Source organism: Phragmites australis, chromosome 1, assembly GCF_958298935.1.
Source record: "Phragmites australis chromosome 1, lpPhrAust1.1, whole genome shotgun sequence".
In the NCBI taxonomy this organism is placed as follows: domain Eukaryota; kingdom Viridiplantae; phylum Streptophyta; class Magnoliopsida; order Poales; family Poaceae; genus Phragmites; species Phragmites australis.
In genome coordinates this window covers 5508638-5580726 of record NC_084921.1, presented here as the reverse complement: position 1 = coordinate 5580726, position 72089 = coordinate 5508638, and the positions used below count along the sequence as shown (strand labels likewise).

At 45.3% G+C, this 72089-nt stretch overlaps 4 protein-coding genes and 1 pseudogene across 4 annotated transcripts; 3 read left to right on the top strand and 2 right to left on the bottom strand.

The window, feature by feature from the left end:
- Positions 1–33075: 33075 nt before the first annotated feature.
- Positions 33076–33708, bottom strand: LOC133930536 (uncharacterized). Its single transcript, XM_062377198.1, has one exon. It carries the CDS (start codon positions 33670–33672, stop codon positions 33076–33078), a length of 597 nt encoding a protein of 198 aa, XP_062233182.1. The 5' UTR covers positions 33673–33708.
- A 444-nt stretch (positions 33709–34152) lies between these two features.
- Positions 34153–35085, top strand: LOC133887195 (uncharacterized). The gene is made up of 2 exons (XM_062327148.1): positions 34153–34360; positions 34400–35085. Exons 1-2 carry the CDS (start codon positions 34153–34155, stop codon positions 35083–35085), a joined length of 894 nt encoding a protein of 297 aa, XP_062183132.1.
- Positions 35086–36015: 930 nt separating this feature from the next.
- Positions 36016–36810, top strand: LOC133930526 (probable glucuronosyltransferase Os01g0157700). The gene is made up of 2 exons (XM_062377188.1): positions 36016–36052; positions 36203–36810. Exons 1-2 carry the CDS (start codon positions 36016–36018, stop codon positions 36808–36810), a joined length of 645 nt encoding a protein of 214 aa, XP_062233172.1.
- A 612-nt stretch (positions 36811–37422) lies between these two features.
- Positions 37423–42885, bottom strand: LOC133887185 (mitochondrial import inner membrane translocase subunit TIM14-1-like; annotated as a pseudogene).
- Positions 42886–49748: 6863 nt separating this feature from the next.
- On the top strand, positions 49749–52253 carry LOC133888327 (cell number regulator 8-like). Its single transcript, XM_062328559.1, has 3 exons — positions 49749–50138; positions 51367–51569; positions 51833–52253. Exons 1-3 carry the CDS (start codon positions 49874–49876, stop codon positions 52073–52075), a joined length of 711 nt encoding a protein of 236 aa, XP_062184543.1. The 5' UTR covers positions 49749–49873; the 3' UTR covers positions 52076–52253.
- Positions 52254–72089: the final 19836 nt, after the last annotated feature.

The following is a 72089-nucleotide window of genomic DNA, read 5'->3' as shown; positions in this document are numbered from 1 at the left end:
TCCTGGCACTCACAGGTTGGGCATGGTGATGCTCACACCGCCACGGCCACGCCAGGCTCGGGCTCGCTGGCCACATGCACACCATGCGGGGGATCGGGCTCACTGACCATGCTACCGAGGACCACGGTGACGAGCACAGCCACGGACACTGTCAGAGGGTGAACTCCTCAAGCAGGGATCCGGAGGGACCCCCTTTGAGATTCGGCTAGGGGGATGATTCTGAATCTGTTTTGCGGGTGAAGTAAATGGGCGTAAATGCGATGCAGGTGGAATGGAAGGATCGGATGCAGAAAATAGTAAATGCTCAGGAGGTTTTTAGGCAGGTTCGGGCCGCACTGAACGTAATACCCTACTCCTGCGTATATGCTATAAATGCTCTGAGAATGCCTCTCTGAGTGTTTGCTGGGTTACAAGAATATTTATCTAGTCTAGAGCTTCATGCTCCTTGTTCTTCGGTGATCTGAGGTTCTGTGCTTGTCTTTGCTGCTGTCTTCGACTTGTCCTGGCTACTGTCCTTCAACTCACTTGGCTGTAACTAACTTGTCTTCTCCGGGGAGCCCGCCCCACCTTAAATACCCGCCGGGGCGGTAGCGTGCCCAAAAAGGGAGGGCGCGAGTTTCAAGACGTCATAAATGGAAAGTAACCATCATGGGTTGTTGCGCGAGGTGAAGGGGAGGGTTGAAAACGCGCCCCCGTCCAATCTTGTTTGTCATCATGCCGTTCTTCAATGGGCGTCACGGGGAGGGCCCACCGGGTAGCCACCAAGCGGCCCGGCACGCCCGCCCGGTCTTGTACGCCTGACACAGCAGGGCGGCAGGTGGGGTGCCTTGGGCTTCACGATATTATCCCGAGGCGCGCCGAATGTCCCGCGATGGGATTCGTGCATTAAATGTCCCCATGCCCCCTGCCAAAACGTGGCAGGGACTGACAGCAAGCGTGGGAGAGCAGTTGGAGGTGACAGGCCACGCGCCCTCTTAAATGCAGCATCGGGCCTTTCACCGGTTGACACCTCACCGCTGGACCTCTGTGGGAGCCACCGGCGAAGGACTTCTTAGGCCCTCGGGGAACTGAGTGCTCAGGGGCCACTGTTCACAGCCTCGAGCACTCTCTCCCGGATATGTCCTTTCTTGGTCTTTGGGGAACCGAGTGCTCGGGGGCCACTGTTCACGGCCTCGAGCACTCTCTCCCAGAACTGACTGTTCGGGTCCTCGGGGAACCAAGTGCTCGGGGGTTACTGTTCACGGCCCCGAGCACTCTCTCCCAGAACTGACTTCCCTTGAGTCCTCGGGGTACTCGGGTGCTTGGGGGCCACTATTCGCAGCCCCGAGCACCCTCTTCCCGGTACTTGGCTTTTCTGGTCGTCGGGGGACTTGAGTGCCCGGGCGCCACTGTTCGCAGCCCCGAGCACTCTCTTCCCGGTACTTGGTCTTCTCGGGTCATCGGGGAACTCGGGTACTCGAGGACCACTGTTCATGGCTCCGAGCACCCTCTCCCGGGACTTAGTCTTCTCGTACCTTGTGGAGGTGATCCCGCGGGAGGGCGCCATGTGGCACTCTACTGTTCTGGCCTCGGGACTCGAGGACCCCTGGTTCCTGTGTCACCGATAGACACAATGCCGAGGATGACAATGAGCATCACAGCTACGAACACGAGCACGCTCATGAAACGAGTAAGTCTATTCCACTCACTTTTTTTGCTTTCATACATGATTAAGTAAATTGTGCTTGTTCTTAAACATGAGACTAATTACATTTTCCCACACATTATTACATCAAGATGGCAATGCCATAAAGAGGAATCAATACACCGATGATGAATGATGGGCCAATATGCCATGATTCTAGAGAGAACTTAGTTCGGCATTTTGAAGCATGGAGTGACTAAGGTCGTTTCTAATGAAACAGGTGTGCCTTTGACAGTTGTGCAATGCATATGGCGCAATGGACAACGGAGTGGTGGGATACACGCAGTCGTGAGAAAGAAGCCAAAGAATCGTGGCCGCAAGGGAATAGCATTTGACCCGAAGCCATTAAAGAAGTGTTGTTGCATAAGAGAACGACACTCTGAGATCTAGCCGAAGAACTGCATATGTCGAAGACTACATTGTTTAGGTCGTTGAAAGAAGGCAAGTTTAGGAGGCACACAATGCCATCAAATTACTTTGACCGAAGGGAACAAGAGAGAAAGGTTAGTTTCTGCCTCTCAATGATAGACTACATTAGCTTTCCGCAAGAACCAATTTTTCATGGAATGTACAACATTGTGTATATAGACGAGAAGTGATTTTATGCATGAGGCAGACTCAAAACTACTACCTGGTGCCAGACGAGGAGGATCCGGAAAGAACCACACAGAGCAAGAATTTTATAGAGAAGGTGATGTTCCTTGCTGCTATTGCGAGGCCTAGGTTTGATGGTGATGGTAATGTGACATTCTCAAGAAAGATAGGCATATTTCCTTTCACTTTCATAGAGGCGACAAAAAGAAGTAGCGCGAATAGACCTACTGGTACCTTAGTAACGAAGTGATGCAATCGGCAACCAAGGACGTAAGTCGTGAGTACCTTGTTAACAATGTTTTGCCCGCAATCAAGGAGAAATGGACAGCGGAGGAACATAGTACTCCTGTATACATCTAGCAGGACAATGCTAGGACACACATTGCAGTTGATGATATCGAGTGTTGTCATGCGACAACTGCTGATGGTTTTGACATAAGGATGATTTGCCAACCGCCCAACTCTCCTGATCTCAATGTGTTAGACCTAGGTTTTTTTTGCAGCTCTTCAAGCCATAGTCATGTCCGAGTAATGTTGAAGACATCGTCACCAAGGTTGTCCAAGCTTTTGACAAGTATCCAATTGATAGGAGCAACCGTATTTTTCTCACTCACCAATCATGCATGAGAGAGATTTTACATCAAAAAGGAGGCTACCATATTCTACACTTGAAGAAGCAATCACTAGAGAGGAATGACGTTCTTCCCGTTAGTTTGCAGTGTGATCCAGAAGTTGTAAACAAAGCAATTAAGTATCTCAATTAGAATGTCATGTCCTAGTTTGTTTTTTTAACTATAATGGGATTGTGCTGCATTGATCTGTAGCTAAGAAAACAAACTCTGTGCATGGCCGAAAAGCACAGCTGCACACGACCGAAACAAATGGAAATTTAACATACTAACCCATGTTATTGTGCACAGGATTACTAGTCGACATGGATGATCATTTATGGATTTCAGATTCTGCCCACATAAAATAACAATAACAAAACATTTTTAACTTCAACTTCTCCATTCACCAAGACAAAAAATACTCAAATTCAACAAAACATCACTTAGACTAGGGAGTTTCAGACAGGTAATTTGAACTTCACTATTCACTGAGGGTGTCCGGGACATAACTATCGTATGGTAGGGAGTCCTGGATGACGTCCATGGATTCCAGCACTGAATCATCGATGATGCTTTTTTCGTGTCTAGCCAGCCATTCCATGTCGATACGCCAAGCGCGAAGAGAAGCTTCATCGGGTAGCATTACCGTGCAATCGAATTGGTCGAAGCCATAGATCCTTGCAGTCCATGTGTAGTCGTCGTGGCGGCACCGACAGCGAGAGCACCGTTGCCGTCTTTGCCACCTTGGGTGGTCTGTAGGGAGCACGCGCAGCTCCATGTCTTTATCGTCATCGCCATCGTCAAGTAGCAATGAGCTATCGTCGTCGTTGTTGCTGGCGAGTGCACGCACCGTCTGTGCGTGCTCCTCGTCAAGAAGAAGCGCTTGCTCCATCGAGTTGTCTCCATCGTTGCTGCTGGCAAGCGCGTACTCCACGTGGGTATGCTCACTACTACAAAAACTATTTTTTCGAGACACCTAAGGTACCTTTTCACAGGCGGTTCATTTGAAAAAACCGTCTGAACAGTTGGCGATGGCCTTCTGCGGTTACGGACCGCCTGTGGAAATAAATTTTCACAGACGGTTCACATAAGAAACCACCTGTGAAAATAGTCATTTCCACAGGCGATTCCTTATGTGAACCACCTCTAGAAATGACCATCCATTAAAATGACAGACGGCCCAGTTTTTGTCGAGTTGGACTCCGGGTAATCGGATATAACCTACTCAGCCCATTTCAGTGCCTACAGACTCCAATTGTTGTAAAACGGCCTCTTCGGTTGCTAATATTTGATTCATACTGGCATTTTCCCCCGCATTTACAGAATGAAACTCATTTGGAACATCAAAATTCCTGCCATATATGAAGGTTTTTGATAGAGAAAGGCAGTTGCAGGCTTGCAGCACAAACTCTTGCAAGTAACAAGCAAACAAAGATAGTCAAAATGAATATTCTGTATGAAGAACACACAACAGAGAAACTGATCATTCCATTACTGCATGTTGAGTATTATGAATCTGTACAGGAACTTACAATGATCATGGCTATCCATGCAACCAGTGGCGGATCTAGACAAGCAAAGAAGGTAGGGCGAACTTTAAGAAGAAATTAAAAAAATACCTTAATTAAGACAATTAGTAGGCGAGGCGAAAAGATCCCCAACATAAATCGATAAAACCATATGAACCTGCAAAATGAAAAAGAACCGAAGGTAAACATATATGCAATTATGCAAATATACCAAATGTAACCAAAGACAATAGAAGTAATTAAGTATAGAAACTTACGGAAACACAATCACTAATTATGTCTAGAACTAGAAGGCTTAGGCAAATTCATCTTCCTTGTTTTTATGTCTTGAAACCGATTCTTAATGGCATTAGAATCTAGTCTTCTGAATAAATCCCGCTCAATATAACACAACATCAAGTCATTGAGCCAATCATCGCATATCCTGTTGCGCAAATCAGTCTTGATGATGTTCATGGCCGAGAAGACTCTTTCAACAGATGCTGTTGCAACTGGTAGTACCAACGCTAACTCAACAAGGTGGTACACCAATAGAAACACAATATGTCTTTAGGTTTCTACCATTTTTGTTGCTAGACTTGCAAGATCATGACAACTAATAAAATCTTCAACTCTTCGAACATGAAGAATGAATGTTTCAAGTTGATCTTTTATAACTGCACGATGGCTGATGGAGAAATCTATGTCATATATCTCCGTAAGTCTAGCAATCTTGTGCACACCAAATTTTGAGAAACTATCTCTTGGATCAAGACAAGAAAAACATATAAGCAACTCTGAAGATAGCTCACTGAAACGATGAGTCATCTCTGTGTTTATAGCATAAAGAGCTACATAAAAGGTGTCAACACGATAATGATGGTCTTGAGTGACACTGATCTTACTTCACCTTGATTGGCCCCATCTTGGTACTATTTCATCCATATTTGGAATTGGTATCTCATTTTGTTTACAAAATGTTTTGACTTCCGCAAACAATGGCTCCCAACCATGATTTCTCAAGTTAAGTAAACGTGCTTTCACATCAATCAGTAATGACATGGCCTCAACAATATTTTGATCCTTTCTTTGCAAGAGTAGAGATAACTCACTTGTAATATGAAAATTTTTCAACATCATCTTCATAATGAACACAAAGTTGAAGCTCTCCATTATTCTCATCAAACCACCCGCTGATGTTGGATTTCGGGCATCTTCCTGCACAAGCCCTAGCACCTCTATCACTGCAACCCACATGGATTCAATACGGATTAAAGTTTTGTAATGAGAACCCCATCTAGTATCCTCGGGTCTGGCCAAGTTAGTTTCTTGATGTTTCCCTCTTCCAGAAAAAATATCACCGCTATCTAACTTGACCAATAAGTTCTCACGATGCTTGCTAGATAATAAATCCTTCCTCTTGCAAGATGCACTAGTTGTGGTTACAATCATATTAACATATTCAAAGAACTCATGAATAGATGTGCAACTACCTACGACAGAAACAACTACCAATTGCAATTGATGTGCAAAACAATGGACATAGAAAGCATACGGGTTCTCATCTCTAATGAGTTTCTGAAGACCATTGAATTCACTTCTCATATTCGAAGCTCCATCATACCTCTGCCCTCGAACTCTTGCAATGTCCAAACCGTGTGTAGAAAGCAACTCAAATAAAGCTCCTTTCAATGCATCTGATGTTGTTTCTGTGACAAGCTTAAGACCCAAAAATCTTTCCATAACCTTTCCTTCCTTATTCACGAACCTGTGCACCATCACAAATAATTATTACAACATCAGTATATCACACACTCAACAATATCATAATTTAACAAATAAATAAGATCACAAACCTCACAATCACGGCCATCTGCTCATTGATTGATATATCATGAGATTCATCGATAAGAATAGAGAAATAACCATCACCAATCTCTTTCTTTATCTCTTTGGTTATCTCCTGTGCACAACTCTTTGCAAGGTCCTTTTGAACTGATGGTGCAAGCATACGAACATTTTTAGGACACAACTCCTCAAATGCAATCCTCACTTCCTCATTCCTTTTTTTTTGTACCAATCAATCATCTCTAGAAAATTGCCCTTGTTCGATGAAGAAGAAGATTCATCGTGTCCACGGAATGCATGACCTTGCATTAGGAGATAGCTTGCACAATCTAAAGATGCAGTCAAATGGATTTCATATTTGGCTTCTGATTCCTTACTATGAGTCATCACCTTACATGACACACTAGCCTTTTGATTTTTGAAATCTTCGCATGCTGTTCTAGCTTTATTGTGGGCACTATTAGGCCCACCAACATGTTCAGGTAATGATTTATATGCATTCTTCCAATTTCTAAATCCTACTTTTGAAAATACATCATACCCAAAATGAGACTCTGAGCGATCATGTCGGAGGGTGAACTCCTGTCGCAGGGATCCTGAGGGACCCCTTTTTAGAGATTCGGCCGAGGGGATGATCCTGAATATGTTCGCCGGAGAAATAAATGGGTATGAATGCGATAGCCGGTGGGGTGGAATGATCTAACGCGGAACGGAGTAAATGCGCTAGTGTTTAGACAGGTTCGGGCCGCACGGAGGCGTAACACCCTACTCCTGTATGGATACTATAAATGTCTTGAGAATGTCCCTCAAGGATGTTGCTGGTTACAAGGATATTTGTCTATCTTAGAGCCTGAGGCTCCTTGTTCTTCGGTCTGCGTGTAGCCGCCGGCTTCGGGTGCTCTCGATCTTCTCTTCTCTGCTTGTGAGCAATTGTTTCATCCTCTCTTTCGTCCGTTCTACCGGCTTTAAATACCCGTCGGCAGTAGCGTGCCCCGAACGGGAGGGGGGCACGAGTTCCGAGACACCATAAATGGAAAGGGCGTCATCATCACCTCTGGGCGAAGTGACCGGGGGCGAAAAATACATCCCACGCCCGGTCATCCATCACCATAAATGTACTGGCAACAGGCGCCGTGGAGAGGGCCCACCGGGCAGCCGCAGAGCGGCCCGGCGTGCCCGTCCTATCTTGTTCTTCTGCCACAGCAACGCGGCAGACGGAACGCCTCGGCCCTTACGACGTTATCCCAAGACGGGCCGGATGGCACGGGATGGGACCCGTGCATTCAATGACCCCACGCCCTTCTGCCAGAATGTGGCAGGAACTGACACTGAGCGTGGCGGGAGCAGTTGGAGGTGACAAGCCACGCGCGCTCTTTAAATGCGCCTTGGGCCTTTGATTGGCTAACACCTCATCAGTGGGCCTCTCGGGGGCCACTGTCAGGGGGCTCTCTGGGTCGTCGGGGAACCGAGTGCTCAGGGGTACTGTACACCTCCCCGAGCACTCTCTCCCGAGAATACCCTTTCTTAATCCTCGGGGGACCGAGTGCTCGGGGGCTGCTGCACGCAGCCCTGAGCACTCTCTCCCGGAACTTCCTTCAGTGGATCCTCGGGATACTTGGGTGCCCAGGGGGTCACTGCTTGCGGCCCCGGGCACGTTTCTCCCGGAACTTAGCTTTCTTGACCGTCGGGGGACTCGGATGCTCGGGGGCCACCGTATACCTTCCCGAGCACTTTCTTCCCGGCACTTAGACTTCGTGGATCATCGGGGAACTCGGGTACTCGGGGACCACTGACTGTGGCCCCGAGCGCCCTCTCCCGGGACTTAATCTTTTTTACCTTGCGGAGGAGACTCCGCGGGATGGCACCATGTGGCGGATTGCTGGCCTGGCCTCGGGATTCGGGGACCCCCGGTTCCTGATTCACCGACAGATCATATCTAAAAAGATAGCAATAGAAACAATAAGCTGCATCCTTCTCCACACTATATTCTAGTCAATCATATTTAGTAAACCATGCTGCACAAAAAATCCTTAAATCTTTACCAAACTGTTTTTTGGGAAAGTATGTCCAATTGGTTGAGTCGGACCCTTCAACACATAAGCTCTTCTAACTTCATCTCTAATATCATGATCAAATTCATCTATTGGAATACAAAGTTCCGTATCGGCAATAATAAACTCTTGCCTAAATTCGTTAATACCTTTGTATTCTATCCGAGAAGTTGCAGGAGCAGGAGTGACAACTACTGTATCATTTTCTGCATCACAGTCTTCACTAACTCTACTCTCCCTCGTACTTTGGGTATTCAAAGATGTTGGTTTGAAAAATCTCTTCATTATTTATATCTTAATATTCTGCGAAAGAAATGCTAATGTTATAGGAGAAAAATACAAAATAGAATTCACCTCTATGGCTCAATATAAAAATCTTAATTTATCATTTCACCTCACACCAGCACAGCACAGCACGCGCTCCCGGCCGCACTCCGCAGTGGCGCAGTCCACAGCACAGCACGCACAGCCGCGGACCGCCCCTGGCCCCTGCACAGCACAGCCCGCCGCGCTCACGGTAGCCTACCGGTGCCCGCCGCGCTCCCGGCCGCCGGCGCCGCGCCTGCCCGCCACAGGATCGCCCATCGCGCCGCGCTCACGGCCACCGCGCTCGCCCACCCGCTGCGATCCCGGCCGCCGGCGCTGCGCCCGCCCGCCGCAGGCTCGCCCACCGCGCCGCGCTCACGACCGCCGCGCTCGCCCGCCCGCCGCGCTCCCAGCCGCCGGCGCCGTGCCCGCCCGCCGCAGGCTTGCCCGCCGCGCCCGCCCGCCGCACTCCCGGCGGCAGCGCCCGCCCGCCGCGCTCCTGCCCGCCCGCCACGCTCCCGGCCGCAGCGCCCGCCCACCGCACTCGCGAGTCGCGGCCACCCGACGCCCCGCCGCCCGCCGCGCTCCCAGCCGCAGCGCCTGCCCGCCTGGCTGCCCGACGCCCCGCCTGGCGCCTGCCCTGCCCGCCGCCCGGCAGCCGCAAGCCCGCAACCAGTTCGCAACACGCACTCGGGACTCGGCAGTCCTCAACACTGGAACACCACAGCAGCCAGCAGGGAGATTAGGGTTGCTGAATTTGTGGGCTGCGAATTGTGTGGGCCTGGGCCACTCGTGACTCGACTAATGGGCCTCACGAGCCAGGAGCTCGGGCGGCCGCCCAGGCTCGCTCTAGCGGTGGATCCGCCCCTGCATGCAACCAGTGTTGGATCTAGCATGCTTGAGTCAAAGCACCAAGTTAACATCCCAAGCACAACTACTGCATTATTATACAAAAACCAACTGCTCTGTTGCTATATGATTCCATTTGGTTGTTCCTGAATTATCATCTTTTTCTGACAATATCGAAATTTCCGAATAGAACTAAACAGGACAACCACCATGATCATGCAAGATGCAAGTATAGTTCAAAAATACATTTCTGCATAAAGAGAGATAACAAAGAAACTAATCACTATGTTTGACACTCTGAACCTGCAGGCACTAAAAATGATCACATCAATAGCAATCCAAGCGACACCTAGAGGTAAAACCAGTAACTAGTAATTCGATTAGAACATTTGCACCTAATACTCCAACCGTTATCCGATCAACGTATAAAGGCACGCATGCATCCAGAAAGAATCAATCATAAGATCAAGGAAACAGCAGAAATCATCTGTTCGATGACAGTTTCAGCATTCATCGTGGAGTCGAGGCATGGCAAGACCAAAATAACAGGCAAGAAAAGAAGAAAACCTAATAACACAGGACCCAGCCAATTGGTACACATTGGACTTTTTTTTTTTCACATTTAAAATGACCTAAGGCTGAAATTCATTTGGATGTCCAATATCGTATCACTATCATCAAAATTTCTGCCAAATATCAATGTTTGGACAGAAAAACGTACTCATACAGAACAGTTGCAGCACAAATCAAGCGACGGATCAACTCATCAACTAGCGATCAAGCAAATGGAGTCATGCAGAACTGATAGACCTCTCAGTTGACGGAGCGCGCCTAACGCACCAACGGCCGGGCGGTGATGACCAACATCTCGCCCTCCACCGCGAACGCCAGCGCTGCCTCGAGGTTACCTTGTGCGTCGACGCGCTCGGCCTCGAGGAAGCCGTCCACACCAGGGAGACCCGGGTGGTTCAGCAGGTGGAAGGCCATGGTAACCATGCATGATATTCTGAAGCTGGCAGGCACTAAAAATGATCATAATAAATGTAGTTCCTGGGTTGCATACATTTGCATCTGATATAACTAGTGATCCGATTATAACAACGCACAATAGATAAACGAAAAAAAAGGCATGCATGCATCCACGAAGAATCAATCACAGGATCAAGAAACAGCAGAAAAATCAACTGTTCGACCATAGTTTCAGCAGTCTTCGTTGAGACGAGGCACATCATCAAGATCCCCAATAGCAGTCAAGAACACGAAAGAACGCATGACAGACACGTTGCATGGCAAATGCAAGCGACAGATCAACTAGCCAACAGAGCCGTACAGAACCAATAGATGACCTCTCAGAGGACGCCCCCTAACGCTCCAACAACGAGACTGCGGTGTTGGCGATCTCGAAGCTTACCTCCGCGAGATCCAGCGCGGCCTCGAGGTGTTCGTGGGCAGCGACGCGCTCGGCCTCGACGAAGCCGTCCACTCCAGGGAGACCCGGATTGGCCAGCAGGTTGTCGACCGCACTCAGGCGGCCCCAGCACCGCTCCACGGAGTCGCACGCGTGCCTGGCGCAAATCCTAGTGCTCTGGAGCAGGCCCAGAGCGAGCCGCACGTAGTGGTAGTCGTCGGGGAGGTGTTCGATGGAGGGCAGAGGGGCCGTCGGGTAGGTCGCACCGCCGCGGCAGGCCAGGAGCTCGGCCGCCTTCGTCGCCGACCGAACGACGGAGAGGTCGCTGCACACATTGGCGAAAATGCCACGCAGGAGCACGATCCGGGTGCCTGCCTCCCTGCCCTGCGCGTCGACGATGTGCATCGGACACGCGAGGAACACCATCGCGTTAGTGAGACGCCCGCGGGCGTTGACACAGCCGCCTTGCGCCTGGATTGCCCGCTGCCGGACCACCACCGTCCATGACGCCGCCATCTCTCTGGTCTCGGTGGCTGTTCGACTGGTTGTTTTTGTTTCTGGAAGGCTTGGCATCGCAGTGCGGCGACGGCGTGCTCTGAAATAGCCACCCTGGCGTGGTGGACCCCATGGCCGTAACGAACTATTTACCTCGCGCCAGAAGTGAAACTGAACTGACGCGTGGTAGAGATAATAGGGTCACTTTGTCAGCGAGAGAAACAGACGGTGAATTCTTGCAGCTTTCTGCGAAAGACACTGTAAAAGTCCGCATTTCTCGCCGTCTCGCCGCACCATATAAATTTCCTCCCCGTCTCCTTTTACACCCACACCGCTACACACGCGCGCGCGCAACCCGAGACAGCGAAGGGGAGAGAGCCCCCGGCGGCAATGGAGGAGTGGAGGGAGCTGGAGAAGATGGTGCCGGGAAGCCTCCTGGACGTCACCGTCGGCATGACCGGCCGACTCCCCTGGTTGCTCAACTCCGCTTACAGAAAGCTTGCCGTGTTTGTCTACAAGTTGCGCAGGTCCCTGATGGGCGCCACGCGCAACGAGATCAAATCTATCCCTGAGCCGCCGCCCGCCAGATACGGCATCAACTTGCTCATCGAGCACGCCCGTTGGGGGCTCTACGACCTCAGAGCGCTCCACGCCGGGGCCGGCCACGTCTTCGTCCTCTACGGCACGCGCCTCGGCCTCCTCCAGGGCGACCCACTGTGGCAGATGTGGGAAGGCCACCGCGCCGATGCCCTCCAACATGCCGCCGTGGCGCTGCGCGGGCTGCGCCGCGCCGTCGCTCGTTGCCATGCGAGCGAGGACGCCTTCCGCGTGGCCCTGTCGTTTCCTAGCCGGTCACCGGACTGGGACGCCTGGGTGTTGGCGTCCGTGAAACTCACGCTCGGCGCCATCCTGTGGGTCACCACGGCAACGCTCGCATTGCGCCGGATGCGCCACGCTATCGCTCTGGAGTTCTTCGACGCCTACATGGTGCTGAATCGCTAAAGGTGCGTGGCGTCTCGAAGCACTCGTCTCGACAAGCCCCTGTTCATCTTCATCCCCGCAGGGCAGGATGTGAATCAGTATCCACAGATTTTTTCGATCAGATCAGATGCTGATAAACTTGCCGCTCGAGGCTACTATTGCAATGGTATGTGTTTGTGACTTTGTGTACATGAACATACGAACTGACGATTTGCTGATCAGTCATTCTTGGGGGAGTAATTGGGATCAAAGTACTATTGATCAATTTGATCCATGTCGCTGCTCTTCATCTACAATTTGATTTGCCTATTGATCATGATTTCGTCTGAGTTGTGTCTCAACTCTCAAGCCGTTGTACTTGGATATGCTGTACGGGTTTTCGTTCGCTTTGGATCAGTTTATGCTGAACTAGAATTTCATGTGTTGAGCATTGTGGAACTTGATCGATCATTCATGTGTTAATCGTTCTGGAACTGCAAGGTTGATGCAAAACTCTCAAAGCAACCAAACGGAGTATGTAGTTCATGACTTTCTGGATGTTCGTTTCATGCAGAGCTTAATCCAAGTTGCCGTCTCGCTTAGGAATAACTTAATCCAGTGTCCTAATTCTGGAATAGATGAACATGTTCTTGATTGAAAATCTAACTGAAACAAGGAGAAATGAAATGTTGTTATCTATCTGGTTTGGATGTTAATTTTTTCAATGCCCAAAGATGCCAAATGAAAAACCTCTCGGTTTCTGCAGCTACTCGTTATTGATCAAAGAACAATAACATGAAGCTGACTCCATGCTGCAACTCATGTAATCATGATGCATTGAGGTAGTAGCGGTTCTGTGGGAAGAGGATCCTCCGCGTTCGGTGCCCAGCTGCGTGAGCGCGCGCAGGCGAACAACAGGCTCGATGGGTCTCTCTGTTCAACCCTGCAGATCATGCGTTCTCGCAATTCTCTTTGTGTACATGAACATACGAATTGACGATTTGCTGATCAGCTGTGCTCGCCGCTAGAGTTCCTGTCTGTAGATGAACATGTAATCGCCGCGAGAGTTCACTCATGGACGATCGGTCAAATAATTTGGTGCCGAATTAACTCTTGACCCGTTGGACCACCTCTGCTTGCTCTGGCAGTTTTTCCTTTTTTTCCGCCGTAATGGATTCCTCTTGTTACCAGTCAGTTTCGTACTTGTGTGAAATGTTCGTTCCTGAACGCAAGCCGCTTTCTGAATAGATGATATTAGGATTACAACTTAATTTGATGCCCTGTTGCCTGCGCAAGTGCGCATTGCAGCTTCTCTCCTGGAATGTCTGTTCATCGTAAGTGAAAGTCTTTCTGAATAATACTGACCATTTGTGGTTCCTGACTACCGGAAATCATATTTCAGATTTGCAACCAATAGGCACTAACAGTTGTTTTACACTCTTTTTCAGCGCAATAATAGTGTTTACAATCAATCGGCACTAACAATTGCATTGCATGTGCGTTTTGTTTCTGTCTCATCCAGTGCTTACAAAATCGATCGATCGCGGGACATCGCTACCCAGCGAATTTCCAAAATTCTACGTGAATATCAGAAAATTCACTCAAAAATCGACGAAAATTTGCTTAAAATTCATTTGGTTAAATTTGTAAATAGGAGAAAAAATCCGGTCGAATCGACATTTGGTAACCGCTCGATTTGATTCGAAAACTGATCGAATTTTCTAAATTATTCACATTTCGAACGATTTTGTCAAAAAACGATCGAATTTACCGAGCGTATTTCTCAAATTTTATTAAAGTTCAAAGAAAAAAAGAAACAAATAAAAAAAATCAAAAACAAATATAGCATGAGATTTACTAGATTTTGTTTAATCATACCATCTACTCCATACATATATCATATAAGGGGAACTCAAGGAAGAGGATAATGTCCTCCTACCCTTATCCAATAGAGCTAGGCCGAAATGAACCGTTTGCACTATGTATTTGATCCATTTTAGCATTTTCTATTTTTTTTCTTTTTTTGAACTATCAATGAATGAGCATATATTTTCTGATACAAACGATATTTTTTTGATTTTTTTACATATACTCTTAGAATTGTCTTAGTTTTTATGGAATTTTTTATTTTTTAAATCTGATTTGAATTTTTTGAATTCAAATACAAAAACCGGTTGCATTTTAAATTCGTACGCCACTGAATCGATCGATATTCAAAATATTCGAGCGGTTTTTGACACATTTTTGAACCCCGGTCTCATCCCGACTGATCCATGAAATTGTACTGCTCGAACTACTGTAAAAACTAGCAAAATTGTCCGAGCAAATTGTGTTGCTAGATAATATAACATTTTGTTTGTATTTGAATTTTGTGTTACCCAACTCTATCTCAAGATTCAAAACATAGACTCTAATCCATGCTCACCTGCTTGTTCTTTTTTTTAAAAGAGGAAGTTCTATTTCATCAAGCAAATGAAAGTATTCCGGTCTCTACACCTTACGATGTATGCGACCTACAATTAAAACCAAAACATACCCTCTTACAAAAGATGTTAAAAAAAACGACAAGCATTCTTCATCGATGACATATTCTATTATTAAATCTCCACCCATGCGTGGCGAAGATCTCCATTATAGATATCTCCAACACACGACAAACCATACACATTGTTTTCCTGTTTTCCTCATGCTGCAACAGAGTCCAGAATCTTGTCCAATATATTGCCCTGAAGATAACCTGCATAGAGGAGTGAATTTGTTTTTTTTATCAAAAATCATATCATTCCGGCTCAGCCAAATAGCCTAACAAATGGCACTAGCCCCCACCAGAATTTGTCTTTTCAATTTTGCTCCTATTCCCCTAAGCCACGTTCCAAACATATTTGGAATGCTACGAGGAGGATGTAAACCAAAAACGACCACTAAAGTTTTCCATAAAAATTTGGCTAGATTGCAATCAAAAAATAAATATTGAATCGTTTCATTCTTGTAAATGGTGACTTCTAGCCTTGGGCATTTGTTCTCTGTCCTCCATCTTCTCCGCTGTCTTTTCTCCTTTCGAATCAACTCATAGCCTTCGATGTGGCAGTATTGTCCTAATTTTCATGCACAATCCACTGTCAAATCATATTTAAACTATCTATACTGAAAACATAATATGTAGACAGTATAAATGGCACATTTTTTTCTAATAGATCTAATCTGCTATATATGGACCCACCATAACGGCAATATATATTTTTGAGAGAAACCCCAAATAATTTCTAGAGATGACTCTAGTGCAATTGAGCAGCTAGGCACCATGGTGTCTCTCATTATTTACTTCTCTTTTTATTATTCCATTATAATATAATTAGATATTATTTGACAATTATATTTAGAATCTACGAAAACCAAAATTAAAGAATAGAATTAGGTTGGTGGTGCAATTGGGTTTGAGGAGAAAAAAAGCTAACATCCTGTGATGGCGCTGCGAGGAAGACCCACGTTGCAGGATTCCCAGGGGTCGGGAACAGCTGATGCCAGTATCATTCAGAGACAGACATCTCAGTATTTCGCACAAGTCGGCATTAACATTTTGGCTTCAGGGGAGAATCATGCATTTTGTATGCAGTTTGTTACATTGTCTTGCGCGAGATGCTGCAAGAATTCACCGCTAGTCTGTCTCACTGACAACGTGTACCATGCTATTTCTACCACGGGTCATTCCGTTTTCACTCCGGCGCGAGGTAAATAGCCCGTTAGGACGGTGGGAATTTGCCACAAGGCTTCAAACTCCTACCACGTTCTGTCTACAGATATGATGTATCACCCGACTCTATAATTCATTTATAGCCTAGCCTATTTAACTATAGAGCAGATCCGAATATATATTGCATATTTCTTACACGTTTGTTGTAGCTTCATATAAGAGAGTTAATCCAGATGTATTAGATTTGAGACATAAAAGCATATAAGTTAGTCTCAACTTATCTAAGCTACCAAAAAATAGTATTAAATTCATCACACCAAAGACACTAGTAGACTAAGGTATTACATTCTCCTCTCATCAAGGCTAATGCACTAGTTAGTTTAGTGTGTAAGTGGTAGACAAATAACTAGCATCTCCCCTCGGTGCCACAACCATGCACTCGTGCAACCAGAGTTGTCTCTGAATACCATTTATAACATCATGACTCCAAAATTCGTTTACAACGCAGTCCACCTATAGAACAGATCCACATATGCATATTACATCTCTTATACTTTTGTTCTCATTTTGTGTAAAAAGAGTTAATCCGGATATACTATGTTTGTAACACAAATGCTTATAACTTGATCTAACCTATCCAAACTATCAAGGTGACACTAAGCCCACCATATTAAAACACTTTGCCACATAAACTGAAACCAAGAATACTAATGAGATGAGTATTACACTTGAACCAGACGCTAGTTCAGCTATGCAATAGATAAACATGGACTCTATCTATGCTAGCGACAGCTATAGATAGAGACCGTATCGATTACAGATAGAGTTCATGAACTATTCAAACTAGCTAAGTGCATACGTATTATAATAAAAACATAAATATTAGATATGATAATATCAAGTATAAACTCAAGGTATGAAGATTGTATGTGTTATAGGAGTGTTGCCGAACGAATACGTCGGGAGCGATGTTATAGTTTGATTTCAGATGTGATCCAAAAAAGGAGGAGGGAGTTATCTGTTAATTTCTTTTCTAATTTTTTTATTTATTTCTATTAGTAAAACATGTCATATATACTTAGTCGGTAACATAAGAAGACTAGAGGATAATGCCAAATGATGCACTATCGAAATTTTCAAATTGAACTAAACAGGATAATTTCCACGCCATGATCACCATGCATAATACTCTGAATCTGTACTGGCACTAAAAATGATAACAATAACAGCATCCAGGCAACACCAGGAGGAAAAACCAACAAATGTAGTTCCTGGGTTGCATACATTTGCATCTGATATAACTAGTGATCCGATTAGAACAACACAAACAGACGAACGAATAAAGGCATGCATGCATCCACGAAGAATCAAGAAACAGCAGAAAAAATCAACGTTTTGATAATAGTTTTAGCAACCGTCGTTGATACGAGGCAAAGCAAGATGCCCAATGGCAATCTAGAACACGAAAGAACGCAGGACATACGTTGTATGGCAAATGCAAGCTACAGATCAACTATCAAACAGAGCACTACAGAACCAATAGATGACCTCTCAGTGGACGCCTCCTAACGCACCAAGAACGAGCGGGCGGTGTTGGCGAGCACGGCGCCCACCCCCGCAAGATCCCGCGCGGCCTCGAGGTATCCGTGGGCGACGACGCGCTCGGCGTCGACGAAGCCGTCCACTCCAGGGAGACCCGGGTGGGCCAGCAGGGTGTAGGCCGCACACAGGCGGCCGCGACACCGTTCCACGCAGTCGCACGCCTGCTCGGCTAAAATCCTGGCGCTCTGGAGCAGGCCCAGAGCGAGCCGCACGTGGTAGTTGCCGTCGGGGAGGTGTTCGATGGAGGGCAGTGGGATCGTCGGGTTGGCCGCACCGCCGCGGCGCGCCAAGAGCTCGGCCGCCGCCGTGGCCGACCTGGCGAAGGAGAGGTTGCTGCACGCTTTGGCGAGTATGTCGCGCACGAGCCGGACCCGGGTGCGTCCGCCGTCCGCGTCGGCGATGTGCATTGGCAACGCGAGGTGCGCCAACACGTTGTCGAGCAGCTCGCCGGCGCGGACACAGCAGCCATGCGCCTGGATCGCCCGATTCAGGACCTGCGCCGTCCATGGCGCCGCCATCTGTCTGGTCTCGGTGGCTGTTCGACTGGTTGTTTTCGTTTCTGGAAGGCTTGGCATCGCAGCGCGGCGACGGCGTGCTCTGAAGTTGCCACCCTGGCGTGGTGGACCCCATGGCCGTAACGAACTATTTACCCCGCGCCAGAAGTGAAACTGAACTGACGCGTGGTAGAGATAATAGGGTCACTTTGTCAGCGAGAGAAACAGACGGTGAATTCTTGCAGCTTTCTGCGAAAGACACTGTAAAAGTCCGCATTTCTCACCGTCTCGCCGCACCATATAAATTTCCTCCCCGTCTCCTTCTACACCCACACCGCCACACACGCGCGCGCAACCCGAGACAGCGAAGAGGATAGAGCCCCCGGCGGCAATGGAGGAGTGGAGGGAGCTGGCGAAGTTGGTGCCGAGAATCCTCCTGCAGGTCACCATCGGCATGAAGACCGGCCGACTCCTCTGGATCCTCAACTCCGCTTACAGAAAGCTTGTCAAGTTGGTCTACATGTCGCGCAGGGTCCTGATGGGCGCCACGCGCAACGAGATCGATGCTATCCCCGAGCCGCCGCCCGACGGATACGGCCCCAACGTGCTCATCGAGCGCGCCCGTTGCGAGCTCGACGGCCTCAGAGAGCTCCACGCCGGGGTCGGCCACGTCTTCGTCCTCTACGGCACGCGCCTCGGCCTCCTCCAGGGCGACCCGCTGTGGCAGAGGTGGGAAGGCCACCGCGCCGACGCCCTCCGACATGCCGCCGAGGCGCTGCAGGGGCTGCGCCACGCCGCCTCGCGTAGCCTGGCGAGCACGAACGCCTTCCGCGTGACCCTGTCGTTTCCTCCCCGGTCACCGGACTGCGACGCGTGGGTGTCCGCAGCCCTGAACCTTGCGCTCCGCGCCATCTGGGGGGTCACCAAGGCAACGCTCGCGTTGCGCCGGATGCTCCACGCTGTTGCTCTGGAGTTCTCGGACGCCTACATGGTGCTGAATAGCTAAAGGGGCGTGGCGTCTCGAAGCACTCGTCTCGACAAGCCCCTGTTCATCTTCATCCCCGCAGGGCAGGATGTGAATCAGTATCCACAGATTTTTTCGATCAGATCAGATGATGATAAGCTTGCCGCTCGAGGCTACTATTGCAACGGTATGTGTTTGTGACTTAGTGTACGCGAACATGCGAATAGACGATTCGCTGATCAGTCATTCTTGATGGATTAGTTGGGATCAAAGTACTATTGATCAATTTGATCCATGTCGCTGCTCTTCCTCTACAACTTGATTTGCCTATTGATCATGATTGCGCCTGAATTCTGTCTCAAGCCTCTAAACTTGGATATGCTGTACGGGTTTGATACCTCGTGGATGCATGCATTCCCTTTTCCGTTGATTTGATCTAGTTATATCAGGTGCAAATGTTCTAATCGAATTACTAGTTACTGGTTTTTCTTCTTGGTGTTGCCTGGATAGCTGTTGAGGTGAACACTTTAAGTGCCAGTGCAGATTCAGAATACTAAGCATAGGAATCACTTTCTCTTCTTTATCTATTTATGCAGATTTCTATTTGAACTTTATAATATATATACTTACATGATCATGGTGGAATAATTGTTCAGTTTAGTTGCATTAGGGGATTCCAATGTAGTCAGAAAAAACATGATAACCAAATTAGAGTCCAATCTTACAGCAACAGGGCAGTAGATTATTGACTTCTTGTATACTAGAATATAGACTTGTACTTGGGCTGGTGTTACTGCAACAGCCAAACGAGGGTTTAGTCTTACAGTACCTTATGTCTTGTACATTTGTAAGTTGGCTGGTGTCAGCTTGGTCCTTGTGCTTAATTTGTCGCAAGCATGCTGTTCTAGACTCACCTTTCCGTTATTGTTATCTCGTGATTTGCCACCGGTTGCATGAATAGCCATGATTATCCTAACTACCTGTCAAGATTAGAATACTCGAGATGGAGTATTGCAGTGATCAATTTCTCTTTTATCAGTTCTTCACGCAGAATCTTCCTTTTGACTATTACCACTTGCAATATTTTGTGCTGCAACTGTTCCATATGTGTTCAATTTGATTCCCAGGGGTTATAAAACAACAAATGTCGGTGTTGTTCAGAGAACTGCTTTCGTGTAAGAACAGAAAATTTCGCACAACCTGGTAGTAACATTTCGGCAATCCCAAAAAGTCGTAATACTGCAATGCGATTTTATTCAGAAAGTGAGCTTGCATTAAGGAATGGACATTTCACACAACTGACTAGCAACATTTCAGACAGAGAAGCCAGATACACTGGCTTGAATCGGATAATGCGTGGCGGTCGAATTGGATGACCAAACAATATGCAATATGCAGAGTTGTTGTTGGATCATCTACAGACAGAAGAAACACTTGCGGGCGGCGAGCTCAGTGACATTTGATCATTGACAAAGCTGGGAAAACGCATGACCTGAAGCTGCAGGGATGAACTCCCTGCAGCTTGTTGAGTTGGTGTTTGCGTCAGCGCGCGCCTAGCGGCTAATCAGGACCGCCCAGGCGTCGAAGAACTCCAGTACGACGGCGTGGCGCATCCGCTCCACCGCGTCCCGCGCCGCAGCGACCTCGTCCACAGCGTGGCGCACGAGTTGCTCGACCTCCGACGTCCACGCCACCGGCCACCCTGGGCGGGGACTCGGGCGGCCTCCTGTGGACCACCGAGACGACTTGCAGCATCGCCCAGAGGCCCGTCATGGCGGTGCGCAGCCTCCGCAGCGCCTCGTCGACGTGGCGGACGGCCTCGGCGCGGTGTCCGTCCCACCTCTGCCACGGCGTGTCGGCGTCGTCCCCCTCGAGGCCGAGGCGCGAGGGCGAAGACGCGGCCGGCCGCGGCGTAGAGCACGCTGAGGCGCGCGATCTCGCCGAGGGAGGCCTGGAGTGGACGAGCGCACGGGGTTTGGGTGGGTTTCCTGTGCCTTCCATCCCGAGCAGATCGGCGACTTTGACGCTGAGGAGCCGCCGGTGGGTGGACTCGACGCATCTGAGGGCTACATCCGACTCCGAGGTGGCGAGGAGCAGGAGGGCTCTCGGCACCGTCCGCGCGACCTTCCTCCACTTCTCCGTCGGCGTCGAGCTCTCCCTCCCTCTCTTCCGTAGCTTGTGTGCGTCTCCCCGAGACCCGAGTGGCCGCGTGCCCGGCCGCCCGCGCGACTCTGCGATCCTGTCTGCTCTGCTGCAGTGCTGCGGAGCCGGTGCTGCCTGCCGCCTGGCGGCCTGCGAGTCTGCGACTGCGAGTCTGCGACGCGCCGCGCGGCACGCCGCACGCGCCCGGCGCCCACCCCGACGCCCCCGAGTGCCGAGTCGACGACGCGACGTGCTGCACTGCACAGCACTGCTGTCTGCTGCCGCCTGCCGGGTGCCGGCCTGCGCCTGGCGCCTGTCTGACGCCACGAGCCCACGACGCAGTCACGCTCACGCAGACAGCAGAGCGGCATAGCGGCAGCCGGCAGAGCCCCAGACGGCCAGACGCCCAGACCACCACACCAGACGCCACTGTACTGTACTGTACCAGCAGTCAATCACATCATCTAATTTCTGTTTCGAGATGAATTTATTTTGTTGATCAATTCTCAAAGTATGCATATCAATTGTTGGTTTGTTTTAATTTTCAGCGGGAAGACGCCAAGACGGTGGCTCGCGCTCGTCTAATCATCTTAGTCGACGAATTGGTGATTGGAGACAACGGTGAGACGGCAACTTGCCTAATCATTGAGATAATAACTTGTCTTAATCGTCTAGTTGGTGATCCTTGTAGTATTTCAATCACTAATATATTTTCTTTTTAATTTTCAGCATGTTCTTGAATTATGTCTTCTAGAAAGTATGCATCTAGCAGCGAAAAAAGGAAAAAAAGGAAACGAGTAGATGAGTTGGTGGAATCACAAAATGGAGCTATTGACAAATTTTTTAAGAGTAATACGAGCAGTTCAAAGAACCCAGATGAGTTGGCGATAGCTGTTATGGAGGAACAACCTAATGAGAATTCAGAAGATCAATGCCCTACAGAAGAAAATATAGATACCAATGGGGATGATAACAATGTGAGTGATCATGAGCATATATTTAATTCAGCTGCTAGTGTTGATGAACAACCGTTTTTTTCTGTGGATATCTATGATCCACAAAATTGGGGTAATCTTGATAACAAAGCTAGAGACGTATTAGTTGAGAAGGGACCTATAAGAGAAGAAGATCTTAAATTCCCTTTAGATGGTAACTCAAGGCATTTTTCGTATGCTCATTATTCTAGAACAATGAGCAATGGAGAGGTACATGACAGAAAATGGTTGGTTTATTCTAAGCATGTTAATAAAGTGTTTTGCTTCTGTTGTAAGATTTTCAAATCTAACAATAGCAAGAGTTCTTTAGGAGATAATGGATTTAAAGATTGGAAGCATCTCAGCGAAAGGCTCAAAGAACATGAAACTAGTGTCGAGCATATTACTAGCATGAGGTCTTGGAATGAATTAAGTACTAGATTGAGCAAAAATGAAACAATTGACAAAGATTTCCAACAGGAAATCACAAAGGAGAAAGAACGGTTGAAGCAAGTTTTGTTTCGAATAGTTGCCATTGTTAAATATCTTGGTAAACGAAATTTGGCTTTTAGAGGATCTAGTGAGCAGCTTTACAATGATAACAATGGTAATTTCTTAGCTTGTGTTGAGATGATTGCAGAATTTGATTTGGTAATGCAAGACCATCTTAGGCGCATTCAAAACAATGAAATTCATTATCATTATCTCAGTCACAAAATTCAGAATGAGTCGATTTCTCTTTTGGCTTCCAATGTTACAAATACTATCTTAAAGATTGTCAAAGAGGCCAAATATTTCTCCATTATCCTTGATTGTACCCCTGATGTGAGTCACTCAGAACAAATGACTTTGATAGTTCGATGTGTTAATATGTCTAAGAGGAAAACAAAAATTGAGGAGTACTTTCTTGGGTTTTTGAAGGTGGATGACACATCTGGTTTGGGACTTTTTAATGTATTGCTTGAGTCTATGAAGTCATTTGGTCTTAATATTGATGATATAAGGGGTCAAGGTTATGACAACGGTTCAAATATGAAAGGAAAACACCAGGGGGTACAAAAAAGGTTGCTTGATATCAACCCAAGAGCTTTGTATATGTCATGTGCTTGCCACAGTCTTAATCTCACTCTTTGTGACATGGCAAAATCATGTGTTAAAGCTATTTCATTTTTCGGTATTGTACAACGAATATATGTTTTATTTTCTGGTTCTACCAAAAGATGGAAAGTATTACTTGACTATGTTCCAAGTTTGACTATGAAATCATTGAGCAATACTCGTTGGGAGAGTCGAATCAACAGTGTTAAAGCAATTAGATATCAAGCTTCTCATATAAGGTCAGCTTTGTCTGAGTTACATCAAGCTTGTGATACTGAACCCAAGGACAAAAGTGATGCAAAAAATTTATTCGATGTTATTGGTAGCTTTGAGTTTATACTTGGCATGATTATTTGGTATGATATTTTATTTGCTGTAAATACTGTGAGCAAGAAGTTGCAATCATCATCCATATGCATCGACTCTGCCTTGCACCAAATTGAAGGTATGGTTCAATACTTTGACAAGTACAGAAATGAAGGGTATGCATCTAGTTTGAACATTGCCAAAGACCTTGCATCTGAAATGGGTGTTGAGCCATCGTTTCCTGTAAAACGTCGGGCTCTTAGGAAGAAACAATTTGATGAAATTGATTGTAATGAAGAAATACTGCAAGCCGAGAAGGCATTTGAAGTTAATTACTTTTTGGTCATGGTTGATATGGTAACAACTTCATTGAAAAATAGATTTGAAGAACTCCAAGTGTTTCAAGGTATATTCGGATTTTTACTGAGTTCAAACGCCTTGAAATCACTGAATAATATTGAACTAACAGATTGCTGCACTAAATTTGCAAAAACTTTCTATCTGCATGGTTCATCTGATGTGGAGTTAAATGATCTAATATCTGAATTAAGGGTTATGCAATTGACTTTGCTGGATAGAACAATGTCTGCTATGGAGGTTTTTGAATTTGTCAGAGAAGTGGACTGCTATCCTAATATTTCTATTGCTTATCGAATCTTATTTACTGTACCTGTGACTGTGGCATCGGCTGAAAGAAGCTTTTCAAAGTTGAAATTATTGAAGAACTATTTGAGGTCAGTAATGTCTCAAGAAAGGCTAACTGATTTGGCGACCTTATGCATTGAGAAAAATTTACTAGATGAGATTGATGTTGATACCATCATTAGTGAATTCGCTTCTGTAAATGTTAGAAGAAATTGTTTCAGATGATCTCCACAGGTAAAGTTACAATCATATGCAATTTTATTTTGTAAGCTTAGCTACATTCATTGTGTCTAACATGTATAATCATATTCTTATATTTGTTTTAGATTTATGAAAAGCTAGCTTCTGATTTCAAGTTGGGTGATGGAGTCATGATTGCTAATCTTGGTGCTGATAAATACAGAGACTTGACTGAGAAGTATGTCTTTATTTTACTCTATCATATAGTCATATGTCTTATCTGCATCTTGTTTTTGCTGTTTATGTTATTATGTACTGTGGTATGCTATTTTTTTCATATGATACATAGAACTGCTATTTGTTTGATATAAAAAAATAACACTATTACTTTGAGCCACTGTGGTACGTAAATATTTCGAAATATATATCTAATAGGGCCCCATTTTTAATCTCACCCTGAGCCACCAAAATGCCAGGACCGGCCCTGTGTGCGTGTGCCGTGGCCATCCCGGGCGAGTTGTGACGGAACGAGGCGCTCAAGAAGACGGCTGGGTATTTGTAGGATGTTTGGGTTGCTTGCACCAGAAGCCGCGTGAATTTAGTTCGCCGGCAACACGCGTTCTCTTGCAATAGGAAATTTTCAGAACAGGACGTGCACATCCCGGTTATTGGATCGTCCGTATATTTCACGTACTAATTTAAAAGTAAATTAAAGAAAAAATACTAAAAAAGATAGATTTGTAAGTATATATCGGTGCAACCATATTCTGATACGATACAATAGTTTTACGATTTTATCAGTCACACTTTCGATTTATTTGTATGATATGCGAATGTTTCGGTTTTTTATGTGTTTATTTTGGTAGAATGATCATATTTTTTTTACTTTTAATATTTTGATTTTATATATTTTTCTGTGAAATGTCACACTTTTTGGTTATTTTGTATAATAGAGAGAGATGGAAGAGACACACCCATGTATAATAGAAGCTAGTGCTCAAGGCGGGCAACCGCTGCTCAAGTGCCCGCTTTCTGATCGCCGGCGCGGGGGCGCACCTCGTTCTACGCTCGGGCGACGCGGAGGGCGGGATCGACTTGATCGCGCGCCTGGAGCACGATCTCAAGGACGCGTCCAACAATCTCACCCACGCCACAGCCTGGATGGGGGCGGTGGAGCTCGTCGCGCTTCGCAGCGGCGGGCACAGCCCGACGGCGCTGCTGCACTGCATCGACGACCTGACCCGCATTGACGACGACCTCGCCCTGCGGCTCGCTCTCACCCAGCTCCAGGAGGCCCGAGCGCGTGCAGAGGACGCGCTCAGCAGCGTGGACAGGTGCCGTGGCCACCTGGGCGCCGCCAAGGTGCCGCTGGACCATCCTGGCGCGAACGACTGCATCGAAGCCGAGCGTGCTCGTGGTCACACTGCAGCAGGTGGTGTGTCAAGCCTGCTATTTACCCAATGGGCGACATCAGAGTGGAAGCACTCCTCTGGACAGTCACAATGAGCTGGGGACTACTCACGGCGTCTGTCTGCTTCCTTTTACTATTTTTGGTAGTTTTCAGTTACTGTTTATCGTTTGGGATTTGTCATAAAAACGATATTTACCGTCCAGCTCTGTAAACGGCTATAAAGCCTGGTTGGCGTGTGTGCTGTGAACTTGAGATGGATTATGATGAACTCTAGTTAAAGTAGAGTAATACAGTTGTTCTTCGTGGTTCCATCTCCACGAACTATCCCAATCTTGCTCAATTCCAGTTCGTCCTCTGATTTCTCTGTCTAAGTTGCGTCTGGTCTTGAAAAATTGGTATTAGAGACCCTCGATTCTTAGCGGCGACAGAGGGGATCGGGATTCAGGTGAGGGATTTTTTTTTCCAGAGCCGATCTCTCGATCCAGGCGGCGGTCGACCAATCTGAGTGCGTGATAGGGTAAGGTTCCGATCCGTGTGGTCGTGGTAAAATCCCTGAACCTGTTGCTCAGATCTGATGACGAAGATCGACACGAGATCAGAGGCGATGGCGGCGGTGGATTCCTTCCGCACGGACCTGCAAGGAACTCAGGACAAGGTTCTGCGCATGGAAGGTCATATCTCTGACATCATTACCACTATCACCTCGATGGAGAAGTTGCTGACTAATATGAATGATGCACTTCTTCGACTCAGTGGTGATTCGAACCGGGAAACTCCTATGAAGTTGTATGCAAAGCATCAGCGGTCTGATTCCAAATCCCACGGTACGGGTGTTTTTGATGCATTTGATACTTCAGCTCCACACTTGCTTGAGATGGAGGGCACTAGATCTGTTAGTCACTTCAACTTGTCAATTGCTCGTCCTAAACTTGATTTCCCATACTTTACTAGTGAGAATCCATTTGGATGGCTTTGTCAGTGTGAGAAATATTTTGATCTAGCTTCAGTTCCTATGGAGATGTTTGTTCCTTTAGCAACCTTGCACTGTCAGGGTAAGGTGGAACACTGGTGGTGTGGATTATGAATTGATGCAGCAAAACTCACATGGTTTCAATTTGGTAACATGGCTATTAACAGATTCTCTGAATTTAGTGTTTATGATGTAGTTGAACACTTCCATTCCTTGCGCCAGAGCACTACTGTCTCAGCTTATATTGATGAATTTGAACAAATCATGGCCATAGTGCAGACTCAACACCCATCCATGTCTGAAGAATACTATGTCAAGAGTTTTGTGGGAGGTCTCAAAGAAAGCATCAAACATTACCTCAAACCTCATACACCCCAATCCCTTGGTGATGCTTATTGGATGGCTAAGGATTTAGAGAGAGGCCTTACTCCAAAAAGATCCTTCTCTTACTCCACCTACAGCCAACCTAAATCATTCTCTGCTCCTACTCCTCCACCTCCAAAAATCCAACCCACAGTTACACCTCCTACCCAAATTGATACTACTACGAAATCTCCAATATTAGCTGTCAAAACTAGAGAGCCTGCTAGATGTTGGGGCTGTAATGAGCTTTATACTCCTCAACACAAGCAAGTATGCAAATTCAGAAGAGCAATTCATGCAATGTCTGTAGACCCTGAGAATTGGTTGGCTAATGAACAAGAGCTTGAAGATGTTAATGGTCATACCTTCCAAACTCCTCCTGACAGTCCCTCTGAATTACCTCACTTAATGCTGTTATCTTCACATGCTCTCCATGGTTCTTCATCAATTACTACATTCTGTTTATTGCTGAAAGTTGGGAGCAAAAATGCAATAGCCCTTGTGGATAGTGGTAGTACTCACTCTTTTATGAGTATTTCTTTTGCTGTCAAGGCCAACTATCCAATTACTCCAGTGGTTAAGCAATATGTGAAAGTTGTTGGTGGGGGAACTCTATCAACTAATACAGTATCCAGGGATAAGATTTTTGCACCACCTTTTCTCTTTTGGATCTCAAAGGCTATGATATAGTCTTGGGTTGTGATTGGATTTACCAACACAGTCCTATTGGATTGGATCTACAGAAAATGGAATTCTCTATCACTAAAAATGGTTGTAAACGGGTTGTATTTCCTGATTACACTAGACCCCATCAATCATGCTCTGTCCACTCTACCCAACTGGAGAAAATGCTTGGTAAAAGGGTTATGGGCTATGTGCTACAAATCAATCTGATCACTGATCAGCAGTCAACTTCAGTTGATTCAGAAGACACTACTCTTATTGACATTTTATCCAGATATGCTGATGTTTTCAAGGAACCTGAGGGTTTACCTCCCATCAAAAATTGTGACCATACCATCCCACTTCAGCCTGGTACAATTCCACCCAATTTGAGACCTTATAGAGTTCCCCAGAAGCAGAAACAAGAAGTGGAAAAGCTGATTAAGCAGATGATATCTTCTCATTTTATCAGGCCCATCACTAGCCCTTATGCAGCTCCTGCAATTCTAGTCAGGAAGAAAGATGGGTCTTGGCGCCTATGTATGGATTACAGGAAACTCAATGCTCAAACCATTAAGAACAAGTATCATATTGCAATTATTAAAGATCTTCTTAATAAGCTATTTGGGGCTTTTTATTTTTTCTAAATTGGATTTAAGGTCTGGATATCACCAAATTCGAATGCAAGAGCAAGACATTCATAAAACTGCATTCAGAACATTCATGGGCCATTATGAGTTTGTAGTCATACCTTTTGGATTGACTAATGCCCCAGCTACCTTCCAATCACTCATGAATTCTATTTTTACTGATTACTTGAGAAAATTTGTCTTAGTCTTTTTTTATGATATCCTGATTTACAGCAAAACTAGAGAGGAACATTTTGTCCACCTACAAATGGTGTTGGATCTGTTAAGAACCCACAAACTCTCAGCTAAGCTCTCTAAATGTGTTTTTGTTGTTCCTAGTATTGACTATTTGGGTAATACTATCAGTGGAGATGGTGTTGTTACAGACCCTAACAAAATTGTTTCTATCACCCAGTGGCCTACTCCAAAATCAGTTTCTGAATTGAGAAGCTTTTTGGGACTAACTGGTTATTACATGAGATTCATTAAAGGTTATGGTCAAATTTGTCGACCTTTACATGTTGTCTTAAAGAAATTTGGGTATTCTTGGGGTCCTGAGCAAGCTGCAACATTCTCCTCTCTGAAAATTCACATGACTTCAGCCCCAGTTTTGGCTCTTCCCAATTTCTCCTTACCATTTGTCTTGGAAACTGATGCTTGTGGTTCTGCAATTGGTGTTGTCCTCATGTAACAGGGTAGGCCCATTGCCTATTACAGTCAAACTTTGGGACCTAGGGCTGCTGCTCAATCAACATATACCAAAGAGTCTATGGCTATCTTAGAGGCTCTCAAAAAGTGGAGGCATTATTTTTTGGGTGGTGAACTGATAATCAGAACAGATCACCAGAGCATTAAATTCATGACAGATCAGAAACTCTCTGAAGGTATTCAGCTCAAGCTCATGCTCAAACTTTTAGAATTCAACTATAAGACTGAGTACAAAAAGGGCAGAGATAATATAGTAGCAGATGCCCTATCTCGAAGAGATCTTCATTGTCATGCTATTTCTATTGCAACACCTTCCTGGATTTCAGATGTCCAAGACTCTTACAATACTGATGAGCATTGTCAGGAGCTCTTAACAGAATTAGCTATAAATTCTGCTAGCTCTTCAGTTTTTTCCCTTCATGATGGCATTTTGAGACACAAAGGGAAAATATATGTGGGTAACAAAGATGAATTGAGAACTCATCTCCTATCAATCTTCCATGCTTCTTCATTGGGGGGGGGGGGGGGTCATGCTGGAATTAGAGCCACTTATCATAAACTCAAGAATATTTTCTACTGGTCAGGTATGAAACAACAAATTGAACACTACAAATCTGAATGCCCAGTCTGCCAGCATGCAAAAGCTGAGCATTGCTCATATCCTGGCCTACTTAATCCCTTGCCTATTCCTGACATGGCTTGAACTCATATTTCAATGGATTTTGTTGAGGGTTTACCTAAATCTAATGGGTATGATGTGATTTTGGTCGTGGTGGACAGACTTACCAAATACTCCCATTTTATACTTCTCTCACCCCTATACAGTTCAGCATGTGGCTCACCTTTTCATTGATCATGTCTTTAAGTTGCATGGACTTCCTATTGCTATTATCACAGACAGAGATCGAATCTTCACTAGTCAACTTTGGCAAGATATCTTCAAAGCTCTCAAGGTTTCCCTAAGGTATTCTTCAGCTTACCATCCATAATCAGATGGTCAAATTGAACGAGTCAATCAGTGCTTGGAGTCTTATCTCAGATGCATGGCTTTCAAAGAACCAAGAAAATGGTCAAATTAGATTTCCTTGGTTGAATGGTGGTACACAAATTATCACACCTCTCTCAAACTTACTCCATTTCAAGCACTCTATGGTTTTCCCCCTCCCCTCATTAGTGAAGTCCTGGTCCCTGGTCCTGAATCTTCAGCCCAGGAGTTCTTGCAATAGAAAGAATTGACTCTTCAGAAATTAAAGGAAAATCTCGCTGCTGCTCAAGCTAGAACAAAGAAATATGCTGATAAGAATAGATCAGAACGATCTTTTGAAGTGGGCGATATGATTTATCTCAAATTACAACCTTACAGGTTAACTGCTTTTGGAATCAAATCATTTCTCAAGTTGACAACAAAATATTATGGTCCATTCAGAGTTTTGCAGAGAATTGGCAATGTTGCCTACAAACTTCATTTACCTGATTCAGTTGCTATTCACCCAGTTTTTCGTGTCAGTCAACTAAAAAAGCATCTTGGTCCAAATGCTATTCCTCATGCTGACCTTCCAATGGTTGATGCCCATGGCCACATTAAAGTTGCCCCTGTCACTGTCCTTCAAACAAGATCTATTCCTAGAGGTGATAATCTGGTTACTCAATGGCTTGTTCAATGGCTTAACCTCCCTCCAGAAGATGCTACTTGGGAAGATGCAAATGTCATCAAGGCCATGTTCCGCTCCTTCCATGACTCCACCATTAAATCTTGGTTTCCAAATTGGAATCCTTGAGGACAAGGATTCAGTTAGGGGAGGGCATTGTCAAGCTTGCTATTTACCCAATGGGCAACATCAGAGTGGAAGCACTCCTCTGGACGGTCACGATGAGCTGGGGACTACTCACGGCGTCTGTCTGCTTCCTTTTACCGTTTTTGGTAGTTTTCAGTTACTGTTTACCGTTTGGGATTTGTCGTAAAAACGATATTTACCGTCCAACTCTGTAAACGGCTATAAAACCTGTTTGGCGTGTGTGCTGTGAACTTGAGATGGATTATGATGAACTCTAGTTAAAGTAGAGTAATACAGCCGTTCTTCGTGGTTCCATCTCCACGAACTATTCCAATCTTGCTCAATTCCAGTTCATCCTCTGATTTCTCTGTCTAAGTTGCGTCTGGTCTTGACATGGTGGAGATGGCCGCGCTGATCCACGCCGCTGGCGAGGCTGCCAGTGTCAACTGAGACGTCTTTTTGTGCTGTACCTGTGTAGGGATTAATCTGTTTGCTTGATCTCTAATTGATCGCTTGCGTGTTCGTGTTCGTGCAAGCGTGCTGGTTGCACGAACTATTGTTGATGCTATTGATCTCATCGATGGGTAATGAACATTGAACTCGTTGATGCTATTGCTACTAGGATGCATGGTTGTTGCTTGATCTGAGTTGCTCCTGCTTGACTCGTTACCGTCATAATGCACCATGCATGATTTGCAGCTTGGGATCAATTTCATGTTAGTGTTCCTAGATCAGCATCTGGTTGCTTTTAGGTGGAACATGGTAGAGATATAGCCGTGATCATTTTTGAAGCACCATCTCATTTCCAGAATGTTTGTTCAGCACATGGGATGACCAGTTGCCATTCTATCTGTTCTCAACACAGAATGATCAGTTCCAGAATGGTCAGTCAACTCATGAAATGTGTGTCGTCATTCCTCAAAAAAAATTAAGACCCTCCCTCTCCCTCATATGCTTGCTGCTACTGGTTATTGTCCAGCATAATATACTGATCGAAATCAAATAAAACCGCAGCATCAGCAAACAATTAGCTAGTGTGGCAGCTTGCTTGCGCCAGAATATATTCGATAGGCAAATCAGATCGAAATCTTGTAACCGGGCGTATCTGTGTTCCAGGAGTGCATGGGCTTTTTGCGAGGGGGTAAAAGGCAAATAAAGTTCTAGACTTCTAGAAAAAGTGCAGAATATGTGTCAAATTGGTCAATTGCATTTTGATCCCCGTTCAGGGCCGCCGAGACCTACGCGGTCATGCGGACGGCGTCCTTCGCGCCCGGGCATGCGAGGCGGTCGAGCGCAGACTCTGCAGCGCCTCGGCGGCGTGGTTGAGGGCGTCGGCGCGGTGGCCTTCCCAGCTGCGGCGGATCGTCGAGAGAAGGGGAGAACGAGAAGCCAAATCAGCCTACTTGTAAATAATAGAATAAAATTAATAGTTTGAAACCTCAGAAAGGTGAGAAAGCTTCCGGAAACACATCAGGTCGGGGGCGGCCGAGATCACAACAAAAAGACCACGTTCGATTTCGCTGCAAAAAAAATTAAGATCCTAATCTCTCGTATACTTGTTCCTACTGGTAAATTCTTGTTCAGAACAAACTGATTGAAAGCGAATGCAAACCTCACAGCATCAGCAAACAATTAGCTAGTACAGCAGCCTGCGCCAGAATTCAGATGCAGAGACATGCATCATCAAATTAGCTAGGAAAATTAAGTGGTAGAAGAAGAGCAGAGACATGCATCATCAAATTGATTAAGAGTAGTTTGGTTTAAGTTATTCCACCGAGAATGACAGATCAACGTACCACGTATTCACATGTTTATCAACAAATTGCAAGCCATCGCGCATATCTACAGTAGGACTCTAACATCAACAGAAACATCCACTTAAGCAAGACGCTTGGTTGATCATTCATCACTCTAAGGATTGGCTCATCATCAACACTGCAAGGAGCAACGTATCAATCGTATCATAGTTTCAGATCACCAGAATGGTCAGAAGCGTGGGAAAACAGATCAGGCTGAGGCGGCCGAGATCACAACACGAACACGTGCGATTGCGAATTTGCGCTGAGACAATGGGAAGTAAAAGGTAAGCAGGCGACCTTGCGACGAAGAGAACTACGGAATCCTCCAGATTAGGAGACCGGAGGCCTCAATTGCCCTCGAAGCCGAACGCCGCCTCGCGCGCGAACGCGGTCGCCGCGACGAGGTCCACCGCCTTCGAAAGCGCTTCACCGAGCTCCATGACGCCGTTGTGCTGCTCGGAGAGCCAGGGGCTCTGCTCCCACGGGGCGGCGTCGCCCTCGTCGCCGCCGCCCTCGTCCAGGACCAGCAGGACCGCAGCCGCGCGCAGGTGGCCGCGGGCGCACTCCACCCTGTCGTGCACGCGGGTGGCTAGTTCGGCCGCTTCCTCGAGCCGGTCCAGCGCGCACCACACTTCGGGGTCCCCGGCGAGGTCGTCGACGGAGTCGAGCGGTGCGCTTGGGCAGGGCGCGCCGCCCCGGAGCGCGAGGTGGCGGGCAGCGCCCATGCTGGCGAGGGCGAGGGCGAGCTCCGTGGAGACCCTCTCGAGCGTGCGCTGCGCCCCCTCCGCGCAGGGCACAAGGTCGCGGCTCCACTTCCGCTCCCCAATGACCTCGAGCATCCCGAGGAGCAGCCCGTTGATGGTGTGGCAGTGCGTGTCCGCCAAGACCACTCGCCGCTGGAACAGCCCCTTCCAAGTGGACTCCACTTCCGTTTCCATCTCCATCTCTCTGCGCGCGGGCGTCTCTCTCTCTCTCTCTCTCTCTCTCGGTGCTGGTTTCTGAAGGCTCCGGCGAGCGCTTCGTTCAAAAAGGAAAGGCTCCGGCGAGCGCTTCGTTCAAAAAGGAAAGGCTCCGGCGAGCGCTTCGTTCAAAAAGGAAAGGCTCCGGCGAGCGGTATAAATAACCGCAACTCCAACCCTGCAATGGCCAGCCTGGCAAGCGCACCGCCTTACCAGGTTCCACCTGAGTACATGGCCAGTCCATGCAGGCCCCCATGCTGTCCATCTGACAAGTGGGGTCACAAACTGTGGGCCCACATTTCACTAGTGGGCGGTCGACTTCCCAAGTAGTTACGGCTTCCCTACGGTAATTTTCTGTGTTAAGACGCAAGGAACGCGGTAATTAACCTAGGCGCCGTCGCTTCCATATAAATAGCCGCCGCCTACGTCTCCATCCCATTCGTCCACCGCCATTGCACACAGAAAATGGAGATAGAGAGCACACGCTCCCTGCCAATGGAGGAGCGGCGGTGGATGGATTTGGCGCGGATGGTGCCGGCGACCCTCCTGCTCGTCGGCACCTCGGGAAGGGTCTTCGCGAGTATCAAAGGCGCCCGCGAACTGCTCGGCGGGGACAAGTGGGGCTATGACGACACCGACGACCCCGAGTCGCCCTCGAGCACCACCGGAGACGGCGATCACAGCGTCAGCGCAGCCTTGGACTCGACCGGAGGCGGCGATCGCAGCGTCGGCGTCCCCGTGGACACCACGGGAGGCGGCGATCACCGCGTCGGGCTCCCCTTGGACACCACTTGCGGCAGCGAGGCCAGCCTCGGCTTCAAGGCCCCCCTGGAGGAGGTGGTGGTGGGCGGCGGCGGCGGCATCGTGATCGTCCCGAACGGCGTCGACTCGCCCCGCGCCGTGTACTACTGGGCCGACCTCCTCGCCAGCGCGTTGGCCCCCGAGGGGCACCTCCCCGCGGCCTACCGCGAGATCACGCGCCTCGTCTCGCTCCACCGAGAGGCCGGCCACGTCTTCGTCATCTGCGCCGCGCACCTCGGCCTCCGACACGGCTCCGCGCACCTCGGCGTCCAGCCCGACGACGCGGCGCACTTCGGCCTCCAATCCGACGACGCTCGGTGGCAGAGGTGGAGGGACCTCCGCGAGGCCGTCGTCCGCCACGCCCACGACGCACTGCTTCGGCTGACCTCCGCCGCGTCGGCTACCACCGCGGCCGAGGACTTCCTCCGGTGGCGCTCCACCGAGTCCCCGCGCCGGGAAGGGTGGTGGTCGGCGGCGCGGCAGCTCGTGCAGGACGCCAGGCGCAGCCTCGGCGAGGCGAAGGACGCGGTGAGGCTGATGCGCGACGCCGTGCTGTGCGAGTTCTTCGAGACCTGGATGATTCTGGAACGCGCGTAACTGCAGGCGCATTGCTACTAACGCAGCTGCCTCCGTTTTGCTTCCTGCTTGTGCTGTGCGTTCCCACCTTACCCAAGCTTGCTTAGAGTGTGATTGATTGATCAGCCTCGGTGGAAATGGACTGATAAACATTTGTCAATAAGCTTTTGAGATGAGATGGATCAGTTAGCTACAAGCTGACAGTAATGTACTAAGAGCCCATCACTCTGGTTCCAATATAATGCCTGATGTTTTTTCATCTAGTGCAGTTGCTGTCACTTGATAGTATTTTTCTCTGCATATTCTGACAGTTCTTTTGACAATGTTTGTCTATTGACATCTGCATTTTTTTTAGTCAATCGTCTTGTCCTGCATTATAAATCATTGATTGGCTTTGCTTGGCGAAGTAGGCTAAAAAATATAAGGCAAACATCTCATCAGCTGCATGTCTGCATTGCATGTTTTTTTTTTCGAATTATTAGACAAGGAATAAAATAGGAGTTTGGGAAAACAAAAGGAAGGAAAAAGGCCCGACCGCCCGGCCAGGGACGCAGGAACATATCAAACAACTCGGCATGAGCAAAACATGGTAGAGGAAAAGAAGGAACTACTAAATGGCACCTGCAATGCATGTTTTGGAAATGTTCAGATGATCCATTGATTGGCTTCTGGGTCTCTGCCTATCATTTTAGTTACCAAAGCAGCCTTCTGTCGCTGTTCTAGTCCCCCAGGCAGGCAAAATAACAACGATGAGTGCCTTTGGAGACATGCTTGATTCATCGCCAAATTCCATCAGCGGGCATTGCACAACTTGTTGATTTTTGCATGGAAACCGCCACAGTCTCTTCCCCCTAATGCCAATATGTTCTTTTTGAATATTTTTTTTTGAATAAGTGTTTAAATTGTTCAGTGATTTGACGACTAACGAGTTGGCCGAAACTTTTTCAGTCCATGTATTGTACTGTCACAAAATGTCCTCCAATTGAAGGTAGTTCTCTGCTTCCAAAATCCAATGTCTCCTTTGCCACTTCGCCCGACATTTTGGCAAAGAACAATGCAGTACACTAAGACGCAGCAATATGTTGCGCACCGACATTTTGTTGACCTTCTTGAGGGTTGGCATTCTACAACTTGCCAGAAACGGTCGTGGGAGCCACGAAGAGGGTGCAACCATGGATCAGAGCCGCCGTGCACTTCTCCCTCTGCTTTGCCGTCGCCGCCCTCGCACCACTGGCCGCCACGGGGGCCCCGTCGGCCGCCAACATTCGCGCCTCGTTTCTTAGCCCGTTCAGCAATGCTCAGCGAGTGGCACCGGCTACGCCGTTTGTCCCGGACCTCGGCCTCCTGCTGATCGTCACCGTCACACGGTCGGACGGTGGCATGGCGCAGGAGGCGTTGCTGACGAGGCTCGCGCACACGCTGCGGCACGTCGCGCCGCCGCCGCTCTGGATCGTGGTCGGAGCGGAGAACAGGACGGCAAGGACGAGGGCGGTCCAGGTGCTGTGTGGCACCGGAGTCATGTTCCGGCACCTCACCTACGATGCCGCCATGCCGGGAACTTCACCGACTTCGGCGGCGACGAGGCGGACCATGAGAGAGGAACGTGGCGCTGAGCCACATCGAGCGGCACCGGTTGCACGGGGTCGTCCACTTCGCCGGCTATTCCGGCGTCTACGACCTCCGCTTCTTTCACAGGCTGGTACACAGAGGATTCAAGCATTAATGGGACACAAAGAACCACCATGACTGCAGTAGATACCAGTGCAAGCAACAAAAATTCCAGCTCTGAACATCCCAAAATAAACATCTCCAGATTTGGGTTCAGGAGCTCAATGCTGTGGGGCTCAGAAAGACCACTCATCAGGAGGAACTCGTCAGCAGGGGTTACTCAGGACTTCATCCAGTTTTTACGGCAATTGGCGAGAGAAGATGAAAACAATCTCAAGGTCATCCCTTCTGATTGCTCCGGTTCTCGGACAATGTCGTGGAACCTTGACATGCCAAGATTCGCTCCAAACATCGAGGAACAGGATCCTCAGCAGCACCAGAGTCTCATGAAGAGAGAGGACGATGATCCCATGACACGAGACAGTTATGGAAGAAAGCATGTTTCAATGTAACCATCAAAATAGAATTGACACATGAAACCTTCATCATGTATATCAGCTACTCCATAGAAATGAGCACAATTGAGCCATGAGTATTATTAAACAGTGAATAACCTACTCCAATCAGCTCCAATATTCTTTGTTCAGAAATTTTGTTCACACAGCAAGACTTCTGTTTATCTTCTAATGCTTGAGTCTGGAGGTACAAAATTTATCCTTTCATCGGAAGAGCATATTGTGCATTACACAATCAAAAGGCCGATGCAGCTCCTTTTGTTTTCCCCATTATTACATCCTTCGCCTCATTGATTTTTGAAGCAAGGTAATGACTTCCACCTGCATCCGGATGATTGACGACCATGACCTTCTTGTGCGCCTCTTTGACCTTCTCAGCATTGGCAGTTTTCCCTGGAAGCATCAACGAAAACAGAGCGGCGCTTTGTGAAGGCATGGAACACCGCACGCCTCAAATTACAAGGTTCAAATGAAAAATTGTTGAATCACAAAGCAGTGGCACTCCTACAAATGCAAGAATGACTGATCAGACATGTACAGATGCAAACTCTGTTTGATTGAAAGAGCAAACACAAGATATAATTCAGTATGTTGGCACGAAGAAGTACATCTGATAAAAAATTGAAAGCCTCCCATATATTTAATAAGGGAAAAATGCACAAACCCCCCCATAAGTCACTCCATTTTTGAGATTCACCCCCATAAGTCATTTTGTTGCAAAAACCCCCCCAACAGTAATTTAGATTTGCAAAAACCCCCCCAGCAATTGTTTAATCCAGAAAATAGGTTTTCTTTAATATAAAAAATATGTAAATTCTTTAATAATTTAGATAAAGGTTTTAAAAATGATTCCTTTGGTGAAATAAATAAAATGAAATGTTTTTAATTCTATTAATCTTATATATATATATATATATGTTTTTCAATGATAAAATAAATATTTTAATTATGAGAAAAATTTAGAAAATCTAGAATAATGTTTTAATAGGTTTTCTATATTTTTAATTATGGAAAAATGGTAAATAATTAGAAAATAAAGGGAATTTTTAATTTTTCTAGGTTTTCTATGTTTTTAATTTTAGATAACACATAAGGCAAATGTATAAGTTGCAATGGTATAAAGGGAATTTTCTCTAATTTGTCCGGCCGGCCTACCCATTGGTATGGCACTTGACCGCATTCCAGCGCTCGGCCTCTCTTCTGTAGATGCAGAGAGTTCGGCAAGATTTAGCATCAGTCTCCATTGATTTATCGTTATTTGTGAACACAAATAATAAATAAAATTATATCCTTATTCCTCTAAGGGACATAATTAAAATATTTATTTTATCATTAAAAAACATATATATATAAGATTAATAGAATTAAAAATATTTTATTTTATTTATTTCACCAAAGGAATCATTTTTAAAACCTTTATCTAAATTATTAAAGAATTTACATATTTTTTATATTAAAGAAAACCTATTTTCTGCATTAAACAATTGCTGGGGGGGTTTTTGCAAATCTAAATTACTGTTGGGGGGGTTTTTGCAACAAAATGGCTTATGGGGGTGAATCTCAAAAATGGAGTGACTTATGGGGGGGTTTGTGCATTTTTCCCATTTAATAAAGGAGCACAGTTTCTTTTGGGTAAAGTGCAAAACAAAACCAAGGAGAGACTGAATCTGTCACGGAATATTTTAATTGAGAGTTAGGTTTAATTAGCTCAGGAATGAAAACTCATGAAATGACACCTATATTCTTAGTCTGAAGCTATGTATCCCCAACACCGCACGCTTGTTTACATATAACCGGTGACAGAAGGGGCAGCTCTACCATTCGGTACTCAAACAAGTACCCAATAGGGATGTCCAATTGTGGATGTTTAAACTTTATATCCAAAGGGCCACTAGTGACAAACTAAATCCGTATTTGGTGGTGGTGATCAGGGTTTTGTTTACCAGTAAATAAAATTTACTAGCGGCCACCGATAAATATGATTTATCGAATATACCGGACAAAATTCAAACAAATTTAAATAAAATACCGGTAAATATGAAAAAAAAATTCTGCCGGGTCCACCAGTAGACTTGGTAAACTGGATATACCGGGCTATTTTTTCCCTGGTGGTGATAGAGGGACGCTATGTAGACTCTGTCCCAGTGTTCCCGTGAGATCCTCACGAGATCAAAGCTCATAAGATATCCGTGTGTATAATATATTAATATATTATGTGCTTTTATCTCTAAAATATGGGGGCAGCGTCCTTTTTCATACATATGCCCTTAGGGTAACAATTTGAGAATGTAACCCTAGATATATTCTCATCCCACGTTTTCATATGAAGGAATTAAATATGACATTTTGCATCCTCCGATGCATACATCCCCTTATTGTTTATTACATAGTCTCGTCCTGGACGATTTAAAGGACCAAAAGGAAAAACCCAATGACATTTGCATCATCCGATGCAAAGAGACTCTTGTTCATTATTACATAGTCTTATCATAAGGATTATCCACTTATTCTATAATTAAGCCACCACCCATTTTTGGCGAACATATCCATGGACACCATCTCTAAAGCGTCGAAAGCCTTCAAAAAGTCTTCCCTTTGATCCTTCCTCTGTAGCAACCTCCAGAACCGCAACCAATAGATCCCCTGAAAATTACCTGTAATAAAGATATATTAGGAGTATGATTGAATATTATATCATTTTGGCAGAACCATATTGACCAAAAGATGGTCGCTACCCCAACTAACATCTTGTTCTTAGTTCTCGCTCCCTTTTTTTCTTACCAACTACCCATAATATGATCCATACTGCTAGATTTTATAATACCTAAGGCAATATAGATTATTTGCTAACATGTTCTATCAATGTGACATTGAAAGAAAAGGTGATTAACGGTTTCATTCTGATTGCAAAAACAACACTTTTGGTTTCCATCTCAGTTTCATTTGATCAGATTTTCCTTGGTCAAAAGAATATCTCTACCTAAGTACCCCAAAAAACCTTAATCTTAAGTGGAATCTTAAGTTTTCATAGACCTTTAGCATTGCTAACGGTAGGTCATAATATCATTTGCTTGTAAATGGATTGAACCGAGTATATTCCATGTGCATGCAAATCCCACCTAAAAATGTCTTGTTCATTACCTAATTGAACAGAGGCAATTTTTGACACCATATGTTACCAAGCAATTAATTTATCCCCTATAATCGATCTGCGAAAGGAGAAGTTTAGCGGTAACGATTGCATAACATTCGCCACTGTGGTTTGTCTCCTTCAAACCACATTATACAATGTCGGATACTTCACACTGAGAGGATTAACGCCTAACCATATATCATTCCAAAACCTAGTCTGGTAACCATTTTGAACATGAAAGGAACCCTATTTGAAGAAGTCATTTTTAACTTCCATAAGCCCTGACCAGAAATGAGAATCACCCAGTTTCCCTTCCAACTAAGTAAGTGTTTTACCACAGAGATAAAGCCACTTGCTAAGGAGACATATATTCTTAACCGAGAGATTGACAGTGCCAAGTCCTCCCTGATCTTGTGGCTGGCATAGAATGTTCCATCTAGTAAGTCTATATTTCTTCCTGTGGTTATCCCCTTGCCAAAAGAATCTGGATAAAAAATAGTTCAATCTTTTAAGTACACCCTAGGGAATCTCAAAGAATGACATCATGAATATAGGAAGACAACTTAAGACTGAGTTGATGAGCACTAATTTGCTCCCTACAGACATAAGTTCCCCCTTGTAACAGCTTAATTTCTTTTCAGACCTTTCTTCGACCTCTCTCCAATCCGTATTCCTTAGTTTCCTATGTATCATTGGAATACGAGGTATGAAAGGGAAACTACCCAATATCACAACCCAATAATTATGTGTATTGGTCATTCCATTCTTTAGCGTCACCATAACAGAAGAGTTCTCTTTTATGAAAGTTTATATTCAAGCCCAAGAGTTGTTTAAACACACAAAGTATAAGCTTCATATTTTTAGCCTTTTTAAGATCATGACCCATGAAGATGATTGTATCATCTGCATATTACAGAATTGATAAACCATCATCCACAATGTGTGGGACAACTCCATTGATCTACCCATCCTCTTTTGCTTTTGCTATTAGTATTGCAAGCATATCAGTCACAATAGGTGAAAGGGGATCACCCGGTCTAAGTCATTTATGAGTTTGAAAGTAAGGTACAACTTCATCGTTGACCTTAATTCCTATATGTCCTCGAGACACAATATTTTGGATCCAGTCACACCATTGTGTTGAAAATCCTATCATTCTTAGAGTCTGTTGGAGAAAGGATCATTTGACTTTATCATATACCTTCTCGAAATAGATCTTAATAATCACCCAATTCTGCCTTTTCTTATGCAATTCATGGATGGTCTCATGGAGTATTTTGACCCCTTCCATTATATTACAATCAGTCATGAAGGTTGTTTGCGCAGGACGGATTATTTTTGCAGCCACAATATTTATTCGATTAGTGACAATTTTAGTAAATATTTTAAAGTTAACATTAAGTAAGCATATAAGATGGTACTCTTGTATTTTCAAAGCATTACTTTTTAGGAAGAAGATGTGAAAATATCTAAACATATTCAAAAGATCGTTTTTAATGACTTCTCAAAAAATTTGGTAAAATTCAGCTGAAAAATCATCCGAGTCAGGAGTTTTATTATGCTCCATTTGGAAGATTACCCTTCTTATCTCTTTCTCCTGGAAAGGTGCCACTCTGTTGCTGCTTCATCCCACATACCACTCAGTTGCTGCTTCTCTTATCTCACTCTGGGATCTTGTTCTCTCTGGTCACTTTGACCTCTGTTATTGCTACTCTCCTCTCACACTAGCAACACTGCAGTGGCTGAGTGAGCAATCTACTCCGTTACAAATTTTAAATGGTTGAATCTTGCATCTCCCAATTCACAACTGTCCAAAGCGAACTGTTGCATTCGTTCGTATAAGGCCTTCCTATCAGAATTACTCTGTACTTGGAAGGAGTAAAGTTCCCTTTGCCTTATTTGCAATTTATTCAGTTGGACATTAATGAAGCACCTTAAAAACACTAAAAACAAATTTATGATATGCTTACTATGGTAACTTGCAGCTATCAATCCTATGTGTGTACTGGTGGTTTAGTGTGTATGGACTGTTTATTTTTACACTTTCATTATATGCCGCATTAGTCAAAATTGCACTGCAGTACCCATGTCGAATGAACTATTACTTGCATTTCCTTGGGGGTTTGGGCACCTAATTAGGGCATTAGATGGATGAAATCTCCACATGAGAAAGATGGCACATAGCAAAGAGCCAGAATGGATATGGGAAAGGTCCTTGTGTTTGTATGTTTCTTCCACTCATCCATTGCCATTCCTAAACCCAAACGATGTGCTGCAGCCAGCTCTACATAACTCAAAATGCACTAGAGAAATGAATATTCGCATGCAAGAGAAACATAAACAATGATCGAATGAGGTACAGATATTATGTACATTTTTATGTAATGCACACCTGACACCGAGGATTAAAAAAGCTTCCCTTCAGGTCGTCGTAGGTTGAAAGCCAACCTCATAAAATTTGCGCATCCTTGGAACTATTGGCCTTGCCTTATAAGCTTGCCATTGCCAAGCTTGGATGCTATATCTACCGGCAAGAGCAGCTGCTGCAACTGCAAGTCCTGCCATAAGTGGCTTAGCCTGCAGAAATTAAATAAAAGTAAATAGAAATAACTACAACTTCGCTATCTTGCATATCCAGCTTTAGCTCTTCCATTTTGGGGGCACTCACTATATTCATGCATCAAAACAGAAATAGATCCATAGGACTGTCAAATCACCCGAAGCTACATAAACAAATAAATAAATAAGCATATTGGTAAGATGCATGAAACAGCAACAGGAAATAGCTTGTAGATTACACAATAACCAAACATGACGATGAATGTTATAGTATTATTGATTAATGTTTAAGATAGCGAAGAAAGCTTTTCAATTTGGACTCCCTCTAACATTACTCTAGCTACAATTACATAGCCAATGTACCGATGCATCATTTCATCCCTAAAAAGCACCAGAAGGACGAGCTGGCAAAAAACTTGATTTAGCCTTTAAGGAATGGAAGATCTGGGAGTCTTACTAGCCTGATTCTATACGTTGTAAAGCCACTAAAGCAGGTAGAATTGCACACCAGTACAGAAAACGGCACGGTGGGGAAACTTGTCCCCCAAAAAACTATGTACAAACTAATTTCCCCCTCTCCAGTTCTATCCTAATTGGATCAACTAACTTGCATAATTAAACTCATGATACGAAGTAAACAAATGCGCAGAGCATCCAAACTCGAGTACAAAATGGTGTGAAAACCATAAGAGTTTATTGACAGAGTTCTGATTTTAGATTAAACACACTTTCCTATCATACATCATGTACGACCGAGAACAACAACTAGAAGAGGTTAATAGGCTTCTCAATAATTTCATAGATGATCTTCTCTTAGTTTGTCACCCAACGCATCTAAAAAATAGATCATAACAAAGTACAACACAAGACACAAAAACCATAGCAGAAACAAAAGAACTTGAAAGATCCAAGTTGAACATAACAGCGTATCGAAAAATTAAAATCCAAAATTGAAAATCTAATTAATGGTGGGTCTCGTGATTGAAATCGAACACTAGATTCCACAGCATACCAATTTATAACTCATCTCCATACAAAGCTTGGATCTTGAAAAGAAACACCCAAAGATCAAAATGATGAACACTGGGTGAAGAAATTCTTCAAGATGATAGATAAGAGGCAAGAGAATTCAATATCTAATTATGTATGTTTGTACGAGAATTTTATACCTCTAGCAACGAGAAGTGACACTCCAATAAGGTGGGAAAATTTTAGCTTAAGCATAAAAACGAAAATTGCAACCAAAAGATGAAAAACTTGCAAACTCACAAGGGAACCGATAAAGTGAAACTAGAAGAATGTGAATCCAAGCATGAGAAGGAAAATAAACTTCATTACTTTCAAAGGCTAGTCCTATTTTAACAGATTATAAAGATTTTTCTCTCAAAAGCTCTCACCTATTACATTAACTAAGCACTCCTCTTCCTCTTCTCTAAGTCCGAAAATCAACACCATGTTCTGAGACAAGAGGTTTCTGAGACCTATCCGAGCCGCCTTGACTATCTCGGTGGACTTGAGCTTGCTAAAGAGTTTATCATAAGTCAATGTGTCATAACTAGATGAGTCTTCAATGCTTGAGATCTTAGCTTTCCATATGCTACGGTCAAGAGCATAGAGAAATTTGATCGCTCTCTTATGGTCAGAATGGGGGCAAACACCAATGAATCTAAAGTTACTAATAATTCTATCAAATATAGTAAACATAGCATCCAAAGATTCATTGGATCCTTACATAAATATTTGATATTCTTGGTTGTATGTGCTCTGACGCCTAGCCTTTCTTTGGTTGGGACCCTCATGAAAGACATTAAGGGTAGTCCAAATCTCATGGGCTGTACAGAGGTGCTAAACCTTGTCAAACTCATTTCGAATCAGGCTCGTGAACAAAATATTTCTATCCTTGTTGTTAACCTCATACTGTTCGATTTGAATCTGAGTCGTGCGAGCAGTAGGGATCTCATAGTTAGAATCAACTATTTCTTATATTGCACTTCCTTAGCTCAAAAGATAAGCCTCCATGCGCACCTTTCAGTACGAAAAATCACGGCTATCAAACAGAGGAATCTACCCACTTCTTCTCATTGTCACCTACGGATCACATAGACAGTTAAGGTCAACAGCCGATCAAACCAGCTCTGATATTAATTGTAGGAACAAGAACGACGACTAGGGGGGGGGTGTGAATAGCACCTCAACAATTTCTTTCAAAACAGAGAACCTTCTCCTATTTTGTCACTCAACGCAACTTAAAAATGGATCACAACAAAGTGCAATGCAAGATACAAAAACCACAGAAGAGACAGAAGAACCTAAAAGATATGAGTTGAACAGAACAACGCATCAAAAAATTAAAATCTAAAATTGAAAATCCAATTAATGGTGGGTCTCATGATTGGAATCGAACACTAGGTTCCACATCATACCAATATATGACTCATTCCCACACAAAGCTTGGATCTTGAGAAGAAACACCCAAAGATCAAAACAATGAACATCGGGTGAAGAAATTATCCAAGATGATAGATAAGAGGCAAGGGAATTCAATATCCAATTATGTACGTTTGTACGTAAATTTTATACCTCTAGCAACGAGAAGAAGCACTCCAACAAGGTGGGAAAAATTCAGCTTAAGCATGAAAATGAAAATTGCAACCAAATGATGAAAAACTTGCAAACTAGCAAGGGAACCAATAGAGAGAAACTAGAAGAAGGTGAATCCAAGCATGAGAAGGAAAATAAACTTTATTACTTTCAAAGGTTAGCCCTATTTTTGGCATATTATAAAGATTTTCCTCTCAAAAGCTCTCACCTAGTACATCGACTAAGCACTCTTCTTCCTCTCCTCTAAAACCCTAGCACAAGGCTCTCATATAAATAACTCAAGGGGCTCAAGTGGCTGGTTCCCCCTTCACAACAGACCTATCCCTCTATTTATAGACCTTGGGAGCTTCCTTTAATGCCAAATTTCCTTGTTCTCATAATACCTCTTGCTTACAATAGCCTCCTACCTACCACCAGAGAATTTTAGTCTATTTTCCGCTCCGTCCATCGAACGGTCGTGACAACTTCACGACTTAGCTTCGCCTCAACGCATGCTTTGCAATGAAGCCACAAGGACCCTATCTTGCGATCATGACCCTATCTTTTGCTCGGCCTCCTTGATTGTCTGGCACCAAGCATCCCGCTTAGCCTCGATCTCACCGTCGACCATCAAGCTGCATTCATCACTACACATCATAAGACAAGCAAACGTATATCTCCAAACCATCTCCAATTAATCCAACTTAAGAATCTTTAGTTGTCAATACAACTTGCAGAAATCGTGAACACCGGATGTTCCGGTTTGCACACCGGAACATCCGGTGTGTAACCTCCTCTGCTGTTTGTGCTCTTCACTGGAACATCCGGTGTAATTTTCGGGGTACTCACCTGATGAGGACATGCCACCGGTTACTCAAGTTACACATAAGCAAGTGTATGAAGGGCCAATTACGCGTAGCCGTGCAAAACTACTCCAAAAAGAGGTGAACTCACTCCTAGCTGAAATTAACTTCAATATACATGAGAATATTATACTACCTAAGTGTTCTACTTTGGTTGTACTTAGGTATACACATAAAGATGAGGACGCTTCTCTACGTGGGGACGAACTACAACAATCGGACCATGAGGATCAGACCAACAAGCCATCAAGATTGACCTTGACAGTTCGGACCATCAAAAGAAGCAGCCATAACTCCTTAATCCCGGAACCTTTGGAGGTGAATAAGTACTTGTTGGAAAGCTTATCAAGTCCACTTTCCAACCCAACAAACGGCTCATCATTTGGACTTCCGAGCAGAGAGTAATGACCATTTTACTGAAGGTTGCGCAGAAGCCCAGGAGATGCGCAGGAATTGAAGACCACTTCGTGAATGCTTCAACCAGTTGGCCTTCCACCTTCCAACGTGGTGACTTCAGTTCATACCCAACTAGGAGGGTTGTTCCTAGTATAAATATCACCTATATGCTACTAGAAAAGGACTTTTGATCATTTTGAGAACCCGATACGGTATTGCAGCCGAGTGGCTGAGTGTCTTACACACCTTTATTCTTGCGAGTTCTTCTTGGGCTTGTGAGAGATCTCTCTGAGGTCCCCTACTTCGTGCTCTACGGTTTCTAGTTAGGCTGCACCGTTTTGTGTGGATTAGTCCCGGTTTGTGGTTCTACGATCGTTCGGAGATCGAGTCGAAGTCCTCAAGGTTTCGGCGTCTCTCTCCCGATCGCTTGGTCGCATCCAACCTTGGTCAGGTATAAAGCTAGTTACCCTCTGTTTCTACAGCAAGTTATCCTTTGTTCTTAATCCTATTGTCGTGAAGATCGGGCCATCCCCTTGCCGATTCATATCGGTACCTATCATCATCGGAACTTTTGGTGTTAATACCGGAACTTCCGATGTTCAGTACAACACATAACCCTCCAAAAATTCTTCTATGCAAGAAATGATCAGGCGTCATCACCGGAACTTCCTGAGTACTCACCAGAACTTTCGGTATCAACACCGGAACTTCCGATGTTCAATATAACACAAAACCCTTCGAAAAATTCTTCAAGAAATGGTCCGACACGCACAAAACTCGAGCACCGGACCTTCCAATGAGGTCGGAACTTCTGGTGTGCACACCAGAACTTCCGGTGTGTATAATTTTCCTAAAATCAGAGATAAAACTTCTAACACATTTTTTTGTCGAACTTTGATTAGACATGATCATAATTTCAATACATAGACACTCTTAAGCAAACCCAAAAATTATCAAACCGAAATAACAACTTTGTCAATCACTAATCACAAATAAACCAAGGTGCATTTCAACTTGGTTTTTCACATCAAACACTATTTCGTCCCTTTACTACAAAAGAGCGAGGAACTTTGAGTTTTGACTCTAATACGCTGCAAAATACCAGATATGTCTTCCACCTTGCTGCTCTCAAGGATGGAGCTTAATTATACAAGTAAAGCATCTAGCTATCTCCAAAAGAGCCTGGTACAACTGACCATGGGGAGGAAGGGGCTTGATTCATCGCGGTTGGCCACGGCGCCAATGGAGAGGAGCGGAGGAAGATGCAGGCAAGGTTGTCTCCATATGAGGTGAGGGACAAGAAACTTGGCAAGGTGAAAGAGGGACGTGAGTAAAGTAAGGAACATGAGGTGTGAGGAGGGTAGAGTTTACCATGCAACCACTAGTCAATCCGGCGAAGTGGGTAGAGAGGCGTCGAACAACGATGGTATACAGGCATGCGCTAGAAGTGTCGGAGCTAGGGTTCCAACGACAGTCGGGGAGGAAGCCGGCATGGCGACGTCATGTCAGGGGAGGAGTACGAATGCTGCGGAGGACTTGGTAGGGAAGAAGCCTAGTTTGGCTGGGCCTCCTTCCAAAGTGGCCCCTCAATGCAAGTTAAAGAAAGCGCAAATGGCACGGGCCCACTTGTCAACTCCACGACCTGTCAGGTGATAGAAAGACGAAGTAGAAAAACATACGTGCAACGTAAAGCCGCTTCCCAGGAAAGAAGACGGGTTAGCAGTACATGCAGCCTCCCTCGTCCTCCTCTCGCCACTCTCTTAAGGTTAATTAAATCCATGCCATTACAAATGTGTAGAAATAAAAAATACCATTATAAATTAGCTATTCGTAATCATGTCATTATAAATCTTGTTTTACCACAACCATACCATTTTATACGCTCCGGACATATTCTGACACCACCATATCTCTGTATGGTCCTAAATGCCCCCGGTCCGAGCTGACTCATCTCACTTTTCTCCCTAGCCTTCTCTTGTGGCAAAGAAGAGCTTGAGCTGGGGGCTCTGGAGTCCGGAGCTCCAGCAGTGGCTCCCCCCATAGACAGGGTGGAGAGCGTGAACGCAGCGCCCCCATCGATGGTGAGCGTTGATGCGAGCTGCGCTTGGAAGTTGCATGTCCAAAGCAGCGCGGGCGCGCGTGGGAGGAGCCCGGAGGCGGACGCGGAGGCGAGGAGGCTGAGCCGGCAATAGAGCACATGCTTCCGCGACAGGACAATGCTGTGCATAGGCGCCCGTGAGGTGGGAGTGGGCCAACAGCTTGAGCTGTGGTGGTGAGAACGAGAGCGGAGAGAGGAGGAGCACGCGCTTGAGGTGCGCCTTTGCAGCGGGGGCAGCATGGACGGGAGTGGCTCGAGGTGCGCCTTGGCGGCGAGGGAGGTGCGGACGAGAGAAGCGAGAGGAGGAGGGTCACATGCTCGAGGTGAGCCTTGGCACCACGGTTGTCGAGGAGGAGCGAAGTGAGGCGGAGCCACGCGCGGGCCAATAACTTGAGCCGCAACAACGCGGATGGGAGTGGCAAGAGGAGGAGGAGCGCTCTCTCGAGGTGCGCCTTGGTGCCACGGTTGTCGAGGAGGAGCGAGGTGAGGCGGAGCCACGCGTGGGCTAGTAGCTTGAGCCGCAACAATGGTAGCACCGACTACGTTACTGTCAAGGAGCGAGGCCAGGCGGAGCCACGCGTGGGCCTCGACGAGCGGGAGGAGCGTGGTGCGCGTGGGGCGCAGCGCGGACTCAAGGCAAGAGGCGACAACTGAGAAGTCATGTTGGCGCTCGGCCTCCTCCGCTAACACGAGTAGCCCATCCATCGCCACCAACACACTTGCTCATGAGCCTAGGAGAAGGCTGAGGAGAAGAGTGAGACGAGTCAGCTCGAACTGAGGGTATTTTGGACTATACGGATATACGAGAGCGTGTCAGAATATGTCCTGAACATTAAAAATATTGGTATTGTAAAACTAATATAGTTATAAATAGTCAATTTATAATAGTATTTTTTTGATTCGTACAAATTTGCAATAGCTCGGATCGAATTAACCGCTCTCTTAACGGCGACGGAAGAAAACGCCATGTCTCCGGTCTCCACGCGCTTCCTCCGCCTTACTCGCCTCCGCGTGAGGTAGCTTACATCCCACCCCACATCTCTCTCTGCCTCTCGCCATGGGCGCCGCCGCCAACCACGAGGAGGAGTCCAGTCCCCTCCTCCCCGCGGCTAGCGCCGCCGCGGGCCAGAAGCTCCCGCGGGATCCGGCTCCGTCTCCGGCTCCTGTGGCCGTGAAGTGTTGCGCCAACGGGGTCCCGGTCGTGATGGGCGAGCCGGTCGCAGCCCACGCCGTCGGCGGCGTCCCGCGGGAGAGCTGGGACTCGGGGATCCTCTCCTGCCTCGGCCGCAACGACGAGTTCTGCAGCAGCGACCTCGAAGTGTGTAAGTGCGCCTACTCGACCCCAGATCCTCTTGGTTTGGGATGCGCTTAATTTTCTAGAGATGCGCGTGATTTCGCGTTTGGTGATCTCGGGGAGGAATAGGTCGTTGTATTGTATTACCTCGATCGAGCTCGATTTTAGCGCAAATGTTTAGATTATTTTGGAGTTTTCAGTACTTTTGGCAATGAAGGCCTAGATGATGTTAGATTTGGTGTGCAACATCTATTCTATTGGTTGAATTTTGGGCGTAATTTTGTAGCTGAACAGAAACTAGGATGCTACGGCAACATTTAATTTGAATTTAGTCGCTGTGGGTTTCTGTCAATTCAAAGTGTTTCGCTTATCAATGCCAATTATGGAATCATGGCACAACAGGGCCTCGAAAATGGCACAACATATCTATTTCATGATATCAGACAGCTCTAAGCAACGGGACACATTTTCTTGTTGAAATGGTCCTTTCTAGCTGGCGAATTGTTCCTGTAAAGGTAAAGTTGCTATGAGTACTAGACGTTGTATGATTTATTTCAGGATTAAGTTGATTTTCCCTGACTAGGATTCACCTTGTGCATTTTTTCTGGAACCTGCAAATAACTGTACGCTACCTCAAATTTGATATTCTCAAAATGGCAGTTCCAAATGGTCCTAGATGAATTTCACGTCTTAGTTCTAATTATTGACTTGTTCAATTAAGGGACGAGCTAAAATCACTATTGACAGCGCTGTCCTAATTGGTTTGTGCAATTAAGCGATGAGCTAACTTTTCTAGTGGCAATGCTGTTTTAATTAATTTTGTGCAATTAACTGGTGAGCTAAATTTTCTCTTGAAAGTGCTATCCTAACCAGCCAACAGCAACTGACTTGCACTTGCTCCTATAATAGTTGATTGATTGTGACTGTCGAAGCCGTAGCATTTTACCCATTCAACTACCTACCATTTCTCTCTTTATTTTTACTTTGTTCCTTCTAGCTTTGTTTGATACTGTATGTCCGGATTCTTGCTATGAATTTGGTGCCTATTAGTCATGCTTGTATGTAGAGTTGTAGACTATTCCCTGAAAGGTTGTCCACTGAATCCTTTTCACTTTCAGATTACTTATCATGTATTACAATTAATTGATGACAATGATGACTTCTGAACTTGTCTGGCAAAAAATATTAGTTGAACATTATGTGGCATATTTATTTATTAGCCCACTTATTAAACATTGTTTGGATGTTATCATCAGGTCTTCTTGGAAGCATAGCACCATGTGTGCTGTATGGTAGTAATGTTGAGAGACTTGCAGCAGGACAAGGCACTTTTGCAAACAGCTGCTTGCCCTATACTGGCCTCTATATGCTTGGGTACTCTCTGTTTGGGTGGAACTGCCTAGCTCCATGGTTCTCTCATCCCACTCGTACTGCTATTCGTCGAAGTTTCAATCTTGAGGTAAGTTTTTCTACCTGCCTGTGTTTATTCTTCTTCTTGTATATGATTTTCCCATTCTGCAGCGAGCTGGTGTCCATTTTTAGTTGTCACTGTTGAAAGTTATGGAAGTACTGAGCTGAGACTTGCATACTGTACAATTATTTGCACTCATTTTTTGGCTCCATGTGACTCGGAACTTCTGCTCTCTATGTTTCGGACCTAGACTCGTTCTAATGCTGCTGCAGGCAGTATGCTTACAGGGTTCTTTGAATGCTTCTGTTCAGGGTAGCTTTGAGGCTTTCACCAGGCAATGCGGGTGCTTCCGTGGTCTCCTTGAGGATGAGGAGAGGCGTGAGCACCTAGAGGTTGCCTGCGACCTTGCGACTCACTACCTCTGTCACCCTTGCGCCCTCTGCCAGGAGGGGCGCGAGCTGCGCCGCAGGGTCCCTCACCCTGGATTCAACAACGGGCGCTCCGTCTTTGTCATGATGCCACCCATGGAGCAGACCATGGGACGTGGCATGTGAGCTATTCCGGCTTGGCAGCTCGCCCTAGCTGGATTTCTGCAATGTCTCGTGTTGTCAGTCTGCTACTTGTGCCCTTCATTATTTTGCCTGTTCGTCGGTAAATACGAGTTTGTAATATGAGATCATGTGAGACAGTGGGGTCTGTGTTCTCCTTATCGACTACTGTATGGATTCTGAATTACAATGTGTCACCAGTGTGTTCGCAATCCTCCATGGACTTGTTAAATGTAAGTTTACCTTGGTGTATCCTTGTCGCTGCTGTTGTTATGCCATGACAAAACATTTGTTAAGCTGAGACATACATCTCGACACCTGCATGATAACTGCGGTTGTGAATTTACTAGGGATTAGTTGGGGAATAAATTGTAATCTGAATTGAATCCTGCAACCGAAACAAATTGAATCGACAACATTTGGCTCACCAATTAGCCCTGTACTTTCCAATATCTGGAATGGAACAAAGCAGCGAGTGCCGAGTGGCATCGACTTCTTGACATCTTTTTTTCCTTTTGTTTTTTGAACTGACTTCTTGACATCTCTTTTCTTTTTCTTTTTCTTTTTTAACTGAAAAATCAGTTAAAAAAAGAAAAAGAAAAGTAATATTCACTTTGCTAACAGCACACAGAGAAGACACATGCACAATTTGGGAATTCTTATATTGTAGTGAGGGGCTCTTCTTTAAGTTTTTTCAACATATGTAACTGATGAGATGAGCCTATGTTATAACACTCTCCCTTGATACTTATCGAGCATCGTGCCTCATCAAAAACTCCTTCCGAAAACCCAATGAAAAAACAGTAAGGAGAAAAGAATGCATAACTTATGTATCTTACAATTGCACATTTCAAAACTTCCGGTTAGTAGTACTTAAATAAAATTAGAATTCGATGATGCCAACCATCAAAGATATTAATTTTGACAACACAATAAAACCTCCAACTTGACTAATACCTTGGATTTTCACAACACGAACAAAAAATAGCTTGAACGGGAGAGTGCCTACCAGGGTGGAGGGAGAAGAGAAGTGGAAGCAGGTTCCACCAACGCAGTCATCGGACGGAGCCTCGTCGCACCCGATGTCGCCCTTGCTCGCTAGCAGAGGACTAGGGCAGCGACCAGACGGGGAGGAGGCTGAGGAGGGCGTGTCGACGAGCTCCAAAGGAGGCCACCAGCCCGAGAGGAGGGCATGGCGGTGAGCTGGTAGGACAGAGGGAATAAAGGATTTGGGCGATGGACTAGGTCACTCAAGAGTTTTTTAATAATATTATTTTATTGGAAAATTATAAAAATAATAACCAAATTCAAAAAAAATTGCAAGAATAGGTACTTGTCGGTACGTGGAATACCGACAAGGTACCTTGTTAGTACTTCGAATGCCAACAACTTACGTGGCACTAGGCCTAGGGACCTGTCGGCATGTGGAATACCGATAGGTTGTGGGCCCAGCTAAACGGGGGTGCCACGTAGACTTTGCGTGGAGCGTAGTTACCTGTCGGTATTTCGAATGCCGAACATGTTATGGCTTGTCGGCACAAGGAATGCCAACAGGTGCAACGTTAGTCCTGTCGGCATTTCGCGTGCCGACAAGCCTTTGTATATTCCACGACCGTCGATTTCTCTTCAACGCACGACTGTACATAGCGGGCAGTGACAAGCGGCGACGACGAGCGTCGACGATGACCGGGCTGCAGGGGGAGGGGCGGGGTGGCTTGCGGTGGGCAGCAGCATGCAGCGTGCAGCGGTTGCCGGCAGGCGGGCAGCGAGCAGAGCGGCGTCGATATGTTTTTTTAAATAGTTAGAATTAGTTAGAAATTTAGAGTAGTTGTCATACCCGGTTTTAACGGATAAAATCAGATACGGCTTATGTGTACCTAGGATGTTCAACACACATAAGGATGTCACAGGTGAAGTAACAAAAGAAATACTTTTATAGAATAAACGTTTAACTCTTACATCAATTGATATATATTATCTTCTATGTAGATATCGGCAGTAGAACAGAAGCACTAACAACACCGCAGGCAACCGACCGGGAGACACACGTCTAGAACGTCACAAGCTTGTCTTGATAGTCTTCAACATCTTCACTCACTAAGCAGCACCATACATATCACATAGCATTGGAAAAATAGCAAGTATGAGCACATGACACACTCAACAAGTATACATGAGAATAATGATATGCAAGCTTATAACAATGACAGGCTAACACAAGGTTTATTTGCATAAATGCGAGTAAATAAAACAATTGAACTTTTAAAACATTGAGCAGCTATTAAGTGAATGTAACCCCAATTAAACCAACCTTTATCCAACACCCAAGGTTGACTATCCTGCAAACCATAACCACTAGTACCATGAGTTTCACCAAACCATAACCACAACTATTCCACCAACATATCCAAAACCATATCCCAAAACTAACTAATCATGTGAGGATCCAAGTCACCCATAACCGCGGACTCGGCTGATATATCAAATTTTACACTCTATAGAGGTTGTCCACATTTCCCCACGAGACATGATTTCATCACCTGCAAGCAAGTGACTAAACTCTCCATTCTACCAGTGCTGATTAGGCACATATCACACTACCTAAGGTGTGCGGCCAGGAGATCACTGCAAGACTGTTACAAAGTTTCCTCCAGTATGTGCATGCTCGCTGAGGTTTCACTGCCAAGGTTTACAGAATTCCCTTTCAACCCAGAAGCTCCCTCTTGCGCCACATGGTTCACAAGATCCAGGATCCCTTCCCCACACATCCACTACCACTAACCAAAAATACATCCACTCCTACCATTTGGCATACACAAATTGGAATCCACTAATTAATAAGCCAGGCCTCCCCATAAGGGCTCATGGTTAATACGTTACTTATTGGGTTGTCGCTTCATGAATTGATCCTTACTTAGGTTACTTGTGCAAAAACTAAAGTAATGACATAACCATGACAATCACCACAACCACTTTGCTCAAGGCCTAAGGTTTCATATTGCTAAACCATTAACAAGTTAACCATCATTGTTGCATATATTTATTAATCAAGTTTATGATATTTCCCAGTATCCCAGAAGCATAGCTAAGCAATCTACCCATAAATGACACCTAACCATAAACCACCTAGGTTCTAAGGGATTATAAGGGAAAGACTTGGAAAAACCCTAACATAGGCAACTACCCATCATATTGACAGACATCGCATGTAATTTGTAAAACAAAATATTTAAAAATATAGGTTCAAGATGATCAAGAAGTACACTTGCATTTTACCTAACGCTGCTCAGTGTTGACGAAACCTTAGTCTTGAAATCCCTCGAACAGATCCGAAGCGTTATCGACTAATCACGGATTCTATCGGAAAACAAAAGTAACATCGAATGAACACCAAATAAACTCCAAATTACAAAAACAATAGGAATAAAATGATAGATTGGGATATTTGATTGAGCTGAACAAGAAGAACAGAATTGACTGGAGTTCTTATGAAGAAGGATAAGGTTATAAAGATTTGGATGTTAGCAAGGGAAAACTACTATAAATATATGAGAATTGACACCTAAAACTGGCATTATTGGATATATCATGTTTTTAGAAAAAAATGAGTGCAAGAATCACTCAAATCGGAGCTAAAACAGAGAGGTTATGGCTATTTAAAGATCCAAAGGTTTTTATGTAAAAAGGCTATTTTTTGAAATTGTTTTTTTACTGGAAATAGGAGAATTATTGATTGGGCATGGCATTTATGATGTGGTAGACTGACTAGGATGACAAGTCAGCCAATTCGGTGATGTGGCAGGATGATGTGGTAGGCTAACAATGCACATATGCTGATGTGGCAAGTAAATTGGTTCTGGACCACCGGATTTTGATCCGATGGCTTAGATTTGTGGATCGGGTGTATGGATCTAGGGGAACCAAGAAGAGGGCACGAGGTAGGCTCGGCTCATGGGCCTTACTGTGGACTAGAGGCGATGGAGATCACGGGAGGCAGCGGCCTGTCACCAGAGCTCTGCTGGAATTGAGCTCTGGCTCGTCGGCAGTGACGTTGAGTGGCGGAGGAGGACCGTGGCGGCGTGGCGAGAACAGCGGGGTGGGTGGTGTTGGTGGGGACGCTGCGACACGAGCTGGTGGGATCAGATAGTGGACGTGGCTCACAATCGTCAATGGGAAGGGTGCTCCTGTGATCGGGAACCAAATGTGAGGGCACGGGAATGCTCAGCAGGAGACACCGAAGCTTTTGGGTGGTTAGGCGGCGGCAAAGCGGCGTTAGGGTGGCTTGTCATCGAGATTGGCCAAGGGGCAATAATGGCGGCGGGGGTGGCTTTGGGATTTTGGCGACTCAATGAGATAGGGCTCAGGGAGGTGGCAATTTGTGGTGGTAGGTCATGGGAGGGGCACTCGGTTGCTTATATAGGCGGCGGCTCAAGGAGTCCGAGGTGAGGCGCGACGAAGGTGGCAAGGGTGGGGGCACGTTCGACGCTGGCTAGCGAGCGGGCTGTTGGAGAGCAGAGACAGGCGGGGTGAACGACGCTAGCCGGGGCGCGACCCACGCGGGAGAGTAGGCGAGCGGGGTAGGAAAAACAGGCTCACCGGTTGGAGGCTGGGCTGAGAGGGGAAAGGAGGGCAAGCCGATGGGCTTGGCTCGGGCTTGGAATGGGATTTAGGATTATGTTTGGGTCTGGTTAGGATTTAGAGTTTTGGGAATTTCAGAAAAGAAGGAAGCACAATAAGAGCCAAATAAAATAGCAAATAAAATCTATAAATTGTAGGAAAATTCTAGAAAGATTTTGAAAATTTAGAAGCCAATAAAAATATTTTGACTCATAAAAATATTTTGGTATTTTGAAATTTAAATTTAACTCAAATGAATTCAGATAAAATCCAAATGAGCTCAAATAAAATCCAATAAAAACCAGAGAAAATCAACATCTCAGAATAAAACCTAAATGCCTATTTTTAGCATGAATGCATTTAGACAAATAATAACCTTATTCAAATTTGAATTTGAATTTAGAAAATAGAATTTTTCCTATTCTAATTATTTAATCTATCATCTAATCTTAGAAAATTTTAGAAATTTGAGAAATCTGAAAATCAGGGTGTGACAGTAGTTAGGAAGTAGATGTAGTTAAAAAAAATTAGGAGTAGTTAGAAAATTGTAAAAAATTAGGAGTAGGTAGAAAAACCATAAGTGATTTAGGAAAAATAGTAGAAAATAGTTAGAATTTAGGAATAGTTAGAAAAATTAGAAAATTAGTTAGAAAAATTAGGAGTACATACGAAAACTATAGGAAAATAGTTAGATAACATTAGAGAAATGTCGAGTAGAGTGGATGATTTAGAAAAATAAGGATATGAAATATAGAATAGAGTAGGTATGGTTTGGAAATTAATTAAAGGTAGAAAATATAGTATAGTTAGTTTGGAAATGTAGAATAGTTAGAAAAGTTCAAATATTTTGGTAATGTAGAGTTAAAATAGGTGATTTAATATGAATTTAAAATTGGATATTATTATGTGTACACATTTTTTTTGTCAATGTAGGAATTTTACATTTGAATTGTTGTGGATTTTCGCAGAATTGTATTTAGAATGGAAGGGAACAAATGTGATTCATTTAAAATTTAGAGTAGAAAAATTTAGATACGTGTAGAATAGATAATGTAGGATAGAGCTTATGTAGTTAGGAATTTTGCAATAGTTAGACAATCTAGACTAGTTTGAAGTTGAATTGTTATAAATATGTAGTACAAATATTTCATAGCTGTAGGATATTTAGAATAGAAATAAATCAATTTTTTTGATAGCAATACATTTAGAATGGTATAGTGTGAACTAAAAGAGTATGTTAGCGGTGATATTTGATGGTTATGTTGAATACAAGTGATGAGGTTGAATATATTTTGTGGTCATAGCTATTGTATGTTGATTACAATTATTTAACCTGATGGAGTATAGTATGGTTGTTGAATTAGGTATGTCAACTATAGTGGGGTTCAGGGTTTTTTTTATGGCCTTGCATATATCATGTATTGTGATAGTGGGGTTGATCTCAGTAACTTTCAGTATGTGGACACATAATTGCATAGTCCGAGAGAGATTCGGTGGTCCCAAGTGTTAGGTTGGCTGTATAATCTGCTACAACTTAGTTCGGCACATCAGCGGTTGATGATGAAGATTCTGATTTCTAGACATTGAGAAACTGATTAGCAGTGGGAGCTCTTGGAGGTTACATGTTCGAAATAATGGCAGCAATTTGTATCACTGGGGTTGAGACCGGGGTTTTCCCACTATATCCTTGTAGAAGTGAGCGTTGTTGGGTCCATAGAAGCCAAACCTAGCACCGTAGAAGTTGTTGGTAAAAATGTTGTCCATGAGGAGGTGCAGGAGAGTGTGGTTCCAGAGGTACCCATGCAAACTAGTACATTGATTGAGCTACAGACTACAAGAGAAGAACGTAATAACAGGAAAGAAAATTAGGCCATGATGCGTGCTGATCACGGAGAGCGAGACGAGGCACTAGTGGACCAGATGGAGGCAGATAACGATGAATTACTCACATTTGTGGACTCAGGTGCAGGTATCCCAGAAGAATGGATGAATTTTACTTTGGACAAGTTGACGGTGAACGATGGACATGAGTTAGCATGAGAGTATGATTCTATCATGGTGACCAAAGGCTAGATATTTGATGACAAGATCCATCTATAGTATATAGTGAAGAGATGGTGTTTCTCAGAGGCGAGGGATTTTAAGGTGGTAATATATAATCCTCGGACATACGATATAAAATGTTTATCTGAAGGTTGCACTTGGCGAGTTCATGGATTCTTACCAAGGTATGACACAGTATGGTTGGCGTCTATTATTGAGCTACATACTTGCAACTTAAGCCGACCTCTATGCGCTCATAGGAACATGAGTGCTGATTATGTTGCAAATGTGATGTACCTAGAGATTGTAAAGAAGACTAGTATGTCTTCGTTTGGAGTTATGCATGCTATCAACACCAAATTTGGGTACGAGATTTTATATGGCATGGCATGGAGAGCAAAACAGAAGGTGTTAGAGAAGAGGTTTGGCACATATAAGGACTTATACCACAACTTACCTTCACTGCTAGAGGTTATTCAGGGTACGAACCCGAGCACCTGTATTGATACTCATGATTTTGTCAATCAGAATGGAGATCGAGTCATTCAGCGGGCGTTCTGGTCGTTCGGCAGTATGATAGAGGCATTCCGACATTATCGGCCGGTGATGTGCATGGACATGACATTCCTCATAGGCAAATACAAGGGGCAGATACTCTTAGCTATCAGGGTTGATGGTGAGAACCAGGTTGTGCCTTTGGCTTTTGCATTCGTCGAACGTGAGTCTACGGATAGTTGGATGTGGTTCTTGCAGTGGATTAAGAGAGGTGTCGTTGATAACATGCCTAACATGTGTGTACTACATGATCATGCAGGCTTGTTGAATGCTATCAACACATTGCAGAATGGTGCGGTTGGGGTATTGCTGTGGCCAAATTTGCCTAGCTGTTGGTGCATGCGGCATCTTGAAGCAAACTTCCACAAATAATTCAGGAGCAAGAGGTTGATGGATCTATTTAAAAAGCTGTGCAAATAGAATCAGAGGAAGTTTGATCCACTATGGGTAGAGCTGGATAAACTACTGGTAAGCACATGGACAAAGTTTTGAAGAAGCTAGTTGTACCGAGGGAGGAGCCTGAGGGCCTTGAGCCTTTACCACCTGAGCCGCATAGTGTGACCAGGAGAAGGAAGGGTGGAAGAAGAGTTAAGTGTTTCTCCGACTGGATTAGACACGGATCACTGGAGAAATAGGTACTCATTGCGGATACTGATGGTTCATGTTATAGAATTATGATAACTAACCTCGCTGAGGTTTATAATTGGGTAATAAATGGGAATAGGTCACTGCCATTAGTGGCAATTGTGGAGGGAGTTATTCGTGGAATGCAGTGGTATCTCCAAGAGCGTTACAGTAAGGCCGCGCTACATATGGGAAACCTGCAAAGAGTGTACGTGGAGAAGATAATGTATTACATAAAAGAGAAGAGTGGGAAGGGCCAATCACATAGAGTTCATATTGTTGGTAATCGTCAGCACGTCTTCGAGGTAATGTTGCGTGACAAGGGCGACATGGTATCGGAAGGCAGGAAATTACAATGAAATGCAGGTTGTGGCCAACGGACAACAAGTACGAGTGCACTTGCAACAAGCCATCACTGATGCATTTGCCTTGCTCTCATGTGCTAGCTTGTTGCGCGAAAGACAGCATTGAGTTAGAGTATTTTGTGTCACTGTACTACCGCAAGGAAGTCGTAGAAAGTACTTGGGTGGCAGGCGATGCAGGACTTCACGAAGTCGCCTAAAAATGGTTCGTATTGGATTCTAGATCCAAATAATAAGGTCAACACAAAGGGGCGACACAAGACTTGGCATATCAGGAATGATATGGACGATGCCGAGGGAGTATGCGCCGGCAAGGAGTGGCTGGTATGTGGAGGTCCGCATTCGAGGGGATAGTGTGAGCAGTATCCGGTGGAAACTCTCGCGTCATGCGAGAATGTTAGGCGTGTCCCGGTACACCAGCTGAAGAAGAAGAAAAATCCTTCGAATGAGACTATTATTTGAAGCAAGGAGTGATTGTTTCCATGTTGTATACTAATTGGATGGTACTCTATGTTTGTAATATTCGTCTGTCTATGTGTTGAAGCCTTATAATATTGGCATATTGTTGTATTATGTAATATTCAAACAATATGAGTATGTGTTGTAATATGTGGAACATGTTGTATTATGTACTATTTGGAGTTACTGGATAAACTGAGTATGTGATGTTATATTTGGATCCTATAATATTTGGACCATGTTATATTATGTTTTATTCAGAGTACCTGATAACCTTTGTATTTGGTGTAATATTTGGAGCATGTTGTAATATTTGGACTGTTTGGGTTATGTTATATTCGGATTGCCTTACTCTTTGTTGTAATATTGCCATCTTTTGTACATACTCAAAATTCGTTACACATATTGTATTGTACTATATGATGTTTTTGAACAACTTGCTGCATTTCTCCTCATATTGTATTTCATTTATGCATTATTTTTTGTGTTTTATTTCTCTACTATGTTCTTGTCGTATTTATTATGTTATGCAGTACAATCTTTTTTGCTTTTAGGTATGTAGCTCATCAACCCTATGATCGATGCGACGCATCGAACACACTTGGACGGCACCGAGCAATACTCAGCCTTGCGCTTACGTACTCCGAACCACTTCTGGAGGCTTGACCAGCATTGGATCCCAAGGTAATAACTTCGCGCGTTATAAATTTGCTGTTGTAAATCACTCAATTTTTTTACTCGCATTCTTTATTTTCCGTAGGTTGAGGGCATTAGGTCTCCTTCCTTTGGCGCGTCTCCTCAACCCGACTTGGGACCAGGCCCCCTTGTTTCCCCTTGATAGGGCATTGCTGACATCATTGGTCGACCGCTGAAGGCTGGAGATGCATACTTTTTACCTGCACGTAGGTGAGATGACTGTTACACTGCAGGACATCTCTATGCTACTAGGATTGACCTTGGCAGGGACTGCTGTGTTTGGGCCGGACTTGCACACTGGGTGGAGGGACAAGCTCCTCGCTAGGTACCACGGAGTCATCCCTGAGGGTCAGCAGCCTGAGCAGGTGGGCTTTGACTTGCCCCACGGTCCATCAAAAGCCTAGGTCCAGCAGTTCCAGGCGGACCGCCTAACGCCAAAGTCAGAAGACTGGAGAGTGCGACGGCACTTGGAGGCGTACCTGTTGTGGCTGTTTGGGTGGGTCCTCTTCATCAGCAAAAACACATACACCATCGACAAGTGGTTCATCTTCTTCATGCAACAGATTGCGGACAACCCTATGGAGCAAGTCCCTCAGTACAGTTAGGGCTCCACAGTCCTAGCGTAGATGTACCGGGCATTGTGCGAGGCCTGCAGTAGGAGAAGTGACTCCGAGTCGATCACAGGATGTCCTTTGCTCTTGACCCTGTGGTCATACGAGTGCTTCAACATAGGGTGCTTGCACCTGAGCTCGTATGATGAGTACTATGAGGCTTTCTACTTCCCCGACAGGTTTGGCCTGCGTGACGTAGTGAATAGTCCTGTGATAGGTTCGCTTTGGTGCAAGCGCGACATAAGGAATACAAGTTAATACATTTCTTTCAGTATTGTTCTTTCATGACGCTTATATACCTGGCACTTTTCTTTTTCATATAGTCGAGGTGGGCGACAGCGACGATAAGCTCTTCGTACCCTCAGTTCGTTGCTGCATTCGACCAGCTACATACGGATAGGATGCGCTAGACACCGAACGACCACAAGGCGGTCACGATGCGAGCGCCTGTTGGCCTCTCAGACTTGTGCCACATGGACCAGGCTCTCTGGCTTACGTGGCAACGACTGATGTTTGACGTCACAGTCGAGCTCTACTACCCAGACAAAGTGCTCAGGTAGTTCAAGTATCACCAGCACTTCCCATACCGTGACAACCGATGGACATCACTCACTTGTAAGTATTTGTTGTTACAGGTTCATTACTATTAATATTTTCAATTTTGTAATCATAACTTCGTCTTGCAGGATGACGAGGAAGGGTCAGGGCATCGTGTACAATGCAACTTGGAGGGGTAAGTTGTAGGTGCGGATGGACGAGTGGTCAGACGCGGCTGCACACGTCCACGTCCCAAGCGGGCCTTACAACCATAGGATGGAGGATGTGTACTTGCACTAGTTCCACGAGATGACGAGGGTTAGGTGCATCTCAGTGCTTTTGAAGCCACCGCAACACGAGTTGGAGGTCACTGACACGTTTGCTATGGATCCTGCGGTGAGGGACGTCGGCACAGAGCTACTAGACTTCATGGACCACTAAAAGTCAGTCCCACAGTGGGTTGACCCAGGTGAGCTGATGCTGGTCTGTGTCGGCTGGCACGACGTTGCCTCGACAGGTTTCGACATGCTTTGTGCTAGCGGGTACCGGACGTCGTCAAGCCTACCACACAGACGAGATCACTGTCACGCGCTCGGGCTACGCCGCCATGCTTCCACACGGAACCGTCCTCGTCGTCTCGGCCACCACCGGTGCGGTACATGCTGACTCCTGGTTTCCGCTCGAGTGCTTCAGTTCCAGGTTCATCACTATCAGGTATCACTCGAGATTGTATCTTCCAATTCAACTATACTGTGATGCACGGCATTTCATATAGTTGTACCATGCAACAATTCCAGCCTCCTTTGACGCAGCGTCTGGCTCATCGCACTATGTGATGGACGATTGGTTGTCATTGCCGGCCGACGATGAGGGCCCATCCTAGACAGCGGGGGCACTCTACCGACGCAGGCGACATAGACCGATCCTATCACCCCTACAAATGCTGCATGCCCTTGGCACCCTCCGTGTGACCCCTTGACGTACTCTATCGACCACGTATGTCACAGAGCAGCAGGCCGACAGAGGCCGGTGAGCATGCCCAGAAGCGCGCCCATGGCCATGGTGATGCCCCTTGACTGCGTCGTTATACAGTACTTGTACATGTTTATGTTATTTTTATTATGTGATTGTCATATCATGTAGGATGTTTATGTTAGTACTATGTTATCACCTATGGTTTTATTACCCATGTTCTCCTTCCATCCTAATGCGTAGCATCGTGCAATCTCATCCGCTTTCAAACGTATGTGCGTGTCATCCAGTCATTCAATAAATCGTTGACTCACAACTTTCAAAATCAAAACCATGCGCATTACGAACCATACTACAATTACGTGTGCAAACAAAATCTAATGTTACATGACACGGTACAAAATCTAATGTTACAAACAACACGGTACATTGAAATAGTACATATAAGATAGTACATCGAGATACATTGCTTCTAGTCATACTGACTAAGAAATGAACACATCCATATCACTCCCAGTTGTTCCTCCGACCTGCAATGCAAGGCGGGATATAGTGCCTTCTGACGTTGCTGGATCTCTTTTAGCGCAATTGTTCCTGCAATTCCTCGATAACGACATAGAGGTGACAGGTGTATTATTGAATATGTGGTTCTATCCGTGGGTCAGTCTAGTACTGGAACCCACAATCATCCATTTGGAAAAAAGTGAAACATGAGGTAAGTAAATGGTGTTGACAAAATTAGAAAGAATGTGAGTATTATTTGTTCATACCCTGACATGTGGACAACGGAAGAATCAACAGCTTGCGTCACCGAAATGCTCATAAACTTGGACTACAACATCATCTCCATATCGACATGGTGGCCAAAACGAGCAAGGAAGAGCATTGTGGTTTCCGTAGAAATCTCTACCATAGACGTCTAAATGGGGGTGTGGAGGTGGTGGATCGATTGGGCCATCGATAGGATGATGATACGCCATTGTCTTTCTACAATTTGAGGTCACGAGATGTGTGAGTAAAGAATCAATTATATTTTGTTTATATACGAGAAGTCCTGGTGGTAGTGGATAGATGCGATAGCACTGAAAAGCCTATTGCCACGACTGCACCAGCTTATTAGGGGTAGCACTGAAAAATCTTTTTGCTAAATTGCACCGCACTACACCTTTGTCCTGACTCAGGCTTTAGACACAAAGTGACCACATGAAAGGGCTTTAATAAAAAATTAAATGACAACACATCTATCCTGACTTAGGCTTTAGATACGAAGTGATCATATGACTCAACTTTAAGTATAAAATGACAACTCAAGGGTCCATTTGCTGGAAAGTGGTAGTAATAAGCGGTAGTAATAACTATATGCCATTGTAACTTATTGTAGATTGTGTACAAGTAGAGTAAGAGTCGGTGCATATTGACTTATGTTATATAGCCACTGACATGCAATGAATGCTTACGATGACCCTTATATGCGATGTAATTTACTTTCATTGACACGCCTTAGCTTTTAGCATGAAATGATAACACCTTGCTGTAGTACAACATCTCTGTCGTGCCTCACATTTTGACACGGAGTGACCACACGACTCATCTTTAACCATGAAATGATAACACCTCTATCATGACTCAGGCTTTACACATGAAGTGACCACACGACAGAGCTTTAAGCATCCGATCCTATAGCTTAGACATATCCTGACAACATGCAGTAAAATGATGAGAAAACACTCATCCATAACCTTATCCCTTCTTCTATAGTACCACACATCTTTCTCTCTCTGTTGGCGGACGCTTTCAACATCCACACAAAAGGAATCTCTGAGAACCACCCTGGTATCGCAATATCTTTCCTTCCAACACACTCAACAGTTCCTGGCAATATACCCCCCTTGTGGATATAAGGGTAACCCATCCATGCATACTTCTTCTCCAACACAACCCCATTCATGGCTTCCGAGTTTGGCTCCAGATCTGATAAGGGAAAGGGCAAGATGGTCCTTTATGAGCTATGGTGTGACATCCTTGACAGATGCAAGTGTGAGGACGGAGAGCGAAGGAGAAATAAAGACCAAGAACAGAAGAAGAGGGAGCTGGAGTTGGAGATAGAAGAGCATGAGGCACGCATACCATGGTGCGACTACGGTATAATAGCAAGCCTGAAATCGTTCCCGCTTGCCACGGTTGCTTGGTTTTATTGTGGGGTAAGTGTGCTTGACATCCTACTGTGCTACGAATTTTATCTAATTCACCTGCTTCCCTCCAATAGTATGACAAGCAGGTGCAAGTACGAATGGTACGTGGACAAAAAAGAGTATGCGAACATCAACTATGTCTACGATGAGTGTCGGAGGACTAACTCCAGTCGCAGGGATCCCGAGAGACCCCTTTTTAGAGATTCGGCCGGGGGGATGATCCTGAATATGTTCGTCGGAGAAATAAATGGAAATGAATGCAACTACCGGTGGTGGTGGAGTGACCTTGTGCAATAAGAAGTAAATGCACCAAAATTTAGACAGGTTCGGGCCGCACGGGGGCGTAACACCCTAGTCCTGTATGAACTCTATGAATGTCTCGAGGAAGTCCCTCAAGGATGTTGCTGGTTACAAGGAGGGTCTCCTATTCTAAAGCTTGGGGCTCCTTGTTCTTCGGCTGGGATTGGGCTCAGCCTTCTCTGTTCTTCCCTTCTCTTGTTTTTCTTATCTGTTGCCTCTTCTTTTCTTTTTTTCCTCCCTTTTTCTGCTGTGCCGCCGGTCCCTTCAAATACCTGCCAACGGCAATACGCCCCGCACGGGAGGGCGCGAACTCCAAGGCGCCACAAATGGAATGGGCGTCATCATTTCCTTCTAGGCGACGTGACCGGGGGTGGAAAAATGCGTCCCACGCCCGGTCACCCGTCGCCATTAATATCTGGCAACGGACACCGTGGAGCAGGCCCGCCGGGCAGCCTCAGAACAACTCGACGTGCTTGCCCCGTCACGTTCCCCTGCCACAGCAGCGCGGCAGACGGAAAGCCTCGGCCTCTGCGGCGCCATCTTGAGACGGGCCGGATGGCACGGGACGGGACCTGTGCAATTAATAACCCCACACTTCCCCGCCAAAATGTGGCAGGAACTGATGCTGAGCGCGGTGGGAGCAGTTGGAGGTGACGTGCCACGCCTACTCTTTAAATGCGGCCTCGGGCCTTTGACTGGCTAACACCTTATCGGTGGGCCCCTCGGGGGCCTTTCTGGGTCGTCGGGGTACCGAGGGCTCGGGGGTACTGTTCACCTCCCCGAGCACTCTCTCCCGAGAACACCCTTTCTTATCCTCAGGGGACCGAGTGCTCGGGGGTACTGTTCACCTCCCCGAGCACTCTCTCTCGGGCGCTCCTGAACGGATCCTTGGGAATCGAGTGCTCGGGGACCGCTGCCCGCAGCCCCGAGCACTCTCTCCCGGAATTTCTTTCGACGGGTCCTCGGGGTTCCTGGGTGCCCAGGGGTCACCGCTAGCGACCCCGGGCTCGCTCCTCCCGGCGCTTAGCTCTCCTGGTCGCCGGGGGACTAGGGTGCTCGGGGGTCGCCGTACACCTCCCCGAGCACTCTCTCCCCGGGACTCAATCTCTTTCACCCCTGGGGAGAGACTTCACGGATGGTGCCACATGGCGGATTATTGGCTTGGCCTCGGGATTCGGGGACCCCCGGTTCCTGAAACACTGACAATGAGACTGAGGCAATGAGGCGCGCAGATGTTGAATGGCCGAAGATGAGGCCACATGAGCTAAATGAAGAGTGGTGGGATAAGTACATCACTACATGTGGTAACATGCAGGTTCCTCCACAATGAGTGTGCAACGTACCTGTTGTGCCGGGGCCTGTGGCACACAGAATGGCACAAGAGTACGTGTGCAACAAGGCCTACCCCTATGGATGCAACTTCCAAGAGATCCGCTGGGAATATCTAGATGAGAAGCCTCTATCTTTTTCACCTACCCAGTAAATATTTTCTTGCACCTAGCAATCTTTCTTTCCATAAGGTATGCTTCATTTAGTGATATAGTACTACATGCATTATATGTCGTAGAATGTGTACAAGTTAGTGCATATTGCCTTATGTACTATATCCACATACAGGCAATGAATGCTTATGACGACCCTTATTTGTGATGTACTTTACTTTCTTCAATGAAATGGCCAGATTTTATCATTGTACCAATATGGTTTTCTAAGCCCAATGCTTTAATAGGATTCCCTGCCTTCCATGCAGAGGCAACAATAACTCATTGCTGAACTTTTACAAAATAAAATGACCACACCAAGCAACCACTTTCACAAAAAATCTCTATCAAGCAGCAATGCCACAACTTTTCTAGCTTTCACAGCGAATACTATGCTCTAGCCCCCATGCAAGCCCATGCACTCAGTCCATGCACCAACCCCAGCCACTATAAATAACCCCATGCTCATCCATTGATACACCACTCCTTCCTCAGCTCTCTCAACTGTAATATTTTCCTCAGCTTCACCAAGCCTATCCAAGAAACATTAGAGGATTTTCATTCCCTAGGGGGTCCAACCACCGATGTGCTTTTGTGGTGACCCTTGTAGGCTTCACAAGTCCCAGGACATATCCTACACATATGACCTATGCTTATTCATGTGTGCCAACTATCAGTACGACCGGCCTCGACATAGACCGTACAAGTACCCACCGGTATAGCGACATAGATCACTCATATCACACTTTTTCATATGATTTCATGCACTATCTTACTATTCTTCCCTCTTGTTCCATTTGTTCAGTCTCCTCTACCTATCTGTGACTTCACATAATGGTTGGATATGGAGCAAAATGAGCAACAGAAGCAGTGGATCGACATGGAGATGTGGTGGAGGAGGGAAGCTTACGAATGCGCGAGTACGAGTAACATTAGGAGGAACGACAGATGAAGCAGCAAGAGGAGGAGTGCATCAGGACGTCCGCAAAGGAGCTCATCGCGGTTGAAGCACACGAAGCAGAGAGTGAAAGGAAGTGGGAGAGGGCCCGTTGTGCTAAGATGCAGTGCCTCGATGCCCTGAGAAAGGGTAAATATTCTAGGTACACTCAGTAGAGAGCATCTATTGTAAATAGATGTAACCTGTCGGCACGTGGAATACCGACAGATCTGTCGATATTCCAATTACCGACAGGCCCGTCGGTATTCCACGTGCCGACAGGCTTGTCAGCTGTCAACTGGACCAACACCCATATCGGTGTCTACCTAGGAGTCTATCGGCACGCAGAATGTCGACATGCCTTTTCTATGTATTTCGCGTGCCGACAGGCCCTCGGGTCTAGTGCCACGTCACCTATTGGCATGTGGAGTAACGACAGGTCCCTTGTCGGTACTCCGCATGCTGACAAATAGCTATTCTTGCAATTTTGTTTTTCTGGCTATTATTTTTACAATTTTCTAATAAAATAATATTATTAAAAAATCGTCACTAGGCTGGGTTGACATCACAGTCTCAACCCATGGTTTTAGCCCAGTCTCAACTTGAAAAGTGAAGCCATTCCAATCCTATCCAACCCATTCTAACCGTTAACCCAAAAAAAACCAATCCAATCCACTAGCCATCTCAATCCATTTGCCAAACAAGAACCAAATCAGCCCATACAAAAAACCAAACTATTACAATTAGTTCAGACCATACCGTTAGTAGGCTTAAGTGATAGGCGTAGGCTCCTCGGCTAGGGAATGGGTGGAAACCATGGTTCACAAATGGTTTAAAACCGTTTAGAGCAAGTTGGGCTGGTTTGGTTTGGGTTGAAGTTGTTAGCAAGCTGAATTGATTTGGTTCTGAGAAGCAGAGTGGTGAGGTTAGTTTGGCTTGTTGTGCTTCAACGAGATGGTTTGGTACGGATGATATTTGGATTTCAGCCCATTATCAGGCTTATCTACGGTGTTGCTTCTTGCTTACACCAGAGAGATTTTAGAGTTCAACACCCCATTCGCGTGCCTTCTTGGATTTAACATCCAATTCACGTGCCTTTCAGAATATAACACTAGGCATGCAATTTTTTTTTAGAACATGACACTCTCTTTTTTTCTCAATGTTGTTTTTCTCTCCACTGGGCCGGACCAAACTGCACCTAGCATTCGATGGATCAGAATCGATTCAATTGAAACCTGCAGGCTGACCCATTCGAGTCATTCGACCTTATCTCTTTTTCTTTGTGGCCGCCCAAGCTATTGCTCGCCGCCCAACCTGAAGCAGCCCAAGCTGTTGCTCGTCGTCACCACCCAAGCTCTCGTGCCTGCTCTCCCTCTTTGCTGTAGGTCTCAAGACGCAGCCGTGGCTCGGTCCCCATCCCTCCTTCTTTTTCTCTGTGGAGCAAAGCACCACTGGTGCCCAAGCTATTGGTTGCCGCCGCTGCCCAAGGTGTCGCACCTACTCTTCCTCTCCATTGCGGTCCTCAAGACACAGTCACGACCCCTTTGCTGAAGTCGCAGTGCCTCCCCAAGATGTCGCAGTCATCCGTGGCGCACAACTTGGGTTCGAGCCCTAGATCATCATCGTTGGGGTTTGCTCAAGAGTTGGCGACTAGGTTGCCATTGATCCAGTGCCCGGACTACAAGAAGGAGAAGGTGTTGGAGATGACCGCAAGAACCAAGGAGAATTACGGGAAGAAGTTCTTTAAGTGCCCTGAAACCATCGTGCAGTGAGTTCGATTTACTTGTTTGCCAAATTGATTGTTCACTTTCTAAGAATTTCATTTCAATTTCATATGTAGTTGCCTAATTAATGTCGATTTTACATGTTTCAACCAGAGTATGAGGAATTACTTGGCAAGATTGCCAAGGAAGTGACCTCTGTTAGAGGTGGCATCACTAATATATTGGATGCAACCACAGGGTCGAAGTTGGAACTGCAAGAACTGAAGAACCTGAAGTTGGAAATGGTTAAAGTGAAGAAAGAGTTGCTTTCACTGAGGAACAAAGCACAGTATGTGAGTGGTGTTAAAGCAAAAATTGTCTAGATGCATGGTTGGGGCAAAGCTTTGCTATTTTTGGCTTCTGTCTATGTTGTTCTTATGTTGTTTTTGATCCTTGTGCTTCTAGTAAAATAGAATGCCAGTAGTGGTTGTAGTAGGATGCTTGTTTGTAAGTTGCGGTCCATGTGTCATTGTAAGCTACTCTCTGGCATGTAATGTGGTTGCCATTTGCCAAGTTATGCAATGGAAATTGTTGTCTGTCTCATTTGCTGGCAATATAAGCTTGTTATTTGTCCAATCTTAATTTTGCGGCCATGGATGATGCTAAAAAAGCCAAGTTAAGCAATCTATATGTGTTGTGAGTGCAGACAGAATTAGCAGTGTACCTCAAGAACTCTAGTTTCATCAGCTTGCCTTAGGATAAACTAAACATTCAGGTTCTCATATGACATGGACATATAGGTTCTGATAGCTAACAATATCCAAGGTTCACAGTGCTGAAAAATAACCATCCAGGTGAATGTTTCCTGAGAATTTAGGATTACAGTACCATCCAGGTGATTGTTTCCTGGGAATTAGTATTAAAAAAGACTACATCGCATTATTCACTTATTTCCTTTCCTTGGAGTGATCGTCTTTGCAGCTTTGTTTGTTGGGGATCTTCTAGGTGTAGCCATTTGCTAACTTGTCCTTGTCCACCAGCCTTGTTCAATGCCATCTTCTGCCTTTTGGGTGTGCTAGTTTCTCCTAGTGGTCTCCCAATCTTGGCATGACTCTCCGTGCAAACGGAAAGCAAAAAAATTGTACTACATAATGCAAATGGAAAGCAAACAGATTAGGATATGAATTTACCTTTCCTTTTTTGTACCATTGTTAGGGCACTTTGGAGATGTCTGCCTATGGCTTCTGCATCCACAACTCTTACACAAGACTTGACACTTGCCTTTGGTTCTAGGCTTGGCTTTCTCCAAGCATCCAAGTATCCTATTCTTCCTTTGTCTCCCCACTGCTCTCTTTGCCATAGGTGGCAACAACTTGAAGCCAAGGTCCACTTTGGGCCATTGGGACTTGTCTGATAGAGGTTGAATTACACCTGCATATGCTATCCCAAAATGGTACACTGAAGAGTAAGGATATAGATACTTGGCCATCTAGGGATTTCTAATTGTTGTTATGACTGCGAATTCATGTGGGCATAGTTTCCTAGACGCCACTGTGGTTCTTAAGATTCACTATATGCCTAAGTATCTCATGTTGTATTGAACTGATTTTAGTCACCTCTGCTACATACCTACCACCTTCAGTCACCCTTAAGTGGTTGCAGCTCTCATTGCATTGAGTTGACGAACTACAATAGGGAGCATAGTACCTTAAAGCCTCTCACCTATCTTCCTACTCTTTGCATAGAGTTGCATAATCTTTGACCTTAAAGTGTTAGTAAGCTCAGCAATTGAAAGATCCTTAATGTCATTCACCCATTTGTTCCATACCTCTACTAGATTATTGGTGATGAAGTTACACTTTATCTCTTTTAAGAATCTGCTCCTCATCCAAAGTAAATTGTGATTCTTTTTCAACCTTGGTTCAACTTCT

Excerpts from the sequence above, each read along its gene's own strand:
- LOC133887195 (XM_062327148.1), top strand. The coding sequence starts at position 34,153 with ATGGAGATAGAGAGCACACGCTCCCTGCCAATGGAGGAGCGGCGGTGG. Across the intron at positions 34,361-34,399 it reads CTCGAGCACCACCGGAGACG|GCGGCGATCGCAGCGTCGGC; the intron begins GCGATCACAGCG and ends ACTCGACCGGAG.
- LOC133930526 (XM_062377188.1), top strand. The coding sequence starts at position 36,016 with ATGTATTGTACTGTCACAAAATGTCCTCCAATTGAAG. Across the intron at positions 36,053-36,202 it reads AAAATGTCCTCCAATTGAAG|AAACGGTCGTGGGAGCCACG; the intron begins GTAGTTCTCTGC and ends ACAACTTGCCAG.
- LOC133888327 (XM_062328559.1), top strand. The coding sequence starts at position 49,874 with ATGGGCGCCGCCGCCAACCACGAGGAGGAGTCCAGTCCCCTCCTCCCC. Across the intron at positions 50,139-51,366 it reads CAGCAGCGACCTCGAAGTGT|GTCTTCTTGGAAGCATAGCA; the intron begins GTAAGTGCGCCT and ends TGTTATCATCAG. Across the intron at positions 51,570-51,832 it reads GTCGAAGTTTCAATCTTGAG|GGTAGCTTTGAGGCTTTCAC; the intron begins GTAAGTTTTTCT and ends GCTTCTGTTCAG.
- LOC133930536 (XM_062377198.1), bottom strand. The coding sequence starts at position 33,672 with ATGGAGATGGAAACGGAAGTGGAGTCCACTTGGAAGGGGCTGTTCCAG.